Source organism: Cryptomeria japonica, chromosome 3 (genome assembly GCF_030272615.1).
Source record: "Cryptomeria japonica chromosome 3, Sugi_1.0, whole genome shotgun sequence".
Taxonomy (NCBI): domain Eukaryota; kingdom Viridiplantae; phylum Streptophyta; class Pinopsida; order Cupressales; family Cupressaceae; genus Cryptomeria; species Cryptomeria japonica.
In genome coordinates, this window is record NC_081407.1 from 167,226,399 (window position 1) to 167,298,487 (window position 72,089).

A 72,089-nucleotide genomic window follows, 5' to 3' on the forward strand; every position below is an offset into this window, starting at 1 on the left:
ATAACTAATATTAATCATGGTTTGTTTTTTCTTCTGCAGAATCCTTCAGAGTTGACTAGTGTGGTGAAGAGGATCGATTTTGATGATCCATCTATATCTTAGGATTTTATAGATATTTTTGGGATGCTTACATGTCTATTTGGCATGTATATTTTGTATATGGACATACATTCACGTATATAGAGATACATTTTGTTTGAGTTGGCGTTTATGCCATATTTGTGTATGGACATACACTTGTAATCATTTGACATTTTTATATATACAGAAGTTGATATTTGATCATATAAATTGTTGCCCATGTGTGCATGGTGTTGTCATTTTAAACTTTAATCTTCAATCCAGTAATCAACAATAGTTAATAATGGTTATTTAATGAACAATACAATTCATTTCATTTCATCGTAAGTGTTGTTTGTATAATCTTCAAATTATATATAATTCATTTCATCTAAATCATAAGTGTTAAATTTGGTTGCCTTTGGCAACTTCACCAAATTTAATGACCTTCTTGCTCATCAGGCCTCCACGAGGTCAAATTTGGAAGACAAGTGTTTTGATGGATTCTCAATGTAAATAAGGTGAAATATAATCATTTTTTATGTAATAAGGTCATCTAGACCAATATTTGTTATGTCTAGTCATAGGTTACTCATATTGGCAAAATTGCTCAAGATTGCTGAAAAGTTGTAAAAAGTTGTCAATGGGGGATTCATGTGTTGAAATGATTCATCTCGGCTTTCCAAGATTCCCTATAGTTTTATTAGGACAACATTTTTTCAGTTGGCGAAAAAATCATTAGTCTCACTCAATCAAATGTTGTTGTGTGGCCAATTTCTCGTTCTGATCATCGTGATAATGAACCATCGGTTCCAACATGTCTAGTTAGGCATTCTTACCCTCTACATGCTCCCATTCCCCCCCCCACTTGGTCGAACACTCGGGGTCATACCCTACCGATGTCGTCCGTTGAGTGCCCTAAGTGCTAAAAATTATCAAACTTTGACAAGCCCTAACTTGGAAAATATGGCACCTGCAAATGATTTGTTTGAACCTATGGAGCCATGAGAGGGATCCCTATAAAATTATATCTTGGTTTTTCAATATTCCCTATGGTTTTATTAGGGAAACATTTTTTAGTTGGTGAAAAAATCGTCAGTCTCATTCAATCAAATGTTGTTGCGTGGCCAATTTCTCATTTTGATCATCATGATCATGAACTATCAGTTCCGACATGTCCAGTTAGGAATTCTTACCCTATGTATGCTCATATTTATCCCCCCCCCCACTCGTTCGAACACTCGTGGTCATACCCTACTGGCATCGTCCCTTGAGCGCCCTAAGTGCTAGAAAATGTTAAACTTTGACAGGCCCTAACTCAAAAAATTTGGCACCTGTGAATGATCTATTTCAACCTACAGGGCCATGAGAGGGGTTTCTAAAAAACCCTATCTTGGTTTTTCAAGATTCCCTAGGGTTTTATTTGAGTGACATTTTTTCCATTGGTGAAAAAATCGTCAATCTCATTCAATCAAATGTTGTCCTGTGGCCAATTTCTTGTTATAATCATCATGGTCATGAACCATCGGTTTTGACATGTCTAGTTAGGAATTCTTACCCTATGCATTCTCCTATTTTGGCCCCCCACTCGATCGAACGCTCGGGGTCATACCCTACCGGCGTCATCCCTTGAGCGCCCTAAGTGCTAAAAATTATCAAACTTTGACGGGCCCTAACTCAAAATTTGTGCCACCTACAAATGATCCGTTTGAACCTACGAGGCCATGAGAGGGGTCCCTACAAAAACCTATCTTGGTTTTTCAAGATTCCCTAGGGTTTTATTAGGGCAGCATTTTTTCAGTTGGCAAAAAAATCATTAGTCTCATTCAATCAAATGTTTTGTGTGGACAATTTCTCGTTCTTCTTGTCATGATCATGAACCGTCAGTTTCAACATGTCCAATTAGGAATTTTTACCCTATGCATTCTCTTATTTTTTCCCCCAACTCAATCGAATGCTCGGGGTCATACCTTTCTAGCATCGTCCCTTGAGCGCCCTAAGTGCTAAAAATTGTCAAACTTTGATAGGCCCTAACTCAAAATATGTGGCACCTGTGAACAATTCATTTGAAGCTACAGGGCCATGAGAGGGGTCCCTACAAAATCCTATCTCAGTTTTTCAATATTCCCTACAGTTCTATTAGGGCAACATTTTTTTTTAGTTGGTGAAAAAATCGTTAGTCTCATTCAATCAAATGTTGTCACATGGACAATTCCTCATTTTTCTCATCATGATCACAAACTGTCAGTTCTGACATGTCCAATTATGCATTCTTACCCTATTCATGCTCCTATTTTGCCCGCCCCCCACTCGATCAAACGCTCATGGTGCAGGAGCACCCAAGACAAGATTGGCCACCATGAGGCCATAATGAAGATTTATGAGATATTAAGTCTATGAGGTTAAAATGACCAATTTATATTTTAAACATGGATAATAATTCCATTTGGAGTCATCAAACTCATGTAATGAGTCATTTTGTAATAAGTTGTCAAAATTGCCATGTTGGGAAAATAATGTCAAAATGAGTAATGTAATGGGGTTCAAGGGGTAGAATAGGTTTTTAATGAGAATTTTAAGTTTCATAAGGTCTTGTGTGACCATATTAATGTAATAAAGTTGATTAGAAAGTGTCAAGATGCAAAAAGGTTAAAAACTTGTCAATTGACAACTAAAAGTGTCAATTTGACAATAAATTAAAATTGTAAACACCCAAAAGTGGTTGTATGGGTGGTTAAGAGTTGGTTTTCATTTTCCATGAAGTGAAGAGGTTTAAATATGTTTGTAATGATCCAAAATGAAGAGGTATAGGGTCAGATTTTTTGGGCATTGTAAGAGTTTGGAGTTTGGCAATAAAAATACAAGGTCTTCCTTGCAATTTTGGTTTAAAATCTGTACTTTATTGGTCTGAAACTCTTCTTCTTTGCTTCATTCTTGATTGGAAATGGATTTGGAAATGTAGAGGAGTGTTTGTACTATCATTTTATACTTTTATTGAAGGTTTTACATTCAAATCCGATATACTTCTATTTGCTGTCCTAAAATCTGTTGTAGGTGATTGTTTTTGGGAAGTTTTGAGAATCACAATCCAAATGTGACCCATTCCACTTTATGTGGTTGTTGTTTCTTGTGGAATGGGTCAGTAATATTGTATTATATGTTTATATAACCTTACATGTGCACGGAATAACATGGAGATGAAGTGTTGATACCCTAGGCTAAGAGATTGAGTGAGAAAAATGCATGAAAATGGAGGCATGAGTATAGCAGAAGAAGATCTACCTTAAGGAGGTAGTTTTTTTATGTGAAATAGTGTTATGGAATTTTAAATTAATGGTGAATACCAATTTTCAAGATCTGGAAGTGAGTTTTGGGGTTTGAACAAGGAGGCCCTAGTTTTTTTGGCCTAAAGAGGGGGGTTTAGTATCTAACCTATCAAATGATTGTGTATTGTCTTGAAACCTATAAAATCTATGGTTTTGGAAAAAATTTCAAGACTTTTTTTTGGTTTGGTTTTGTGGTCGTACCGTTTGTTGGAACTTGCTTTGGAAAAAAGGGCTAATTGGGCCTAGTTGGTGTGTAGCAGGGTCCTGGTCTGAGTATTTTGTCCAAAAGATAAATAGTTGAATTTCACATATGATGTGTAACTTCCAAAAGGGTATCTAGATATATAATTTATTTTTCAAGTGTTTTGGGATTATTGTGAGTAAAGGTTATAATACCCATTGAACAAGGCTACTAGGGAATTGGCCTATTTAGGGACCCAGGTAAGGGTTTGTGAGAGAATCAGTTGATAGGGTGAGTGAATCCTATTGGTTAAAGTGTAATAGGGTATGTAGAGACCCTAGGATGTGTTGGAACAAGTTGGTGAGGTTGAGAGTTCTATTTGGGCATCTTGGTGAAGCCTAGTGAAGGAAGGTGAAACAAGAAGACTTGAGTTTTTGAAGAAGCAAGAATGATAAGCTGTAATGTTATTGTGGGAGGGTCCATGATGCTCTACATCATCTCGGGGTCATACCCTACTGGCAGCGTCCCTTGAGCGCCCTAAGTGCTAAAAATTATCAAACATTGACAGGCCCTAGAATCCGTGGCACTTGCGAACAATCCATTTGAACCTACGGGGCCACGAGAGAGGTCCCTACAAAATCCAATCTTGGTTTTTCAAAATTCTCTATGGTTTTATTAGGGCAGCATTTTTTCAGTTGGCAAAAAAATCATCAATCTCATTCAATCATATGTTATCGCGTGGCCAATTTCTCATTTTTTTCATTGTGATCACAAACCGTCGGTTCCAACATGTCCAGTTAGGCATTCTTACCCTATGCATGCTCCTATTTTCCCCCCCCTACTTGATCGAATGCTCGGGGTCATACCCTATCGGCGTCGTCCCTTAAGCGCCCTAAGTGCTAAAAATTGTCAAACTTTGACGGGCCCTAACTCAGAATCAGTGGCACCTACGAATGATTCTTTTGAACCTACAAGGCCATGAGAGGGGTCCCTACAAAATCCTATCTCGGTTTTTCAAAATTCCCTACAGTTTTATTAGGGCAGCATTTTTTTAGTTGGTGAAAAAATCATCAGTCTCATTCAATCAAATGTTGTCCCGTGGCCAATTTCTTGCTTTGTTCATCATGATCATGAACCGTCGATTCTGACATGTCTAGTTAGGCATTCTTACCCTATGCATGCTCCTATTCCCCCCCCCCCCCCCCCCCCCTCACTTGGTTGAATGCTCAGGGTCATACCCTACCGACGTCGCCCCTTGAGTGCCCTAAGTGCTAAAAATTGTCAAACTTTGACAGGCCCTAACTCAGAATCTATGGCACTTGTGAATGATTTGTTTTAACCTACGAGACCATGATAAGGGTGCTACAAAATCCTATCTTGGTTTTTCAAGATTCCCTAGGGTTTTATTAGAGCAGCATTTTTTCAGTTGGTGAAAAAATCATCAGTCTCATTCAATCAAATGTTGTTGTGTGGCCAATTTCTCATTCTTCTCATCATGGTCATGAACTGCTGGTTTTGACATCTCCAGTTAGGTATTCTTACCCTATGCATTCTCCTATTTTTCCCCCCACTCAGTCGAACGCTCGAGGTCATACCCTACCAATGTCATCCCTTGAGTGCCCTAAGTGCTAAAAATTGTCAAACTTTGACGGGCCCTAACTTGAAATTTATGCCACCTGTGAACCATCTGTTTGAACCTATAAGGCCATGAAAGGGGTCACTACAAAATCCTATCTTAGTTTTTCAAGATTCCCTATGGTTTTATTAGGGCAGCATTTTTTCAGTTGGCAAAAAAATTGTCACTCAATCAATCAAATGTTGTTGTGTGGCCAATTTCTCATTTTGCTCATCGTGATCATGAACCATCGGTTTCAACATGTCCAATTAGGCATTATTACCCTATGCATTCTCTTATGTTTTCCTCCAACTCAGTCGAATGCTCGGGGTCATACCCTACCAGCATCGTCCCTTGAGCGCCCTAAGTGCTAAAAATTGTCAAACTTTAACAGGCCCTAACTTGAAATCTATGGCACCTGTGAATGATTCATTTGAACCTATGGGGCCATGAGAGGGATCCCTACAAAATCCTATCTCAGTTTTTCAATATTCCCTACGGTTTTATTAGGGCAGCATTTTTTTCAGTTGGTAAAAAAATCGTTAGTCTCATTCAATCAAATGTTGTCGCATGGCCAATTTCTCATTTTTCTCATTGTGATCACAAACCGTCAGTTCTGACATGTCCAATTAGGCATTCTTACCCTATTCATGCTCCTATTTTTTCTGCCTCCCACTCAGTCGAACACTCAGGGTCATACCCTACTAGTGGCGTCCCTTGAGCGCCCTAAGTGCTAAAAATGGTCAAACTTTGATGGGCCCTAACTCAAAATCCATGGCACCTGTGAATAATCCATTTGAACATATGGGGGCCATGAGAGGGGTCTCTACAAAAGCCAATCTCGATTTTTTAAGATTCCCTACGGTTTTATTAGAGCAGCATTTTTTTAGTTGGAAAAAAAATCGTCAGTCTCATTCAATCAAATGTTGTCACGTGGCCAATTTCTTGTTTTGTTCATCATGATCATGAACCATCGATTCTGACATATCCAGTTAGGCATTCTTACCCTATGCATGCTATTATTCCCCCCCCCCCCCACTTGGTCGAACGCTTAGGGACATACCCTATCGGCATCGTCCCTTGAGCGCCCTAAGTGCTAAAAATTGTCAAACTTTGATGGGCCCTAACTCAGAATCTGTGGCACCTGCGAATGATCCTTTTGAACCTATGGGGCCATGAAAGGGGTCCCTACAAAAGCCTATCTCATTTTTTCAAGACTCCCTATGGTTTTATTAGGGTAGCATTTTTTTAGTTGGCAAAAAAATCATCAATCTCATATAATCAAATGTTGTCGCGTGGCCAATTTCTCATTTTTCTCATCGTGATCATGAACCATCAGTTTTGACATGTCGAATTAGGCATTCTTACCCTATACATGCTCCTATCCCCCCCCCCCATTCGGTCAAACGCTCAGTTTCATACCCTATCGGCGTCGTCTCTTGAGTGCCCTAGGTGCTAAAGTTTGTCAAAATTTGACGCACCCTAACTCGAAATCTATGGCACTTGTGAATGATCCACTTGAACTAACAGGGCCATGAGAGGGGTCCCTACAAAATCCTATCTTGAATTTTGAAGATTCCCTACAGTTTTATTAGGGCAACATTTTTTCAATTGGCAAAAAAATTGACAGTCTCATTCAATCAAATGTTGTCATGTGGCCAATTTCTCATTCTGCTCGTTGTGATCATGAACCATTAGTTCTGACATGTCCAGCTAGACATTCTTACCCTATGCATGCTCCTATTCCCCCCCCCCCACTTGGTCGAACACTCAAGGTCATACCCTACCGACATCATCCCTTGAGTGTCCTAAGTGCTAAAAATTGTCAAACTTTAATGGGCCCTAACTCAAAATCTGTGGCATCTGTGAATGATCGGTTTGAACCTACGGGGCCACAAGAGGGGCCCCTACAAAATCCTTTCTCAATTTTTCAAGATTTCCTACAGTTTTATTAGGGCAGCATTTTTCAGTAGATGAAAAAATCGTCAAACTCTTTCAATGAAAAAATATAGATAAACAAGCATTACACTATAGACACATAATGATCATCAATATTTCCATGTATTGTATACACATAGTTACCATTACACTTGCATGTGACATCCTTGAAGGAATATGCAAAACATGATTTTTCATCATTATCAATACAACTACACCAATGTACTCATGTATAGATACATTATATATCATCAATATAACTAAACTAGTTTGCTCATGGACATCATATATCATCATAACAAAGTTACATCTATTCATATCCATATACAAATACAACATCCCACTTCATTTGCATCAGACATCCTCATGTCCTAAGAGAAAAACTTACGTAGAGCAATGCTAGCATATAAATGAAGACCAAAATAAGCAACCTTTTTATGCGGAATGAATGTGCTACAAGAAATAAATTATTTTGTCAAATTATAAATAGATCATTTGAAACTTTTTTAAGATGTACAAGATTGTGTAATTATGAAACTTACTAGTTTCTCTACAAAGTCTACAAACATAACTTTGAAGAAAGATGCATGTTGATTGAAGCCCTTCTCACTGCATTCTCTGCATGGTTGAAGACAATGGTAGATATTGTCATTCTGAATGGCAATAAATTCACTTGACATAGTGTGTGAAAGTTTACAAAATTTAATCACATTGACAAAGCGAGGGACTTAGTGTTTACACACAAAAATTAATCTCATTAATGCACACCGAGCATACGGTGTTGTGTTTGGCTGTAAATATTTGCAGTTCTTGAAAAGAAAACTTAAAAAGTAGCTAAATATTGATAACCCCAAGGAATATGTACCATCACCAAGAGTAAACTAGTCAACGGTGAATGATCTAGCATGAACCTGTAATTTTAAGAATTGTTAGTCTACACATAAAATGCATGCATGAACATAAAGGCTTTATGATAATCACTTCAACTGAAATGCATGATAATAAGTGAAAAGGTGGGATTATATACCATAAAAATGCATCCCTTCATATTATACCGAGTGAACCCACTATGTTGACACAAAAATCATAATGCAATAGTGTTGTATATCTTGAACTATTGATCCAACTACTGAGACCTATGGGTGTGCCTTGCATACTTGTAGAAAAGATTTTCCTTAAAATCCAAAATCAAATCAGCAACACTCACTTCTCTTGAGGCTAATTCACATCTAGAACCTTCACCTCCACTCTTCAAAGTATATTTCACTGTCTCATATCTTTTTTTCTCAACATAATTCTTTCCAAACTCGTGCTCGCTGCCCTCATGAAAACATGAAACAAACTTTGACAACCCACCACATTGTGAGCACTTCTCATTCAAACAATCATTTCTATAGAAATAGCAACCATCATCTCTAAGGCATAAAAATAGATCTTGCAAGTCTCTTGATGATCTTAGAAATAGCATTGCACCACACTCCTGCAATATCTTATTAGTATGCATCGTAGAATGAATATGGCATAAAAGTTCATGGTACATTGAAAACTCCACATGGTACTTGCAACAACAAGTATTACAAATTTTAAGAGGTACACAATAAAATGGCTTCAAAGATTCAAAGGCCCTTTGTGATATTTGCAAATTTGGATGTACTTCACAAAAAAAATTGTACAACATTGTTTGGCTTGATTCCAAGAAAAATTTGGGATGCGGTGTGCGGTCTCGGTTGTCGATTCTTAATTTCAAAACAACCTTTACATTGGGTGATACTCTAGAATTAGAGTGCCAAAATTTTTGAATCTCCTCCTTCACATTGTCAGTCAACTTTCTATCAACACGTGGAAGCCTCCCACCAAAAGCCCATGTATCATGTTAAAGTGGATCATCAAGTCTTTGTCTTCGTGCAAGTGCTCTATCCAAAGTTTTATGGTTTATGTTCAAATCAACACAAGTTTGTCTCATTTTATGAGCCTTCCTCAATTGATGGCTTACTAAGGAGGTTGTAATCATTGTTTGAGCGACTCTCTTATCTCTTTCCATGGTATTCTTTCCAATAGAATTGAGAGAATTAGATAGATTTTTTACAATAATCGAATTTCTTTCCATCTTCTTGTTCATATGAATCTTCAATTTGTTTAGCAATGGTCTCATCTTTATCATCTTTAGCAATTGAACAAAAAACTGGCATTGTTCGGTCAATGTCTTATTGCTAAAATTTTGGTCGAAAAGTTGTGTAGCCCACAATCGAATGGTTCTTGTTGACCTCTTGCCTCCAAGATTCGCAATAATGATCTCATAAATTTCAAGTAACCATTTTGGGGTTCTTGAAGGTCTTGGATTTGGAATTTGTCTTTCATCCATGAGAGGATCTTCATTTGTGAAGTAATTAGGTGTTACATATTGTTCACTTGGTTGAGCAATTCCACCTTCAATGTCAAAGTTTTTCACATTTTCGCCTCCAATGTCAAAATTTCCACATGTTCACCTCCTATGTCAAATTTTTCTACATTTTCACCTCCAAAGTCAAAAAAACTCATATTTACACCAAAATTATGGACACCTTCATTGTCAACTCCCAAATTTTCACTTTCCATTCTCACATCATGTTGAGCATTTTCATTATCACTTTCAACATGTTCAACATGTTCAACATTTTCACTTTCAAAATCTACATTTTCATTTTCAAAAACTTGTTCAGCATTTTCAAATTCAATTTCCACTTCACTTGAAGTAACATTAGCAATATTTAACATACCATGTCTTCTCCTCCTATGAACTTTTGTATCTCTTTCTCTATACACTTCAATTTGGTCATTTGAAAGCTTTCTTTTGTGTTTAGACTTTCGACGACTACTACTCCCCATTTACATCCACAAAGATGCTCCTAAATGATTGACAATGTAAGATTTGATTTTAAGAATCTCTCAAAAGCACAAATTTGTCTCAACCTGACTGAAAACCCATTATTGTTGATAGAAACTAGAATGAGAAGAATGTGTGCTGTTGGAATCCACAAAATGGCCAACAAGGCTCATTTTTATTTATAGAAATCAAATATTCGATATAATTGGATATCTGATATAATTGATTTTAATGCATAAATTTGGGGTCCCAAAAATAATTCTCGTTGCCGCCTTTTTTTTATTGTTACCACCTTAATGGCAGTGGCAGAAATCGGATATCCAATTTGAGTACTCATATTTTAGAGAGAGAGATTAGGGGAGGGGGAGAGAGAGAGAGATTAGGGGAGAGAGGGAGGAGGAGGTAGGGGACAGAGAGAGAGAAAGAGATTAGGGGAGAGGGAGGGAGAGAGATTAGGGGGAAGAGAGAGAGAGAGGGATTTATGTGAACCATGTTATCCATCACTTTCAGGTGCCAAGTACCTTCTCGGTTTCTATGGGTTTATTTTCTTGAAAGGAAAAATGAAGTGTTTGATTTTTTTCAAAAGTTAAGGCATTAGTTGAAAATCAAAGTGGAAAAAGAATTAAATGCTTAAGGTCAAATAATGGGGGTGAATATTGTAATCATGCATTTGAATCATTTTGTGCAAAATATGGTATTAAGGTGCAAAGACCTACTCCTTATTCTCCTCAATAGTATGGGCTCACCGAAAAATGAATAGAACTCTTTTAGAAATGGCTCATTGTATGTTGCATTCCAAAAGTTTGCATAATAAATATTCGAGTGTGGTTGTTTCTTGCACTGCACATATTGTGAATAGAATCCCCACCAAATCCCTCATGAATTTCCTAAATCTCTTTCATATCAACTTCATTCTCTATTTATTCTATCTCACTCCTATCAATTCCACTCACCTACTAAATGTGGGACAAACATATGCACTAATCTATTATCCTACATTTGTCCTACAACCTGGATCCCTCCCTGAGGACATCTATTTAAACCTTTCCTCCTCTCTTTTTTCATCATCTAGCAAGTCAATGTACCATTTACATACTTGAATTTCTCACAACTTTCAATTTTGCATATCCGTTATTTGCATCCATCACTTGCATTTTTAATTCTTTCTCTAGAATTCTAGTTTACATATTTGATCTTTGTTTCTTTATCTTATTGCTTCTCACATCTATTTAATTTCATTTCATTTGATATCTTCCATATCCATCCTTCATAGCTTCTTGTGTATGTGCTTCTGAGAGAACTTGTTATTTGAACACCTGATCTTGATTGGTAGGAGAGCAATGGAGTGAGTTTGTGTTGCATGCATGTGTTTTCTAGTTTAGATATTTGCATTTGCATATATGTGTGTTTTGTAGGTACTTCATTGTATGATGTTGGAACCATTTTGAATCTTTGATTCAGAAAACCCCTTTCCTCTATCTACAGAAACTACATGAACATGAATTGCCTCTTGTTATAGAATCAATAACTCTTGTTACTTAACTTTTTTTTTTAATTTCTTTATAGATATATTTTTTAAGGCTCTGACTTGCATAGACCATGGGGTCTAACTTTTCGCCCACAAAAAATCTTTAGAAACTTATACAGTTAATATAAATGGCATTATTTTATCAGAACAAAAAAGTTACTAAATGCTTGTTTGGATCACAACAACACCCAGCTAATCTAGCAAGTCATAATCTAAGTGGCAAGGAAAAGCAATTGGCATTACAACAACATAGATTGAAGTCTTTTTGATCCTACTCCCTATATCAAGAAGAGTTCAGGTAGAATTATATCTAAATTTTCTAAACTAGTATCATAGAAACCCCTAGCACAGGTATCCAATTCTAGCTATCATCCTGGGTGAATTAGATAGTACTAACACCTAGGTGGGTTTGACTAAATATATTTTTGGGCAAGGGAGAAATTTATCAAACCAAAAAAAAATCTAATGGCCCCAATTTACTAGAGGCACAAACCTTGAAATTTCATGGCAACCTTGGAAATTTGGATTGGAACACAACAAATAAAAAAATTGTTCAACTTGGATTGTAATATATTACTAGCTGAAGCTCATTTCATGCAAAATCATGGAGTACAAGTATTCAGTCAAAGATGCAACTAGGTCTTAAAAGGTTGGCCTAGTTGGTATCTTGTAAATTAGGTACCTACAATAAAGAATTTATTTAAATTAGTCAAGCATGAGACAATTGTATCATATTAGACACCAACAAATTTCATCAAAATAAGAAACAATTTTAGCAGTAACCTCTTCTAAATACCATGACCCAATTGTTACCTGGTTAGCCATCAAGCCTGCTTCCCCATCAAATAATGTCTTGGTGTCATATGTGTTGGTAGTGAGAATGGAATCACCTAGGGTTTTTTGACACATTCATGAGCAAGAAATTGTACTGATCTAACAACTTGTTTAGGCTATTAAAATATAGAGGAAAAGAAGAAATAGTGAATGGGAGTGAAAGAGTATGAATTAGCAGGAGATTGGAAGATAAATTAAATAATCAAAATAGATAAGAATCAATACAGAAACTACAGAAAGAATGTGATTTTCTTGTGTGCCTTATACTACATTCTCCAAACAATTGACATAGCAACAAAGGCCTAACTACACTTAAACAAGATCTTTGTAATAATATTGTTATTTGTTATCTTTGTTCTAGGTTAGGGTTTGTATGCTTTGCATCTAAAAATGTGTCAAAGCTCTGTAAATGTTGAGGGAACATATAATTTTGCCATCAAGTTGTTCAGTGCCATAACTTTGCGATTTTGAAGGTCTTTTGTCTACATTCATGTAATGCAAATATTTCTTCGTCTATGAAGGAGAATGCAAAACACAAGATAGGACAACATCAACAAGAGGCTCCAAGAGAACACATAACTCCCTACTTCCTTAGCATTCACCACGTCTAGATGGGTACACAAAATGTGGAAGCACAATCAAGACATGTGGATTGTTGAACAAATGTCATCTTGTGCTTAGAATAATAACCCTAGAATGCACTGATAGAGACCTAGTTTTTGGTGCGTTCTCTTGTGTTGGTATCTGTGAATGGATCTATCAACCATCTCCATCGCCAATAAAAAACTTGCAAAATACTTTGGATCATTATTTTTAGTAAAAAAGCATACAAGTTGTACATAATACATATATGAAAATAAATTGTTATTAACAAATCTAACAATTTGATTGGTTGAAAGGAAATGGATTAATCATTGTTTAAACATTGATACCTTTGCTATAATTCCATGATAGGAACTAATAATTGAAAGTACCATTAAGATAAATCACAACCTATTAAATTTCCTTATTTATAATATCTTCTAACAAGATTACTTGTTTAAAATTATTAGATTTCCACAATCCATAATGATATCTATTGTTGTTTCTGGATTTGATTGTGTTACTTTTTTTGCATCAATGTTTCAGATCACACTTTGTGATTCATCATCAGGATTAAAGAGAATGTCAGGATATGAAAGAAGTGGTAAAATAATAGATAACAATGATAAAAATTTATATACTGCTAAAAATTGCATATCTATGTCAATTTTCATTTAACTTTTAAGTCTTTCATTTTTAAAACATTCATACCACAAAGTTCAAATTAGGTAACATTTGTATTGCAAAAAAAATACATATCTATGTCAATTTTCATTTAACTTTAGGTCTTTTAATTTGATAACAATCACATCCCAAAGTTCAAATGGGGTGACATTTTGGAACAAAACACAATAACACAATTACAAAAAGTCAATTACATAGTGAGAATGGGCACAATGGAGAGGAGGAATATCAAAGACATATCAGAAGATTGTAACACAAGATGTATGCTGGAAAAACTCTCTTGAGAGAAATACTCAACTTTGAAAAATATTTACACTAAATGTATTATTTAGCAGTGAAATATTACAATATTCTTATAGAGTCTCCATGAAATACTTCTTCAGCACCAAGCTCATCTAATACACCCTTCATGTATTCGAGCATAATGGATAACTATGAAACCAGACATCCCATGCTATAATTCAGATATGCACTCTTTAGGAGAGCTCATTACAAATGATAGACAAATTTAATTACTAAACATGTGCTTTATTTTAAAAAACCAAACTCACATAAATATAACTTTGGTTTTGCAAATTCACGTGTCTTAAAACTATGAGAGCACAAAACCTTTATTCCTTACATTTGCTTTCTTATACTAGGTTTTTTTCAATTTTATTTTTTTCATAGTGCAATCCTATATAAATATCTAACCAATGTCCCATACAACTTTACAAGTGAACCCAAATTAATATTTAATGTGGCTAAACACATCCCAAATATGTGCCACAAATAGATATTTATTTTACATAGTTAACATACTTAATTATTGTGCAAAGAGTACAACACATATTTTTTCAAATGCACATATGCTTTGATCAAATAGTCTTTTTTACCATAACCTCAAATTATGTCAAATGGGTATTTAGATAGATCGAGGTGGAAGGGTGAAAGGGGTTAATTAGTTAAATTAGAAAATTATAGGTTTGTGACCCCTAGATCACTATATGAGTATTGACTTGTCTTGAGATAGGATAATGGCTAAATGTAGATGGTAAATGACTAGATAGACATAGGTGCATGGACTTGTGTTATAATTTGATGTATTAAGAGAATGTATAATTGTGTGTATGTATGTTAACTATGGAGATGTTCCCTCTTTTTGTGCCAGATTCCTCATCATCAAGTATATGAATTTGGTAGAATATGTAGTCAAGCTAAAATGATTGTCGTTACATTACAAAAGGCGAGTGATCATATATCAAGATTCCAATGCCAAGTTTTCGAGTCAATATTTATTGCCCCATTGTTTTGTGTGTAATGGTACTGTATTATAGTTATCAAAATGCATTTTAGTGAACTACTTGGCATAAAATATAGGGTGATGACTACACAATTGAGTAGATAAATCATAATATAATGAATAGCTTTTCTTTATCACTTCCCTCTCTCATCCTCTATATTTTCAAAACCTCGATCTTTATTTTATTTTATTTTTCTTGGAATCAAATTGTCCTTCCAGATTTCAATTGGGGCCAAATTTATGTTATTCAATACATTTGCTAATTTGAGTTAAAAATTTTAAGGACTATGTATTTACCAAATTAGAAACATTTTTCACAATATTAATATTTTCATCTAAAAATTAAGTAAAACTTAGCCTTATTTGGAGAACCGATCCACACCACAATTCTTTGATTTTCTTATCGATGAATTCCTTGCACCTGTTCATGATGCAAGTGCTAGTATATAAATATATATTTTCCTATGTCAGACCTTTGCAAGGTTCCACGCCATTGTTTATTTTATTCTCACATGTTCTACAACCTCCATGTTTTGAGTTGGAGTCTAATTAACCCCTCCACATAGGAGCAAATACACAACAATAGGGTATCTCACCAAGGCACAAAGTCCCTCCTAGAAAAAAACCCTTATCACACCTAGATTATTGCAAAAAACTCCATGCCCTGCCATCTATTTCCCACAAACTGCTCCAGAATTCCAAGCTTGGCAAGTATTATTTTTTCTATTTCAACCAGTGAACATGTGGAATGTGAGATGAATGTTATAATTCTCTAAAAGTTGTTTTTCTCTAGTGTGAGACTACAAAGTTTTTTTTATGGAGTGAGACATTACATGCCCATTGGAGGTTTCTCCCAAATAATAGCCTATCGGCTAATAAAGTAATAATACCAAATGCACACACCCTAAAAAATAGTTATATATAACAACAAAATTATTAACACAAACAAACCAATAAATCTAGTCAAACCTAAGTGAACATTTGTACCCGAGAACCAACTTATTATCAAACTCCAAACCAAACATTGGTTTCATTCTCACAACAGAAAAAGCTAGCCCTCTCAAATAATAAAATAAAAACATGTTTTCTTACTCTTTAACAATGCTGAAAATGCACAGAAATGCACATAAGCCCATAATAGAATAGTGGGATCTAAAGCACTAAATATATAGATTATGTACTTCCATCTTAGAGGAAAATAATTACATAGTTTTCGTAAAGGATGGGGTTTTTGAGTGCCAACACTTCACATGGGCTAAATCCATGAAATAAAATCTACAAGACTCAAGGAAAGCATTTTACACCATCCCCAAAAAAAGAGAGAATAAAATACAAGGGTATAGTTTGCTTAATCTCATTTAAAGATGTCATACAAATTGCACCTTTATACACTTAACAAGACTACAAATCAAGAGACACATCAAAATTTGTAGTCTTTCTCTACGTCCATTGCCCATGCAAAAATGGCCAACAGAGATTTACTGAATATCTGGTAGCAAGAAAAAAGAAGAGGAATTAATACCAATCCACCTAGATGGAAACCAAACAAGCATTGTGCAATAGCTTCTAAAGCTAAAGAACAAAAATATGAATAAAACAACTACCTTTTCAATGCAAACGTCATGGCGCTTGCACCAGGCAACTATGATTCTTGGGTCCAAGTAATTTTTCTCAGATGTTTCCAATGCCAGAGTCTTAAAATCATTAGGTTTCTTTTCATTATTAGCTTCATTTTATCTATTTTAACCTTCGTTTGTTCAATTTTCTCCTAAATTTTGCAACATGAGAAGGATAAACATTCTCATGCCAAATATTCAATCACATGTAACAAATAGGAATTGATAAATAAAAGCATGATTCCACAAAAGGGGAGATCATACCTTTTAGGATTGAATTTCCTCTTTGGCTTCCCTTCTACATAATTTAGTGGTTGTCTCCCTTTTTTGCCCTGCTAAAATCTGTTTCAAGCTCCTTTACAAGATCCTATTTTTAATAAACCGGGATGTTAAAGATCTAAACAAAGAATGAACTAACTCTGACACTAAGATATAAGACTCACTATCTCAAGTCTTTCTATGAAAGTAGGCCTAACTAATCTCAATAAATCCATACATTTTATAAAAGAATTAAAAATTGCAAACTCAATGCAACATCATTATGGCAGTTATAAGCACAGCTACTTGTTTAAGAGGTACAATTCTAAAAATTGAAATATGCAATATGCATTTCTAAAACTTGAAAATACAATGTTTCAATAAATCCATACATTTTTAATACAAGAATAAAAAAGTGCAAACTCAATGCAACATCATTGTGGCAATTATAAGCACATATTTTTTTAAGAGATACTATTTTAAAACTTGAAAATATAATGTACATTCAAAAACTTGAAAAATACATTGTGCATGCCTTTAATATGATGCAATAAAAATAGAGACATGCCCCAAGTTATGTCATTTTTCTCAATAATCTATCCATTTGAGCATTGTCTGACTTTGACTCGAAGCATTGATGGTTACAAAGAATTCTAACCTAAACAAGAACTCAAACATTTCAGAACCATTAGATCTAAGGCTTCTCATAAATCAAAAACATATATACGTAGTCTAGTGTAAATGTTCAAAGAAACAGTCAACAACAAGAATCTAGAAATTATGAATTGTGAATGTGCACTTGTCTCTTTGTTTGCTTGTTGATAGCCAAAAATATTTTATAGTGTACCACTACCATTTGTGTCTTGAAGTTGAGGACGATAAAAGATAAAGCAGTAATAAGAATCATTACATTATGCTTAGAATTAAATCACTCCATAAGGTCTACTTTAAATTGAAGGATATTTCACAAATGAAGCCCATAAGAAAGGAATCAAAGCAATCATAATCCATATGATGAGTATAAATATAGCAAAGATGAACATTGAGAAAAAAAACCAATTGCTAGGTACCACAAATCAATGCACTTCAAAAGGGACTAGATTCAAGTTTTGTGATTTTGCAAGAATTTGGAAACAATTCTATAAAGGCTTGAAGTTGTGATCTCAAAAATTTAAATATCATGTAGTGCAAGAATGACTCCATTTAATGAAAATATATAGTCCATATCTATACAATATATGAAACAATGCACTTTGGTAGTGCACATTTAGTCGATGAATTGTGAAGTATTTGTAGACAAAAAAAAATACCTTTAACATGCAGCTAAAGTACTAGCATATGCTAAACCATTCATTAGACTATGGTTTGTGACCTATTAATTGAAACATGGGGCAGCAGTAATGCAAATTATTGGGGTTCAAACAATATAGGCCATAGGGGGCTCTTGTTTGACTCTAGGAGCTTTGGGAATCTTAATGTAATTAATTTCAATATTCATCTACATAATTACATCTAATCTATGTGTGCATTTGGGATAACCATCTTTAAGGAATGCAACACATACCAATTTGTCTAATGTGATGGAGGCATTATATATTATGAAGGATTTTCTATGAGGCTAGGCATTATTTTCTTGAGATGAGCATTCAGTATATTTGGATCCAACCCATCAAATAAAAAATCGCTATCCTATTTACCTTAAGCATACAAGTACAATTTATAAGAAATATAACAAAATTGGTTTAGCTCATATAAAAGGCATTGTACAATGCAATTTAACATTCAACTAAAGCATGGATACCTTTTCTAAAATGATTGATAGTGATGTAGACCCATTCATCAATCTCAACCATATTGAAGTATTGGATAGAATCTTTACCTAGGAAGTCAAGCTGAAAGAAAAGGCCTCATCCATCAGAAGCTTTAGAAGAGAAACAACTTGTCTATTTCATTTGTTGCTTGTGAGATTGCTAGTAAACACTCTTAAAGCATGAGACATAAAAATTAGAGTTATCATGTCACCTAAAGAAACTTTGGAGGAAATAATTTCACATTTTCCACTCTTAGTGTGTTGGAATCAATGAAAACTGAGAGGGGGCTGAATTAATGTTTTGTAATTTAAAAAATTATTAAGTTGATTCTTAAACCACTAGATGCATAAGAATGAAATTAAAGTTCTGAAAAATAAAGCAATCAACCACACAACCATAATTTACCAAGATTTTTATGTGGAAACCTGGAAAGGGAAAAACCATGGTGGGATTTGAACCCACAATATTATTATACTATGGTCAAGAGTATGATAATATTACATAAGTGGAATGCACTTGCATTCAGGTACACTCCCTATAGCTCACTACCCAAATACAAAAGGACTACAAACCGAAGGAAGGCTCACTGCACATTGTGAAAAATGAACTGTACACTTAAAGCTGCAAAACTTCAAAATTTAAAACTCTCCCAAAATTCTCCAAGACTCTACAAGCTCCCCCTGAGGATTTGCACTATTTTTCCCTCTGTTCTCTCCCCCTTTGACATCAATTCCAAATATAAGAGTTTGCCAAAATTTATATACAAGGATATATATACATTTGCTTACAAAAACTTGAAAATATCATCAAAAATTGTCCTTAAGGATAGCAAGTGGTTATCCCATTCCTTCTTCAAACTCTCTAAAATACTGATCATCCCACTGAAAATATAGGCATGCATCTCTACTCCTCTTCTATCTACTAGAACACTCTTGTTCAGAGAATCCTTTGCATCTTGCACATTATTCATCAGAGAATCTATCAAAGAAGTGATAAGACTCCTTACTTCTCCTACTCTACCCAAAATTTTGTCCTTTTCCTGAGTTAAACTCTTAATCTTATCCAATATACTCAAAACTTGTGGTTCAAAACTGCTAGTCAAGACTGATTGAGGTGCATATAACTGAGATATGCTAGCAAGTTGGCCTTCACATTCTTTTATTTTCTTGTCAATGTCCATAGTAAACTTTTGCAAAATTAGACATGACTTGTATATTTGACCACCTTTGTCTAAAGCATCTTGAATACCCTCCATAGCAGTTATTAAACTTACCTTATCACTCTCAATCATCTTCAAGAATGTTTTCAGTCTCATAGCATTAAACTGATTCAAAAAGTATTTGTTGCCTTCTCCAAAGACACAAAATCAGATTCTACAACATTCAACATAGTTCTAATCTTACCGGAGGGATTATCAATTGTGTCTAGTTTAAAAAATGGCAAAATTGTCTCTGATATATATCCCGCCAATGTTATTAACTCTTTATCTACGGTATGGGACTTGAGTAAGTCCTCACTGGCTTTTTCTTGTGAAAGAGTTTCTAGCTTCAATGCTTGAATTGGAGATAAAGAACTCATATCAATAGGCCCTTGAGCAAAATCATCTGAATCAATAACAACTTGTTTTCCTTTTTCATCTATAGTGTCTCTAGCCACTATCACCAAAGCTTGATTATCCTTCTTCTCTCCTTTCTCCTTTCCTTATACCTCTACACTCGCATCTTTACCATCATCTTCACCCTTTTCGACATCAACTATATTCTCAGCTGCCTTTTCTGAAACAACTTCTATCACTGGAGGATCTTGTTCAGCTTCATCAAAGTTATCAACCCTCTGATCAACATCAATTGTTGCATGCACATTACTCTGCTCTGTTGGAATGACCTTCTTAGATATTTGATCTTTCTGCACATCAGGAATGCTTATATGAACTTCTAGAACAAAGGTATCATGTGATTGCTCTCTCAATTGAGTGTCATCATGTGTCGGATTCACATTATATCTATGATCTATCAAAATTGTCTCAATATTTCTCTTTAGTCACTTCATCTATTTTACCAAGCATGATTTTATTGCCTCTCTTCTTTCTTTTGAATCTCTCCTTTGCAAGATTTAGTAGTCTAACAACCTCAACTTTAGAAATCACATAGCTGAAATTCACTAATACATATTCATTTATTCTTTCATCCTCTAAATTGTTGTATGCCTCCTTGCATCCAAAATTTCATATAGGCTCTTGGGTATCATGGATGATAATTCTATTAATTATTTACTATAAACATCCATGTACTGTACAACTACTTCCTTTATAGCTCTTGGATCTTTATCATCAAAATTTTCATAATATACAGGCACATTCTTCAAATTGTCATCCTTAAGTACTTCATTAATTATTTCATTCAAAGTCAATGGGGGCACAACATCATAAGTACCCTCAAATTTTTCCAACTTTAGAGCTTCATCCAATTCAAACTTCTACTTCTTGCTCTCTCTAGCTCTACCAAATGGCTCAGCTTTAGATCTTGGCTTCTTGGATGATTGGGCTCCACTGGATTGAGGGTTTCTCACTACCCTAGCATAGGTAGTTGTCTTCTTTACCTCTTTCACTGCTTCACCAGATTCAGTTTCTATATCCTCAACAGTGGCTACAACATATTCTCTTTGTGGCTTCTCCTTCTTCCTCTTCTCAACTCCACTAGTTGACTTGGCTTGTGGCTTGGGTGGAGGGATAGTCTTCTGAACACTGAAGGTAGGTGCAAAATGGGATTTCCTTTGCTTGGATTTCTTGGGAGGAGTGGAGACCAGTTTTGAATTCTTAGACTTTACCATGTCCTCCTCCTTTAGTATATTTTTCTCCCTATCTCTTTTCACAACTTCTTTGGTAATACCCATTTGTTCAGCAAGCTCTTCAACCTCTTTTCTAACTTTCCTCTTCCTTGCCAACTCAATGAATTTCTTGTGCAGGTCCAAGTCTTTCAACTTGTAATTACCAAACCTTTTTCTTTCTCGTCTACCGGTTTACTCAACAGGTGTTGAGCATATCAGTCAAGTGTATTTCCATCTACCTCATACCCCATGGGCATGATCCAAACTGTTCTAGGTTCAACTGCATCCAAGTGAAATTGATCTTTATCTACCATGAAGAAAATTGTATTCTCATATTTTTCAACAATATCTTTTGGAGTCCTCTCTCTACCTTCCATCATTTCTTGAAAGGATTTAAAGTATCCCCACAAAGTAGATTTCTAAGTTACTACATCGCCTAACCCCTCCAAACCTTCCTTGATTTGGACTACCACCGGTTTATCATAAGCCCATTGTACTTTTCCTATTTTGGGGGATTTTATTCAAGAAGTAAAGTGCTAAACAGACAATTAGAGAAATGAAATTAAAAACATGTTTCTTATCTTGTCTTATCTTCTTCAGGTTTCTCATTATCTCACTAAGAAGCACTCCACACAGGTCATATCTTTTGTCCTCCTTAAGCATTTGATAGGCTGCAAATATAGCAATACCAGATACTGGATTCTGTCTACTAGACCGGTACACCTTGTATCATGTCACCATTGAAGAAAATCTCACTTCATGTTCAATGATATCACTAATTGTCATTAATCAGTCTTCGCGCTAGGATTCAGTAACCATGTTCACTCTTGTGTTATGGACTTTCCTCAAACTGAGAATCTCATCGGCTGCATTCAAACAAGTTACAACTTGAATGGCTTGCTTCAAGATCTTGTGAGCTCTATCCAGTCATATAAACTCATCATGGATTCGGCTCAAGATGTACCTAACCCATTCGGGTTCATCGAACACCAGAAAGTGAACAAACTAGATAAAACCCTTGTCTTGCAATGATTTGAATTCGAGCTTCAAATTCCCCATTCCATCCATTATATGCTTGGTGTAGAGTGATAGCATGTCCACATTCCCAAGCTCTTCGATATTGCAGTGAATGTATGCCCTAATATCTTCATTATGCAGCATGCCATACATCACAGAGAAAAATGCTCCTTCTAGATCATCTTCAATCGATTTGAATGGATGTCTCTTAAACATTGGCCTTGCGCTTTCAGTAATCTCAACTACCAACAAATTTGCAACACCAGATGCAAATGCCATTTCGAATAGGGTATGAAAAACAACTCGAACATGAATAAATACTTTCTCAAATTCAACCGGATGCTAGGAATCACTGCCGAATCGCTTCAAGCTCATTTATCACTGCTCAATCTTGTTCGTCTTTCTCTTTTTCCCTTTCTCTTTGTTTTCAATGTGAAGAATGAATGATTGAAATGCCTTTTTATCCACTAAAAACCTACCTTCAAGTTGTAATAAATGCACAACCCTAAAGGCTTTCTAGATACCCTATTTCTCAAGAATTCATCACTAGATACTCAGATAGGCATGTAATCTTCCAGATATCAATCGCACAAATAATCTCAATCATTTGCAACCATCATCGACCGGTTATAGATCTCTGAAAGGGGGTTTTAAGAATCTACATGAAAAGCCCCCTAAGGCCAAAATGCCTTAGTTACCGGATGAGGTTCCAATACTGGAATCAAGTGTGGAGCCATTTTGAACATTTGAATATTCTGTCTTAACCCACATCTTCTTATGCTGCTCTCTAACTTCTTCAACCTTTTCTTTTCCTTTTTCATCTGATTTTTTTTGGTCTACCAGAGGACTCTTGCTCACATTCTTGCTTCTGCAATATTTTGCAATGTGACTGGATTTGTTGCATGCATAGAAAGCAATATTTTCTTGCATAGGTATGAAGTTAATTTGATTTGGTCACATCTTGAATTGACTATAAATATGTCCAAACATTCCACAAGCATACTATCTCTTTTTTTGAAAATTATTCATCATTGTTATGCACATGTCTGACTTATGACCAGAGTTGTTGCATATGAAACATTGATTGGTAAAGGTAGGACCATTATTATATGAAATAAGAAAAACATTTACCATTTAATTTATAAGCATTAGGTTGTCTTACCGGAGGTTTCTTGTTCTTCTAATGATTGCTTTATCCAAAATCAGAGGATTCTCCTTTCTCATATCCAAGTCCTCGCATGTCTTTCCCATGTCTCTGACAATCTAGCATCTCATCTAGCTTGGATAAGATAGCTTTGAATTTTTCTTTGTATTCATTAGTAGTAGAAAGCTCATCTCTCAGAATTATGATCTTCCTTTTAACTTCTTGTCCATCATTCTTGCATTGCACCAATTCAAGTTTCAACTGATCATTCTCATAGTTCAATCTGCAACATTCATCAGATCTATCCTTCAATGACTGGGTCATATTTTCCTCATTCTTCTTTCTATCTTCAATCTCCTTTGTCAGATTCATCACAATGGATTGTATCTCATTCTTCAGGACTGTATTCTCTCTAGCAAGCTTCTTGCATTCATCTGTCTTGTCTTGTAGGGCTTGATTGTCAATGTTTTGTCCTTCTTTCTCCTTGAGTTTATCCATTAGTTCCTTTCTCTTCTCTCTTGATGTGTTGACTTGTTCCTTCAAAGATTCAATGAAATTTTTAGCTACTTCCAGACTTCTCCTCAGGCTACTCTTCTCTTTCATAGCTGCATCAAGAACTTCAAGTGTCACGGTAAGTTGCTTCTGCAAACCGGAGTCCATTGATTCAATCTTCCAAATCTTCCTCAAGTTGTCAGGGTTCTTCCAAGGAACTAAGCTCTGATACCAATTGTGGGAATCAATGAACACTAAGAGGGGGGGAATCAGTGTTTTGTAATATACAAACTTTTTAAGTTGACTCTTAAACCACCAGATGCATAAGAATGAAAGTAAAGTGTAGAAACATAAAGAAATCAACCACACAACCATAACACAAAGATTTTTATGTGGAAACTGGAAAGGGAAAAATCATGGTGTGATTTTAACCAATATTATTATACTATGGCCATCAGTATGATAATATTAGATAAGGGGAATTCACTTGCATTCAAGCACACTGCCTAGAGCTCACTACTCAAATACAAAAGGGCTACAACCTGGAGGAAGGCTCGCTGCCTTACAGGTGATTAAAATTGATTACAATAATGAATGAACTGAAGTATAGAATCTACAAATGCCAAAAAGTAGTTCCAGTTAGGCTTGAATTGACTTCTACAACCGATATGCTTATCTTCTCTACTTTCTTGCTTTGTCATATACTGGAGCACCAAAATCTTCAATCACATTCACTAATCTTCTCACATTCACTCATACAGACTTCTCACACACAAAAAATGTCCAACCAAGTCAATCTTATATATCCGCATCAAAAAAATGAATCATTTCTCATGTCAGCTTCCACAAACCACATAACACGCAACATGAGACATGTATCACCAAGTCGGATCAATCCATCCACAAATCCATATACGAACCCAAACAAAATGATAACAAGCTTCACACAAATCGGCCCAATCTCCTCGATCATGAAACCAATCACCGAAATCAACCCAAAGATTTTGCATCACATGTTACACCAAAATAGCTCTGTTCTAACTGAATTACCAGATATCGGACCTTCAATCTCGCTCATGAATCAACACCAGGTATCGGGATTACGAAACAATCTACTTCGAACCTTGAATCATTTGCCTCTATCACCACAACCAAAATCAAGATATGCAAACTGTACTCGTATTCTACCAGTTATTGTGTTCCACCTTCTAGACTTATGCCTCATGAACAATATTACTTTTGGTAAATCAAATCTATGTACACCAAATATGATTTCTAAACTGATTTGCCATCAATAACAACTCCTAAGCATCAATCTTGTATCAATCTTCACCGGAACAGTGTCTCTTGCTAACACAATGTACAAGAACCAACTATATCAGCCTCATCATCATCCTATAATTCAAGAAAATAATAGAAATGTTATTCCAAAATAGTTAATCAATAAGAGAGAACATCTACCTTTCACTTCTTACACAAAGTTGCATAATACTAGATTAATAATTAATTTGTATGTCTATTTTTTTTTCATTCACTAAATGTGACAATAGATTGCATACAGACATACAAGTTCACTTTCTCAATTTGTTGGACTAATGACATTTTATAGTATCTACATGCCAAATAATTTCCATAAGAAAGGAAGAAAAATGCTGAAAATAAATCAATGAAGAGTTGATAGTCTTATCTGGGAATGCTTGCATGCAAAAATTTCTTCAATTGGCTAATTTTTACTATGCTTACTAATTGAAAATTTGTCCAACAATTATCCAACTCTATAAATAAAATACAAAATTTGGATCAAATCAATCAAAATAACAAGTGAAAGAAAGAACAAGGAATAGTCTGAAGTTGTGTCACATGGGGCAGTGAAATAAAAGACAGTGTAGTCATAGAAAGAGAGAGAGATAACCCCAATAATTATTTATCTATACATTATAAGTCAAATGAAAAAATGACCTATTTTCTATAGATTAGCACACATTAACAATTGCTAAAAATTAACAACACTCTAAAAAGACACACAATACTTGTTTGGAATAGAATTCAGTTCATGTTTGGACCAATTTACAAATAGAGAAAAAATTGTAGCTAACTACAAGTTATTAAAGTCTAATGATGCAGCAAAAACATTTCTTAAATGTTAATGAAAGCACATACAACAGTATCAATTCAAAAAAATTCATGTATATACAAATCTATTGTGCAAACTAAGTATCCTCTATTAGATCACCTTTTGTTTGCCAACCCTTAGAGCAATCCTATCAATAAGATAAGTGGCAACAACAATTTGTCTCTCAGTTATATTTTATGATTTGGTGTTTTGTGTATGAATCTCAAATATTATCTATGTAATCTTGCGCAAACACAAAAAAAATTCTTTGCATCACAACATTTATTGGATACAAACCAACAAATGTCAGTTTAATTATTCCAAAAATAGTGACCAAAATTCAACATGCACGAGAGACGAAAATTACCTTGAGCATTCTTGCCTTCTCATACTTCTCCATGTCACTCTGGCCTTTTAGAGAACTACTGGCACCCCAAAATACATACTTGAATTCCTTGAGATTGACTAAGTTATACCAAAAAGCCAACCATGTGACAATTTTATCATTCTTGACCTCCTTCCACCTATAAGGAGGAAATAGCCCAAAAAACATACTTAGAACCAAGAAAAAGAGTTCACATGTTTAGTAGTGAACACTAAAACTAGATATCACTAATAATGGCAATTAGCAATAGACAACACATATTTTATGACCCGTGGCCTGGAATTGGACATTCTAGAATGGAGGCATCCTTCCCAATGTTAATAGTAATATCATTTGGGTTAATATACTTCTTCAATTTACCCATCTATGAATAGGTACAATTTTTTATTATTATTGTAGTACTAACAAAAGATTCAGAAAGAAATGATAATGACCAGTAAAACAAATCTAGCCCTAAAAAGCCAAAAGCTTTTCAACCTTTAACATATCAATTTCTTGAATTAGATAAAAATCAAACCTTTGGATGCTCTCCCCAACCATGGAACAACTCAAGGGGTTCAACTTTGAAATTGCCAGCTTGCAACAATGCAAATGAAAAGGAAGTTAAAAACAAGATTATGTAATATTCTACTTATCACCAATAAGAATGAATTGTAGACTTTCTGTTTCACTCCATCCACAATAGCCCACATGTATTTTTCCTCTTCTTTTATCTTTTCTTCTTTCAATTGCTTTGCTTCCTGCATTAACACCACAATTTTATAAATATATGTTGAATATTCAAAACATAACAACATAACAACAAAATGTGCAAGTTTTTGATGGATAAGGTGTGGCTAAGTTGCATATAAATTCTTCTACATGATACATAGTGCTAATAGAAATTACATTTAAATCCATAAATAATCGTCTTGTAACACTAACAATAAGTAGAGAATAGATTACAACTAAACACTATATTTACACAAACTTGCAATCCAAACCAATGGATTGGACAAAAAAAAATGTAAAATATAAAGAGTAATGATAAAGGATGATTGAAGACAATATTTTATGAACCAGATGTTCAAACAAATAAAAAATATTGTATAAAATGGAAAGAGGTTTTATAATTTAGCAATTATAGCCCTTGTCTATTTGCATAAATTTGTAAAATACAATGTTGCAAGAAAATTCTACATTCATTTGAAAAAATTCTATTTTTAACATAAATAATTACAACAAAATTAATAAAAGTTATATTTAAATTGTATAGATTTCTTAGTGATTTTGCATTGTTTATATCATTAGCTGTGAAATTGCTAAAAATACACTAAGTTGTACTAAAGTAACAAATTACATCTAGATAAGAGATTGGAAAAAAGGGAAGGGGGTGTGACTTTCTAGCCGATATAGGCACAAGCAATAAAATAAATGAAAACATCCTAGAAAACACAACAATATCATTAAAAAAAATTCATAACATAGACTTGAGGAAAAACTATTTATATATTGACTTATCTAATTCTTGCAAAATGATTAACTACCTTAACAGTATTCATGTTGCATATTAACTCATCTTTGTGGTCATTTGTTTCTTCTTTTCTTCTTCATTGAGATGTCATTCATAAATTGGGGTAAAGTGACTAAGTTAAAACTTTTGGATGACATGTTTCTTCCCCAAAACTTGCTTCCAGTCACTCTAAAAGTTCTCTATGAATTTTGGCTTTGAAGCATAATCTATACTTTTCATGGCAACAAAAAAAGTGGTAACCTACAAAATCAAAATAGAAAAGAATCTACATATTCTTAAAGTATTGAACAATATTATGGATAACAACATAAATAAATATACCAAAAACCAAAAATCTTAATAAACCAGTGAGTCACACTTACAAAAATTCTAAAAAAAAAGTAGTAACACAATAGCATGTTACAATAGAAAAACACAAAAAAGACAAAAATCAAAACCAACAATATCTCACCTCCTCTTCATTAAGAGAAAGATCAATTGGCTTCCCATCATAAAGCATTTTAACTCCATGTGTCTTATAAGGTGGAGGGAAAATTACTCCACCGTGCTCTAGATTTGTCCACTTCTGATTGTCCACTTTTGACCTTCACCAAGTCTAGAAGGTAAATTTTATGGACAAAAAGAAATAAGTTTTATTTATTTTTATGTCAACAAGGGATGTAAATGTTGGCTTAAAACATTGTCAAGGTCAAGTGTTGTCGATAATCTATTGCACACATCAGAGAATTTTGCATTATATGTTGGCCCACCCTAGCAGCTTATCAACATGACTAAGAAAATGGAGCACATGAAAGTTCACTTGCCCATAAAAATAAGAAAAAGAAAAGACTTTTTACTAAAGGTGTGCAGAACTCTTGCTTAAAGTTCCACTTCCAAAATTGGTTATTATAATGAATCCCAAAGAAGCAAAAATCATTTGGGGAAAAATTTGGCAAACCAAAAGTATTTAAACAAATGAAGTAGATGCATACAAATGAAGTAAACAATTTCCCATGCAATCACCAAAAAGCACATAGAAGGTGATTCTCACAAAGCACATAGAAGGTGATTCTCACAGTAACAATTTAGGAATACAACTACAATCAAAACATTATGGACACATTGTGAACTTAAAAGGTGAGAAAACAAAAAGATAATTTTTAATGAATTTGATGATCAATGAAAACTCTTTCTTTTAGCTAAAAGCTGCATGTTTCAATGTTATAAAACTGATTGGAAATAGAAATAATTCTTAAAAAAGGCACTGCTTAAACCTAAAAAATTACAAAGAAAATCAAATGGTGTCAGTGCCCAAAAATATCAAGTGAAGCAACATACTCTCGGTTTGTAACATCTTAGTAGTGAGTTCTCATCTCTCTGGAATCATTAAAAAAACTTTGGAATTCTTTGGGATTCATGTATCTAAAGATAAATTCCTAATTTATCTCTACAGAGTGAGGAGTCTATAATACTTATCACATAGGATCCAATACATGCCCTCCAAGCAACTCTTTCTCAAAGGTTGCAAAACACCAAAAGAAATAAACTACAAGTTAACTCTTTACGGTTTTATAGATATATTAAGTTCAAAATAAACAAAGACATTGAAATAAAATCTTGATGACAAACAATAACTTGAACATACAAATAAAAGTATAACGAAAAGAAAATTCAATTTTCTCCTCTTACTTTATAAAAATAGCGGCAGACAATTTCTCCTATCAAATAAAACTCTAAAAATCCAAGTTCAAATGAAATAAATGTCAGTTAATCTATGGTTCTAAGAAAACTGAACAAGTTTTTGCAACTACAAGCTATACAAGCCCATCTTACAAGGGCTTCAAGACAAAGTTGAAACTACTTCACAGAATAGCATTCAAAAAAAGAATTTGTCGTACTTTTCCATAAAATATGGTAGCACTGTTAAGATTCAGAACTAGTTAGAAGAGTATACAAGTTCAACGCCAACCAGAAGCATTATTTAAAAGGTTTTGGTGTAGGTTAAGTAAAACATGGCCCTTACACAATTTCAATTTAGTTTTATGCTATTTTCAGCAATAATATGCCACCTGTTGCTTTTAAAGACTGCTATTGCAGGACTTCCAACATATTTTGACAAAATGGGGAGCATAATGTGTTATTGCAGACACCTAGGGTTTTTGATTCATTGTCCTTAAAAGAAACAATGGAAATCTATATTAGTGTACTTAAAAGACATTCTCACTTCAAGATAAATGAAGGCATATTTCATAATCATTATCTATAGACAAATCCAAACCATCTAATCCTATTAATGGAAATTGTGTCATACAGACACTTTAGGGCAGACAAAAAATTCGAATTACAATTGTTTTTAAGCATTCAAAATCTTTGACAAAAAAAATTTTCAAGTCCTTAAAGATGCATTTTGACATTCAAAGTAGGAATGTTGGTAAATCTTGAGATGAGAATTCATTAATTTCAATGAAAAAATTATTTAGGATGGATAATCATATTGTTTCTTCATAGTTATTTATTGATTCTAAAATAACTAAGATAGAATGGGTTGTTCATTAGTTTAGACAAACTTGTTGCATTGGGAACATACAAGAACATGATCTTTTGCACACCTCAAATATAAATAAAGTTATCATCAAGGTATATATATCATCTTTACATTGATAATATTGACCAAAATGATTAGGAGTAATGAGCATGCATGTTAACTTAATGAGAAGTACTGATAAATTTAGGATTTAGTTTTCTTTTGATTCAATGCTAAATTTTCTGTGTGATTTTTTGTGGGATCACTATGCCTTAAGTTTTAGTGTATCTAATGTTTTCATTTAATTCATATACATGATTTTTAATTGTCATGTATTTTCTTTTAGGAAGTTTGTTGGGTGTATTATATCATTTATCAATGCTTATGGTCAATGTTTTTACATGCTAATATTTAGACTTTATCTACTATATCCCGGTCATAACTAATATCATCTAATTTTCCATAACTTGTGACAAGGTTCTAGTTTTGGTTATTTGATTGTTTTGGCAAGCCTGATTATTGGTAGTGGAGGTGCATTGGGAAGTGGTTTATCTTTTCTTGAAGATGATATTGTATTAGAAACCAGGTCTCATTTTTTACCCAAGGGTGTGCAAGGGAGTGTAAGTTTTGTCTAGTTTTATGAAGTGTTCCCTAAATGCATTTTTTGTCAGCATAGTTCTACAGTGCTCTCATACATCAAGAATTCTTATGATTTATACTTTAAGATTTCAAAATTTAGATGTTTGTTGCATCTAAACAATACCATTCTTTCACCATAACATGGTAATCCCTTGTTGTAATATGTATAGTTATTCATTAAATGATGTCATATTACTAATTAACTCGAATATGTATTCTTTCTTATAAGAATTTTTCTTGAATTTTGCGATTGCCACAAATCAATGGGCAAGTGTATAGGAACACTTATTCTATATTGTTCACTTTTCAAAAGTAAATGCATTTGCAAAAGAAAATAAATAATTGCAAATAGAAAAATGTGTGCAATATTACAAGTTTTCTTAGGGTGAGAGTAATATCTATCTGAAATATGTATAAACATATTTCTTAGCATGAAACATTTCACTACATAATAAACCAAAATTTGTTGTGTAATATAACCTTAGAAATAACTTTGTTACATGAACTTAGAGCTTAGGAACACTTGTTATCTATGGGTCATAAATAAGTGCATAATTTCATATCTAACTTAGACAGCCAAGGAGAAGGAAAACTACAAAAAAATATCAACATGCTAGGCATTGAATGTGTCAATGTGCCTAGTAGATGAGATGCTTGAATATAATGAATTCATTACTAGACCATGGTTAAGTTCATATTGTCTAAATTGCATCTTTGGGGTCTTACAGATCAAAGGTAAACATAAATGATAAAGCTACAAGATCTAATATGAGGTGATGAAAAATGTATAACTCTAGGGTTAGGTTCAAGGTTGGGGTTGAGTTAGGGTTAGGGTAAAATTAGGGGTGTAAGAAAATCTAAGTTATAGTTAGGGTTGGGGTTACATTATTGTTAAGGTTTAAATAGGGCTGGATCTAGGTTTTAATTAACATTAGGGTTAACATTATAGTAGGGTTACAATGGGGTTAGAGTTAGGGTTCAGCTAGGATTAAGGTTAACATTAGAGTAGGGTTTAATTAGAGTTATTTTTGGGGTTTAATTAATGATATAGCTAAAATTAGGGTTTCTATTAGAATTGGGGTTAGACTAAGGGATAGGGTTCAAATAGGATTGGGGTAAAATAAGAATTATGAGAAATGTCTTCAATTTAGGGTTAGGGTAAAATAAGAATTCTAAGAAAAGTCTTCAATTTTAGGGTTAGGGTTAATAATGGTTAGCATTGAAATAGGGTTAGGGTTTAGTTATAGTTACCTGGTAAAAGTTAGATCAGGATTTAAACAAGGTTATGACTTAATTAGGGTTATGATTAGGGTTTAAACAAGGTTAAGACTTAATTAGGGTTATGATTAGGGTTAGGTCTCAACAAAGGTCAGGATTCAATTAAATTTAATATTAATAGTTAATTAGAGAAGGGTTTAATTAACATTAAGGTTCAATTAGAGTTAGGGAAATAGTTAGGGCTACGATTCAGTTAAGTTTACATTTCAATCAGGGTTTGAGAGAAATATTTGAGTTATGGTTATGGTAAATGTTAAAGTATGATTCCTATTCAACTAGGCTTAGAGTTATGATCCACTTAGGGCTATTGTTAGAAATATAATAAAATTAGGTTTAAGTTTCAATTATGGTTAGGGTTAGCATTTGGGTTCAATCAGGGCTCAATTATATAATAAAATATTATTATATTTAATAAAATAATATTATATAGGTATATATTAATTTATTTAATGTCTTTCATGTTGCACCACAACTATTACTAGTATAATTATATTTAATAATAGATATAAGATATGTTGAGATATATACAATAACAAGATGCAGATCATGCCCATACAATCAAGTATCCCTCTATAGAAAGGAAAGAGAGGGGGAGAGACTACATAGCCCCCCATAATGTATAATGTCTTGCAGAAATGATGAGTGGTTGAAGATAAAAGATAGTCCAATGTCTACGAACAACATTTCTCCCCTTGGGAAGAAGATAAACCAAGTACATATGTGGGAATGCTTCCCATTCTAGATAAGAATTGGTAGGAAGTAGAATCAAAATATAGGATGATGTCTCAAAAAACTACTCATGTGTCACTAAGTCCTTGGATGATGAAGATGCAACAAACCAATCAATTACATGCCCACTCATAATAGAAGGTGACAAACAAGGAACCAATGGAAATTGATCTTGAACAAGATCCAAAGACAAATAAGATGTGACAATAGGTGCATCACAACTATCATCAAATAGGAGAGATAAACCCTAAAATGTGTCTCCCAAATCTGAAATGTGAGACCCCACAAATAATGAACCAATTTCTATCAAATAGGAATCCCAATCAAGAAGACAAATAGATGAATTTTCCTACTTAACAAGAATAAGAGTCTCAATGAATGAAGGTACAACAATTGTCTTTGTAGGTGGAGAAGGAGCGACTTGAGATTTTAATGCACACTCAAGCAAGAGTTGAAAAGCATTATATGAGAAATTAGGAGTAGGACACATTTCATGCCCATGTTGATTCTCCCACAATATTTACACCTACAACCCTTATACATGATTCACTCCTCAAAATAATCTCCAAAAAAGATACAAAAATAGAAACCCTCAATACAAATAGAGACTTGATTTGCAAATAGCCCAAAAGGACAAAATTGAGATATTTGAATACTTGATAATTATGTTATAAAAATGGCCTAAAATTTGAATAGGGAACTTCTAGAGCTTTCTAACGATGTCTAATTTTCAAAAAGCAAAGTCTAGATGTGCAAGATATGGCCCCAACAGAACAAAACTAAAGGTTGACTTTAGAAGCCTGGTACAAAAAATTAGTGTAGAATCTAATCAACCACCTACAAAATCATATTGGAGCAAGAATTAGGTTTTTGAAGATATCTTGATTGCCCAATTTCGACTCTGTATGACAAAGTTATGGGCAAAAAGACAACTGCATGTCAATTAAGGCTTGAAGGGTTCCCAAAAATAAAAAATTTCTAAAAATAGCAACTTTTTTAAAATAATTTTTTTTCAAAATAGCCAGTTTCCAAAATAGAAAGTCTATGAAAATATAAATTTTTTGAAAATTTTGCAAATAATTTCTCAATCTCCAATTTTGACAAATTGACAAGCAATTTTAAGGTTCTTGGGCGTCTTTTTTGCTCCAAATTAACCATATTTTCTAGCTACCCTATAGTTTGCCTTGATTTTTGTGCCCTTAGCCAATTTGACCCAATTTTTTAACTACTCTAGAGTTTTGATGAAATGATAATAGATCTTAGGGTTTTTCAATGCTACAGATGTAGTGGCAACCTCCATTTGAGCCTAATGTGCACATAAAAATTATCCCATGTTTGATCCCTCAAGCATTTGGACAGAAACCTAACATATCTAAAGCTTTGATACCATGTAGGAGTTGATGATCAATGACAAGAGCCAAGAATTATTTGCAAGAAAAACACCTATCACACAAAAAAGATCAAGAAAACATTGTATGCTCTATAACAACCAAAGAATTCTATATTATTGCACAAAACAATACTACATATACAATAATGTAGATATAATTACAATGAATGAATGAATGCATACTTATAAAGGATGAATGAAACCCTAGGTGCAAACCCTATTGCTAAAATTAGGAGAACTAAAGCAATGCAAAGTAGGAGCTAAATTAAGCTCAATTACAACAAGAACTAATTCTAGAAAAGAAAACTCTAGATAATAAAAAGCACCTAAGTTTAGCTAAAACTAAAAATTACTTAAAGGGCCTAATTAATAAATAACCAGATAATTATCCTAAAATTACTCCAATAGCCTTTACTTCTTCAATGATCCTCTTCCTCAACCTCTTTATATATTTGCTAGAACAGAGAAATTATTCCACCAAATCAATTCCTCGTCATCTTTAGACTTCATTCTGGTATCACCAACAAGGGTCGTCATCTCCATAAATAGAGCCTTTTCACCATTCTTCCTAAAAGTGTCTTTATCTTCTTCTTCATTAGATGAACAATTGTCTTCATTTACAAATAATTTCTTTTGGCTCTTGTTAAAATTATTCTTCTTATTGAAAGACTTGTTTCCATTCTTTTGACTATCATTACATTGGAGTCTTTATATGGACACTTAGCCATAAAAATTCCTATCTCACCATAATTAAAACATTTAAAAGGCAATTTCCCCTTGTACTTACCAAAAAAATTGTTTAGTCTTCTTAAAAAATCTAATTCATCATCATATTTTGAATCATTGTAAGGTCCTACATTGTATTAAATCAATGTAAATTAACATAATTCAAAAACATACACATGATCAAGCATAAACTAATTCCATGTGTTAAAATATGCAAGATCAGAGACATGAAATTACATTCAAACATAAATATTTAGTACATAAGTCAATAACAAGCTAGAACATAAGGAAATATGTTCCTTTACAATAGGCCACAAGGTCGAATACAATAAATACATAAGAACAAATCAGGAAGAAAATCATGATAGGAGCTTTCGACATCTGTCTCCCTCAAGAACACCATGGACAAGAACATTTTTAGAAAGCTTATCCACCCTACCATGAAGTATTTACAATTCCTCAAAATCTTTCATGACACAAAAGATGTACCCAACCCAACATGAGGAAGACTAGCAATGCAAATCTAGTAGGAGTAATGGAATTTGTGCAATACAGTAAATCTAACACTAATGCAATGATATCATTTCATAAAATTGAGCTTCATTTCAATCAACAAGTATTCCAAGAGGCAATATAACATGAATTCACCTCATAAGACATATGTTATACACAAGATGCATATTAAAGCATACATAGCTTACATGATCATATTGTTGCAAGGTGTGCACCCTTGGTCTCCTTGTGTTGTGCAGTGTGGCACTTGGGTTCACGAAATGGCTTAACCACCTCCCATGGATTCATTGTCTCACAGTTGTATTGGGCATTAACAGGTCAATATTTTGCTGCAACGACAGTCATGTTTCTAACAAGTGGTATCAGAGCTTGGGTAATAGGTTCGAACCCCTCACTTGCACTGGAGGGGATTGTTGCAAGGTGTGTGCCCTTGGTCTCCTTGTGTTGTTTAGTGTGACGCTTGGGTTCACAACATGGCTTAATTGCCTCCTGTGGATTCATTAAGTCTTACAATTGTATCAAGCATTAACAGGTTGATTTTTTGGTACAACAACAACTGTGTTTCTAACAAATATATCTGCATAAGATTATCAATCCATGCACTTGATAAATTATCAAGAAATGTTTTTTCAATCAAATCTTCAGTAGTTATTGTGAGATTTTGCCAAGATCAAGAGGCAATGGAAAGCACAAATAAGAGAGACAAAATATATGATAGGAATAAACTATATTTTATCAAGATGAAAATATTGATCAACTGGATCATCAATCGATGTTATTTATACAATGAATATGAGCCTGCTTATATAGGCAAGGCTATATGGATATGTGAGCACACAAACATGACATGTGGCTCAATAAGAAACAAGGGTAGGTAGGAGAAATAATATAATATTTCACATGAGGTGGATCGCCCACTGAAGGTGGAATTATCACTCCACAATAAGTGGATATGATAAAGTAGTAAAAAGATCAACACCATAAAAGGTGGAAATTCTCCTACACACACTATCCCAATGTGGCACAAACACCCAAGTGTCTCATACCCAAACTACTATGAAATGCATTTCCTAAGTAAGCTTAAGTAAGGTGTAATAATATCCATGATGAATAATTATTTACACCAACACCCCCCCTTAAGTACAACTTAGGGGAATGCACTTAAGTCTACAATACAACTAAGCAATGCAAGATGGGTCCCGACTACGAGGCCATGTTAGGTACCCATGTACAAATGCAAATGCATGCAAACTAATGCAATGAAATCTCCAACAAAGCGGGGAAAGAGAGAAAAACCCAATGGGAAAAAACCCTCCCCCAAAAGAGAGATGAAAACTAGATACAAAGAACTCTCATAGAAGTATGTGAAGGATAAAACCCCATGTGAGGAAAAAGTCCCCCCCATATGAGAGAAGAAGAAGAGAGATTAGGAAGCCCCCCCTCAATCTGGAATCTACACCAATGATAGAAGCTCGAAGATGAATGAAGAAACTACTCCATGAACATTGAACAACATTCCTCCCCTTAGGAAGAAACAAAACCAAAGGTGTATCCATGAAGTCTCCCCAACCATGAAGGGAAGATGAAGCAAAAATACTCATGATGAAAGGAATCTCTGAAAACTGCTCAAGTGTTCCCATGTCGATGCTGAAAGGTACCCCCTCCAAAGGTGGTAAACTGTGCCACACTGCTGAAAAAGGCACTCCAAGATCTAGTGGAGATGAATGTAGAACAATATCCAAAGACTCATATGTCTCCTCAAAAGATAAAGAGACCTCCTCCAAGTGTTGTACAAAAGTATCCACAATCATGTCAACCTCTAAAGATTGATTATGTAGAGAATGCACAAGAGGGTCAGAGTTATCCCTTGCAACAATCAAAGAAGGATCATCTTCATCAAAGAGAAGATGAATGTCATGAATGGTGTCTCCCAAATCTGCAATGTAGGAGTCCACAAACAAACCTGCAATGTCTATCAAGTGTTGGCATTATAATAGACAATAAGAGATTGTTGGCATTTCAATAAGTATATTGAGAAGGTTGTTGATGATTATGGATATAACTGATTAAGGATATTTACTGTCTTAATATTATTATTTTGTCATTGATATCAAGAAATTGATTTTCTAATTCAGTATGATGTTGCCATATCTTAAGAAGTATGATTTGATGAGTATAAAGATGTCGGTAAAAGACACAAAAAGAATGTGATGAATAAGGGGAGAAATAAGTTATTCAATGGGAAACTATTACCGATTTAGACAATGATGAGATCATGATGTTTAGATTGTTTTGATATCCTACATATGTTGTTGATTGTAAGGTTAATACTATACTATGTTATCAAGCAAAGAACCTAGTCAGTAAACCCTAAGGTTATCGCTATCGATTAATGAAGGTGAAAGTTCTACTGAGTGAAGTTTAGTATTTACTGAGTTGTAATCGAGTTGTAACAGAATGCATTAAATGATTAAAAGCATTATTTAATGAAGGAAGCTAATGAGATGGAATTGATTAAATGATTGGTATGTCGTGCATGAAGTTTGTTAAAGAATCTATGGTAATGGAAGATCGGCAAAAAGATCTACAACTCAGATTGAACTGCAATACCTTAGCACAAGTTCCAAGAAATGTATGCAAGTTCCAAGATGAGGTAAAATGTTTTCAAATTGAAGGATACATTGAACCTGGTCAATTTTGAAGATCTGATGGCTAAGATTGATCATGGGATATGTGATCAAGGAGATTCAATGGTTAGCAAATTGTTTATAAATAAGGAACTACTGATAAACAATGCATGCAGGCAAGTGTAAGCACAGGGATGCTACATAGCGATTACCGAGCATAGAAGCTTGAAGACCTATTTGATTAACAGAGTATAGAGCCCAGTAGAGGGACAAGACAAGTCCTATGACTAGATTGTATTATGCAAATAAGAAACTGCTTTAGCATTTTAGATGCAAAGTTGCAAATATATTTTTATTACTGTTATTTTGTGAAGTGACAGAAAATCTCTTAACCGAGTGGACTTAACAGTCTTATTTGTAAAACCCTCTAGCAAGGTGACATTCTGATTGAGTGTTTGAAACCCTTTAACAAGGTCACCTCCAACAAGGTGAAGATCCTAATAGATCTGAGGGAAATCCCTTAACCGGGTCACATCTAGCAATGTGTTTGTAATCTTTAACAGGGTTTGTTTTTAACCGAGCATACTCTAGAAGAGTATATTTCTTAGTGGGTCCAAAATCCCACAGTGGTTTTTCCCGATTTGGGTTTCCACGTTAAATCTGGTGTTATGAGTGTTATGATGTTTATATGCTTATGAGTTTGCATGTTTAGCAGTTTTGGTTATATTGCTGAAGTATATGTTACCAAGGTTGAATCTGTTGTTTTTATGGAAGATTAAGTTTGTATGATTCACCCCCACCCCCTCTCATCTTGTTAGCTTGGTATTTGTACTTAACAATTAGTATCAAAACTATCATCAAGTAGGCATCCCAATTAACTGAATTTGGAAGACATGAAATATCCTGCTGCACTGAATCATAAGAAGGCAAAATTGTTGCACTAGTTGCATCATTGGGTGCAATAGGTGGTGTGATATCAATAGAAGGAGATGAAATGCAAGGCTCAAGAACGGGGTCACATGTGAGAATCCCCAAGTTCAAATGGCCAAAGTTCTCCTCAAAATCTGAATCATCAACATAGGAAGAACCAACCTTATCAATAGGACCAAAATCTGAAAAAGAGTACAACCGAGATGCATGATCAACCACCCCAGTCGCAATGATAGCTCCACTCGCCAAGTCTCTAATGATAACAAAATAGGTGTGAACTCCACAATTTTCCTAGTTGTCCCTTGTGTGATTTGATAGATGGAAAGAAGATTATTTGTCAAGTGGGGTACACACAACACATCATTGAAGGAGTTATCCCCAATCGCAATAGATCCTTTCTCAATCACATCCATGTATGTATGATTGCCCATCAAAATCTACGGCATGTGGCAAGGCTCAAATGTAGAAAACATAGACTGTGAAGATGTCATATGATGAGAAGCCCTTGAATCTAGAAGCCATCTCCCTAAATCATGACTTGTAGTAGCACAAAGAGCTTGTCCCTTTCCTTTATCTATCCCAAAAGAGTGATCCTTTCCTTTATCCTTAGAAGAAGAAGTCGATGTAGACATTCTAGAAGGTAGGTTGATTTTATTCTTCTCAAGAAGATTCTTCAACTCATCAATATCCTTCTTATAACAATGATGTTCATCATGTCTTGACTTCTTGCAATATCCACAAAAAATATTATCCTTATATGATTTCCTCTTAGGTGAGAATGGTGTATCACCTTGTTGTGGAGAGGAAGATTATGCTCCATCTTGTTGTGGTTTTGACTTAGGTTGCCTTTGATTCTTGCCTTTTCCTTGATTACTTTGATTCCCTTTGTTAGCCACCAAAGCTTGTGACTTTAAAGATTTGAGAATCCCCATTATGGTCTACTTAGATTTCTCAAGTATCAACATCTCCATGAATGAATCAAATGAGGGAGAAGTGTATGAGGAACCTTGAGCTAACCTATGGGTGTGAAAGCTAGATACAAAGGCTGCATACTCTGAAGGAAGCTTGTCCAACAAGTTATAAACCAATTGAGCATCCTTTTTGTCAATTCCACAATCCTTTAGTTTTTCTCTTAACTGAGTTGCTTTTGTGACATAATCTTGGATTGTATCAAAATCCTTGGGATCCAAAGTTGTGAGTTCACTATCAAGCTTGTAGCCCTTAATCTCATCAACTTGACCATACAATTTCTCAAAAATATCCCGAGCCTTTTTCATTGTTGTACACTTATCAATGTGAAAAATGAGGTCATCTGATACATACTTTCTAAGAGTTCCAAGTGCCATAGCATTCTTAGTAAGCCATTCAATTTAAGCATTAGGATCAGTCTTAGGATCAGGTGGTGTTGTAATAGTTTCATTTACATAATGAATGAGTCCTTTTTTCCATTAGTTTACTCCATGCCTTAATTTTCCATGATGCATAATTATGAGGAGTTAAAAGTGGAAATTTAGGAGAACCCATAGCACCAAAATGAAAAAACACAAGATAGAGAGAGGTACAATCACACAAGACACCCCCCCAAAATACTCAATCAAGAAATCCCCTCAAAATGGTGATTTTGGCACTTTATACTTAGTGTGTATACAATGGGCCACTTGCAAAACAAGGCAAAGTGGACTTCTAAATTCAATTTACAACTTCTCAAAATGAGATCTAAGAGACTTCAACAAATAGTGCTAGTGATCTAAACTGAGATCCAAGCAAAATGCAAGTACCAAATATGCCAAAAATGGTCAAATACTGAAAGTACAATTTCTACTTAAAATCATTGCAAACAGATGGCAAATTACGAAAGTAGATGAAAAAATATGCACTTTCAAAAAAACGGCACCTAAAAAGGAGTCCATATGAGCCCAAACAAAGCCTCCAAAGTTGTAAAAATTGGGATTTCGCAATTTCTGAAAAACTTGTATCCGAAAATTAGAAAAATTTTGCACCACTGTACAAATCACAAAATTCTACCCCAAAACAAAAAAAATTGCTTGTAAAAATGAGTCCGGATGAGTGAGATATCACTATTTGAAAATTGCCTGCAAAATTATAATTTCTAGAAAATTTTCGTCGTAGCGTCAAACTTCAAATGCCTCTAGATTTGGCCTCCGAAGTCCAATTTAGATGAAACAAAAGACAAAAATGACTTTCTTGGACCTCCTCAATCCAATGGTAACCTCAAATTTGACCCATCAAGCTTCAACAATAACCTGCAATAGAAAACTCCAAAATACACAATACCAAATAGCATCAATTTCTCTCAATTAGCAAACCAATGACACTCTAATGGCTCTGATACCATGTAAGATTTTGCCAAGATCAAGAGGCAATGGAAATCACAAATAAGAGAGTGTAGACACCTAAAATTGTCATGTCTAATTAAATAAATATTTTATTTATTTAATTACTTTAGCCTAATTCTTTTATTAATTAAATAAATCTTTATTTATTTAATTAATTCATTTATCCTCTTCTAGCCTTATTTCTCATTTAAATAAATACATTTATTTATTTAAATTATCATTTTTCCTAAATTAAATAAATATTTATTTATTTAATTGATCCCACTTCTTCTATTAATTAAATGAATATTTATTTATTTAATTAATTCATTAACCTTTTCTACCCATGACACATGTCATTCATCTCTTAATTCCTACACTACCTACCTCTTTCATTATTTTATTATTTCTTCTACCTACCCTCTAATCATAGCCGACCTCCTTTTTACACCTCTCAATCTTATCCCTCCATTTCATATTGTGTCTTCTATTTAAGGAGATGCTTTCTTCATTATCAAACCCTAATGCCCTAATCGCTGATCTTAAGGACTTGGCTACACTACGATCCTACTTGCAACCACATTTCGTTCTTTGTTGAGCTCTTGTGCACATAAAATCTAAGAGCAAATATATCAAGCAAGATCAATGGAGATAGGAAGAATGGAGATCAAAACCCTATTGGACATGTGATGGTATAATCTTTGTGATTTCATTTGATTTGCATTGTCTTAGGTAATCTTCATATGTTATGGTGGATCTTTGTTGTTGTTAGGCTAGGGTTTGGTGGTTGAATTCATTTAGCCTTTCAATTTTGTTATTATTGCTATCCATTTTCACCATATACATTTTGGCACGTCCGGTGGGACTCTAGTCCCTTTGCATTTATTCTCCTTGTTGCAGATTTGTGTTTTTGAAGTTGCAGATCGGACGTTTTCGACAACACTTTTGGTATTTCCGTGTTTGTATACTTTCGGATCGTGTTTTAGATTTTCTGGCGCGTCTGCGACAACTTAAATCGCGTCTGTGTTATCGGCGACATTTTATTTTGTAGGTTTCGAAACTTGCGTTTATGTCCTGGAATCGCATCTGTGATTTCTGGAGCCGCGTCTGTGTTTTATAGCCGCGTCTGTGACTTATAGTCACGTTTGTGTCTCACAGAACCGCGTTTGTGTCTCAGAACCACATCTGCGTCAAGGGTAACCGCATCTGTGTTCTACAGTTTCAAATTTTGGGATTTTTATTTGATTCAATTTTCGGATTTTCCGTTTAGGGTTTCAGATCTTATTTTGAGCTAACATTTTCAGATCTAGCTAACAAAATTCGTGCAGCTTGTCTTGAAAGCAAAACGTTTTGTTGAAGGCCCCTATTTTCACAAAGTCTTTTGGGTTTTAAAATTTACCTAACTTGTGTGCTTGCAGGAAGGGGTGATTATTTTAAACAAACCCAAACTACTAACAAATCTTTGTTGCAGGTCCTTGGCAAGGGTTTTTTGGATTTTCTTATTGTGTGTCTTGTTTTCATAGACTAGCAAACACTTCCATTGGTGCACTAAAATTGAATCATTGTCTTTTGTGTTTTGAGCAATAGGCTCTTTTTTGTTTAATCTTTAGAGGGTCTATCTTCACGTGTGGTCATTAGGACTACTAGTGAGAAGAGAACGACCCAAGTGGTAGCGAGGAAAACCCACCTCTTCTGAACCACTATAATCAAATGTATTCATGGTGAAAACTATGAATAACGTGTGCTGATTAGTTCGTACTGACACTATGTCTCCCCATAAACCCGTTTGATCAAATTTATTTGATCATTTGTAGGGCGTAACCCCTACTGGCTGGGAGCCTTCTGTATTTACAGAGCTGAAAGTGCCGCATGTATGGCCACACGAGTGGATGCCCTTACTAGCACCTTTTTGTTTTAGAAGCTCAAATCCTTCTAGTTGTTGGGGCAGGAGGTCAGACCTCTGGTAGCGGCCCACACACATACGATTCTTAGTAGAGATACAAAGTTCGCCATAGGGAGTTTTCATGGGGACTGATGCTTGGCTGACCCGAGAAGTGAGTGCCAAGGGTGGAGCCAGTGAGGTCAAGCATCTAAGTATCTGCTCTAAATAGCATAGCCTCGGGGGTAAAACCCCATGTGGGATCAATAGCTATTGTCTTGGCCAGCCATAAGAATTGTGCTTGACTTATTTTAAACATTCAAACATTCAAGACCAAACAGCAAAACATTGTGTCTTTTGTGTCTTCAAGTGTATGCAAAATAATTTTACATCAAACAACACACTTTTCTTGGAGTCATTTTGAGTCTAAACACTTACAAACATTGAGTCCTCATCAACATTGTGTCCTCTTGTCACGAAAAATAGTCAAACAGTCAGATTTGGTCACAACAAAACGACTTCACAGATTGGAAAAAAATTGCACAAATTTTACAGAAATGTGTCTGTGTCTGTTTTAATCGAGTCTGCGTCATCTAAGCGCGTTTGTGAAGGGCAGAATCGCGTCTATGTGTATAACAGTGTCTATGTTGATCAGAGTCGCGTCCGTGTCGGGAAACCGCGTCTGTGCAATATACAAGCACGTTTGTGTTCAGAATTGCAAAAAATTTTACAATCCAGCAAATAAACAAAATCAGTTTCAGAATTCTTGAGCTTCCTAGGTTGTCTCTCCAGGTTTCATCTAGCATTCAACATGTCTTTGGGTCTCACATAGTTCATCATTGCTTCACATCTTGCATCACATTCACACTTGTCTAAACTTGAGTCAAAAGGTCACTTGCTTGTCCTCATCATACTTTGTCAACACACTACATACAACAATACTTTGCTAAGTGGTCCCTCATCAAGGTCTATCACCTTTGGGTCTCATTTGGTCTTACTTAGAGTCAAGGTCAACTTACCTCATCAAGAGAAACTATCCTCTCTTTGGAAGCCACACCTACTCTACTACATACATACCTGGTCTTACACTTTGGACATTGCAAGTACACCTCAGATTCATTTACACTCCATCCAACTCTTGGTCTTCCATACTTTTTCCATTTTCATCTAGTCTCACACATCTTGGTCAATACCTAGTTCATGGTTGAAACCCGTCTTCAAAAATCTAGGAGAGAAACTAAAGAGGCTCAAGAGTCCACAAACATGAGTTCTTATGAGTATGACAACGATATATTTTTCAATACTGATCACACTACATTGCCTGACATGGATGTCTATAGAAACATTCCAAATGTTGAGAACACGGACACTACAAACAACAATGCTACACACAATGACAATATGGACAACTTTTCAATACATTCAGCAGATATGGAAGAATCCATTATGAATCCCCATTTCAATCGGTTGGTTGAGGAAATAATGAGGAGGGATAGACAATACTTCTTACAAATGATGGCACAAAGTGGAGCCAAGATACCTCATGATTTTGACATGTCTCAAATAATGGAAAATCAACCTTTGCAACAAACTCACTCCAACATGGATCAAAGGAGACCTAATAGTGGAGGACATAGAGGACCACATATGGTGCCTGAATCACCATCATCTTTGCTTCAAAAACCAGAAGTCCCACATACACATGGTCCAGTATATGATACTCACCTTTGCAGACCATTATGGAAGTCTTATGCAGACAGATATGCTCAATCACATACTCAAGCTACGGATCAACCAAAGCAATTGGATATTCAAAGGCATGCTCAAAATTTGGACACAAGGAAACCCCGTGTCAAATTTGGGGGCAACACAATAGAACATGACATACCTGTAGAATATGGTATACATGCACAAAATAGATATGGTGTTCCTCAACATGAATCTATACCAAGTGGTCCATCTATGCAGCATCACTATAGACCTCCTCCATATGAACATGTGTATGATCAATATCATCCATATATGCAACAAGCTCCTCCTCCAATTGGCACCTCAAGCATGGGGTATGGTCCAAGAAGTCGATCTCCACCTAAGAGCAATTTGGAGCAACAAATCAAGGACTTACAAAAGAAAATGGAGGACATAAATACACCAAAGCCAACATACACAATGAGAGACATATGTCCTTATCCATTTGACAAGAGCATTCCAATGCCTCCATTTCCTACACACTTTGTGATGCCTAAATTTGATAAGTATAGAGGAAAAGGGGATCCTAAGGCACACATAAGACAATTTTTCACAGCTTGCATTGAAGTAGCAGCAGAAGAGACATATTTGATGAGATTATTCCCACAAAGCTTAGGCGATCAAGCCATGGAATGGTTCTCCCAACTCCCACCTAGTATTAAGTCATGGGGTGACTTAGCAGAGGCATTTATTCAACATTTCTCCTACAATATAGAGACAAACATATCAGTCACTACTTTATGTAACACCAAGCAAAAAGAGGGAGAGTCTTTTGCATCATTTTTACAAAGATGGAGAAATCTAGCCAGCAGATGCTCTTGTGAAATTTCACATAAACAAATGGTAGAAATGTTCACTCAAAACGTTAACAAAGACATTGGCTATGATCTAAGGAAAGCTTGTTTGTCCACCTTCAAGGATGTCATTGAAAAAGGCTTAGCAATAAAGAAGGTCCTAATTGAGCAAGGAGTCATTAAGATATTTAAGGAGAACAAAGATGACTTTAAAGGAAAAGACAAGCCAAGATTTTGGAATAAAAACAAGAACACATTCAATGATGGTGTTGTTGATGCCAATACAGTGCGACCCAAATTCATCTTTTCGAGATCAAGTTCTACAAACAATCAAGTGAATACTCAAACAACTTCTAGATCATGAAGGAAATACACTCCATTGGGAGAACCACTTGAGTCAGTTTTCAAAAAGTTAGTGGCAAACAAGGTGATCACAGTTCCAGATTTTCCTCCATATGAACCAAAGGTTAAACCAAATTGGTGGAATGATGATGAGTATTGTGAATTTCATAAGAGAAAGGGTCATAAGATAGGAAATTGTCATCGACTGAAGAACATCGTGCAAGATCTCATTGATAGAGGTGACATTGAGATTGAGGGACACTCATCCAATCAAGAACATGAAATGTTTAAGGAACCATTCCCAAAGCATGACAAGGGAAAAGCTAAAGTCACAGATGATCAAGCCAACTATACTAGAGCACCTTACAACTATGATTCAACTATCAATCATATCTTGATGGACAATCATGTTTCTACTATTATCATCAAGGACAAAACTCCTGAGAGTTCTACCTAGTGACCCAAGATTGTCCTAAGAGGTGTTGGATCTTCTTCCGAACCTACTTCTGAATGTCATGTTACAACTCGTCGAGGAAAGATTACTTTGCCAGGTGCCTCCACTAAAAATACCGCTTCTTCATCAACCAAACCTGAATATGACCTTGTAGAACAATTAGGGAAGACACCCGCGCTCATCTCCATTCTTGAGCTCCTATGTATATCCCTCGCTCATAAAGCTATTCTTGACAAAATCTTGAGAGACATCGTCGTTCCTACTGATCTGAACATGGACCAGTTTCAAGCCATGGTGGGATACCTTTCTATTCCACATTCCCTTACATTCACAGAAGTCGATGACGCCTCCGTAAGTCAGCCACATAATGCACCTTTACACATTGAAGCCTTCATACACAAACATAGAATCAAACAAGTCCTGATAGATGGAGGAGCTGGTCTAAACATTTGTACATTGAGCACCATTAAACAATTTGGATATTCTGATAAAGTTGTGAATGCAACAAATCAAATCACCATCAAGGCATATGATGATGAAGAGTGCTCATCCAAAGGCACGGTCACCTTACCTCTAAGAATTGGGTTAGTTACAAAGGATGTGGTTTGTCAAGTCCTAGATCTAGACCTCACTTATAATATATTGCTAGGATGTCCTTGGATTCATGAAATGAGGGCAGTCCCATCGACATATCACCAATGCATTAAGTTTCCTCACAATGGAGTCGAGGTAACAGTTAACGGTGATCCTAATCCGTTCATATATTGCAATAACCTGAGATCACATACTGAGATCATCATTCCCAGTAATCGTGAAGTTGTTCCTTCTTCGGCATACATTGATCCTGAGTCATTGAAACCTTCGACATCAAAGCAAGGTGAGCTTAAAGGCAAATTTCAAGACAAAGGTATGGGAGAATACACTTTAAATTAGACCATGTACTTACGACAAGTCATGAGTTATCCAAAAGAATATGGAAGACCACATCCTAACAAGCAAATATCCATCATGGTACTCGAATGGGACCCTACTACCTTTCAAAGATGGGGCGAACTGGAAGAAGAAAACTTATACAAAATTCTTTACAAAGACATTGAAGATGACACACAAGATCACATCAATATACCCTATGAGAAATATGGCAAAGGCTTCAAGATTCTACAAAAATTTGGGTATGATGGAAAAAGCCCTCTTGGGTTACGAAAGGAAGGCATCATGGAACCTTTACAACCTGAATTGACTATAAAAAGGGAACGCTCGAAGGGACTTGGTTTTCTGACTTCCAAGATCCACACTAAAAGGATAGAAGAAGCATTACAAATCAAAGCTGCCAAAATTCAACAACAGGATCACTATTCCACCGACTCCAACGAATGGGAATGGGGTTCAGACAAATCCTCCAGTGACTATGAGCTCACCGAGACATTCAGAGAGCCAGATGAACCCACAGAAGAAGAGGAATTTTATAAAAAGTTCAGAGTTGGTCAAGAAACAACCTATGAGGATGCCACACAGTCTTTGTCTCAAGGTTCTAGGTTGAAATCACATAGGATGAGAACACCTATCCCAGAATGCACTACTAGTGATGACAATTTGGATTCGTGTGCGATTGAAACTGATGAGGAGAGTGCCATCGATGACCTCGACGATTACCTTGATATACCCGAATATAACCACATCTTCACTCTTAGCCCCACAAACTCCGAAGACATTAAAGGCCTTCCCCTTGTTCACCATCAACTCAAAGACTGGGATCATGAAGGACCAGCACAGTTTGACACATTCCAAAATGATGAAGCTATTATTGACTATCTGGGCATACGAGATGATCTTCCCCCTAGAGACCATAAAGCAGGATACACTGTAGAACTCAACAACATGGCATATTTTGGTGAGGGTGTTGGACCTTCCAGTCGCAAAAATGTGAAAATAAGAACAAATCAAGGGTCTTATGGCGAAAACCACACTGTGGCACTGTCTGATCCCAAAAAAGTAAAAAGAAAGGACGTATATGAGGGCGAAAACCTCTCTGAGGCACCTGAAGATGGAAGGCTCGACATTCTCCTAGCATCATATGAGGAAAAGTCATCCATGTTGGTAGAAGAGACTATCAAGACAAACATTGGTACAGAGGAGGTTCCACACAACATATTCCTGGCTCAATCTTTGACTGAGTCCAAAAGGTCAAAATTCATAAGTTTCTTCAAAGAACGACAAATCAACTTTGCATGGTCATACGCTGATATGCCTGGACTAGATCCGGATTTGGTAATGCATCATTTGACAGTCGAACCGGGGGCAAAACCAGTGAAACAGAAATTAAGAAAAATGCATCCACAAGTGGCATTACTAGTCAAAACAGAACTTGAGAAATTATTGGATGTCAGATTCATACGCCCAATTGATTATCCCAAATGGATCTCCAATCTAGTGCCTATCAGTAAACCGGATCGCAGCATCAGAATATGTACAGATTTCAGAGACATCAACAAAGCTTGTCCAAAGGATGACTTTCCATTACCAAATATTGACTTGATTGTTGATCTCACAGCAAGTCATGAAATGTTATCATTGATGGATGGATTTTCTGGTTATAATCAAATAAGGATCGCACCTGAGGATCAACACAAAACATCGTTCACTTGTCCTTGGGGAACTTTCTATTGGAATGTCATGCCCTTTGGGCTAAAAAATGCAGGTGCTACATATCAAAGAGCCATGACTACTATCTTTCATGATCTCATGCACGTAACCATGGAAGATTATGTTGACGATCTCTTGGGTAAATCAGTAGACAGAGATACACATTTGGACATACTTTCAGTCGTCTTTGATCAGTTGGAAAAATACAAAGTAAGATTAAATCCCAAGAAATGTGTCTTTGGCGTAACCTCCAGGAAGCTCCTAGGATTCATTGTGTCCAAAAGAGGAATCGAAGCTGATCCAGCAAAAGTCAAGGCCATCTTGGAAATGCCACCACCCAGAAATATCAATCAACTTCGATCCTTAGAGGGAAGACTTCACTCTATAAGGAGATTCATAGCACAACTTGCAGATAAGTGTAATCCTTTTCAACACCTGCTACATAAAAACATCAAATTCAAATGGGATGATAACTGTCAACAGGCTTTTCAGACGCTCAAAGAGTATCTTTTGAATCCACCAGTTTTGATGGCACTAGTTCCAGATCAGCCTTTGTTACTATACATCTCAACTACTCCAACGGCACTGGGGGCACTCTTAGCACAACAAATTGCTGAGAGCAAGGAAAAGGCAATATATTATATCAGTCGCACATTGGTGGGATATGAGATAAACTACACACCAATCGAACATGCATGTCTCACCGTGGTCTTTGCCTCACAGAAATTACGACATTATATGCTCACTCATAAGACTAAGTTGATTGCAAGGATAGATCCGTTGAAATACCTTCTCAACAAAGCAACACTTACTAGGCGACTAGCCAAGTGGGTAATGATCCTGAGTGAATTTGATATCGAGTATGTAGATAGAAAAGCAATAAAAGGACAAGCAATCGCCGATCAATTAGCAGATGCCCCCATGATTGATGATGTTCCTCTAAATTCAGAATTTCCAGATGAATCCATTTTAACAATATCACATGCAAAACCATGGCAACTATACTTTGACGGCTCATACACACAGCATGGGGAAGAAGCTGGCATCCTCTTTATAACTCCTCAAGGGGATTCTATACCAAAATCATATCGCTTATCATTTCCTTGCACTAACAATATAGCGGAATATGAGGCATTAACAACTGGATTACGCATTGCAGTTCAGTGGAAGATCCAGGAACTTCGTGTTTTTGGGGATTCTCAACTTGTCATTCGTCAAGCAACTGATGATTACCAAACAAAAGATGAAAAATTAATGCCTTACAAACAAATGGTGGATGATCTAAAACAACACTTCATAAAGATAGATTTTGAGCAGATACCAAGAGAGCAGAATCATGTCGCAGATGCCATGGCTACAATTGCTTCATTGATCGATCTACCTCCAAATAAGACATGCTATGAATTCTTGGTGGATAACCTTTTGGTTCCTACATATGAGATCACTCCTACTAGAATGATATGTGTTGTCGGTCCCAAGTCCCAGTTATATGGTTCCATCTTCACATACCTTCGTGACAATACCCTACCGCCTGATCTATCAAATAACCAACGCCGCCCCTTCATTCGCCAATCCTCTCGATATGTCATTTTAGCTGATATCCTATACCGGCGAGGTCTAGATGGCACTCTTCTTAGATGTTTAGAAAGCGATGAAGCTCAAATTGTGTTACATGAAGTACATGAAGGGATATGTGGTCCACATGCTAGTGGTCCTGCCTTGGCCAAGAAACTCATTAGGACTGAATATTACTGGCCCAATATGGAAAAAGACTCATATCAGTTTGTCAAGAAATGTAAGCAATGTCAAATTCATGGAGACCTCATACATGCGCCAGCACAAGAACTACAACCACTTGCGTCTCCTTGGCCCTTTTGTCAATGGGGACTCAATCTCATAGGCAAGATTCACCCTCCTTCTTCTAATGGTCATAAATTCATTATCACTGCCACAAAGTATTTCACGAAATGGTTTGAATTCATGCCTCTCACACAAGTCACTGGAAAACAGATTGCTACATTCATCCTTAACTATATCATTTGCCGATATGGTATTCCTGTTTCCATTATCACTGATAACGGGTGTCCCCTCAAAAATCAGGATATTCATGAACTCTGTGACCACTTCCATATTTCCCATCATTTCTCCACACCATATTACCCCCAAGGTAATGGCCAAGCTGAGGCATCTAATAAAACAATCCTTAAAATCCTCAAGAAGACAGTTGACGACACTGGCCGTAATTGGCATATCCAACTTAATCCTACACTTTGGGCCTATCGCACAAGTGTTCGCACACCTACAAGAGCTACACCCTATTCACTTGTCTACGGCACTGAAGCCATCTTGCCTATTGAGGTCGAGTTACCCTCTTTATGGGTCTCTTTGCAAAACATCATCGGTGATAAAGATTATAGAGTCTCTCGCCTACAAGAACTTGAACTACTGGATGAACGGAGACAAGCTGCTTTTAATCACCTCAAGGCTTACCAACAACGAATGAGTCGCAGCTACAATGACAAGGTCAAACCTCGTACATTTGAGGTAGGTGACTTGGTTCTCAAGAAAACCCCAAGAATCAGCAAGATAGAGAGAAGAAGGGCAAGTTCGAACCAAATTGGCTTGGTCCTTACATCATTACAGTAGTATATGGATCCGGGACATATCAGCTCTCAACTACAGAAGGTGAACCTTTGGAGGACCCTATCAATAGCATGCACCTTCGCAGGTTCTACACATAGCTCTTTGGAATATCCTAATTCAAAAATACAAAAAAAAATCAAAAATACAAAAAAAAATTATAAAACAAAAAAATTGTTACTTGGTGAAAACCTGGGAAACAGGCGCCTTGTGACACAAAAAACATTGAAAATTTGAAAAAAGTAAAGAGAAATAATTTCATCCAACGGTGAAAACCACTTTGGTGGCGCCCTGGGCAAGTACCATGGTGAAAACTGGGTCACCAGCGCTATGCGTAGAGACATTGCTCCTCCCTCCTTCAGGATTCACTTTCATCCTTTCACTTTGCACACACTCACAACCTATTCATCCATAATAAACTTACCCATTCCCATCATGGCTTGTTATTGATCTACCCAAGATTGGTTAACCATTCATAATAAACCTCCCTTTTAACCTCCCTTTCCATCCATAATAAATCAGATCCTATCTGTGGCTAAGGCAAATCCTACGTCTAGTGATGGGTGTGGAACTGAGAACATCACATGTTTCGAGGAGTACAGCTTCTTCTAGCTTCCTTCAGTCTATCCGCGCATAATCCACAATAAAAACAACATCTGCATCGCCAGTCCGCAATAAAGTTTCATCTTCTCCGCAATAAAGTATCAGTTTCATGGATTCAGTCAGTTCCAGATGAGACAGCAGAAACAATGGGCTTCAACAAATCAAATCTCTCAACAGACTCAGACAACATATGGTTTAGTGCTATCTATCCTTTTTGTGAAAGTAAACATTGTGACCACAATCAAATAAGACTTATACAAGTGACAAGAGACACTAAACTTGAGGACTATAGTGGATGTTGGTGTCGAGTCTTGGTTTTCTTTTGATTTTATCTTTTGGTGACATGTCTTTTAGCTTTTCCAGCATGTCTCTGACTAGAGATTATATTTCCAGGATGTCTTTGACTAGAAAGGCAAGGATGGGGTATCATCACCTATTTGTATTTGCTGTATGTGGATTGTCTTTTAGTAATGCTATGACTTGTCCAAAGATATGAGGACACTGTGAGTCTAGTATGAACTAGGGCATTCCTTGTTTGTGACTATCTTATCTCCATGCAAACAGGTACAATGACTTTCTGGGTTGAACATATGCCTTGATTGTCATAACCTACTTGCCATAATAAAGCTTAATGATGATAATGCACAAGAAGGTCTTTCACGTTCATATCTTCTATCTTTCATCCCCCTTTCTTGATTGACTTCCATCGTCCTTCTCGAGTCCGCGTAGCCTACTATCACATGACTGAGTATAATGACACACCAAAAACATTTGCATTTCATGTAGTTTTCACCTGCACTACCACATATAAGCATTTCATACATACATATAGATATTACAACTGCATCACATCCTGCACAGAACACCTATTAGCACAATTTACATTTACATTATCATATTCATTTGCATTACATACATTCATATTTGCATCATCACACAAAACATACATCATAAGAACATCTCATCACATAGGTACACATGCATATAGCTGCCGCAAAAATGAATCATCTCATATATATAATCAAAAAGTGTCATGATACAATGATGTCAAAATCATATGGCTACAAAAGCACCCGTAGGTGTCTACATCTTCATACAAAAAAATGGTACAAAACTGATACAAAGGGAGCCCTCTATGGCTATGATGAACTCCCTCCCTCGGAGCCGCCTGGCCTCGGTGGAATCTGAGCCCCTGAAGGACCCGCCCTAGGAACATCCTGCCTGTCCCCTCTATCTAGTGGTGGTGGAGGGCCCATAACCCCACCACTCGATGCCTGTCTCCTCCGACTCCCTCCCGTAGCTATCATTGTACGTGATGGTCTATGGAAGCTCCTCGCCCGCTAATCTGTTGGCATTGCACCATAGTAGAGGTCCCTCCAGTAGGCTATCTCCTCTCCTGCCCACAGGACATAAGCGTATCCTGCCCCTGCACCCTCAGCCGCCTGTCTCCCTGCCCTTAGTGCTGTCTCAACCTCTGTATAGCGCTAGATAGCCTGATCCCGCTCCCGCTAAGTATCTCTAAGCCTCGTCCTGAGTTGATCCCTCTCCCTCTCCAGCTCCTAGATCTCATCTGCCTGGCCCTGGCAGATCTCCCTTAGATCTAGTAGCTCATCCTCCACTGGGTCAGCCCCCTCTGCCTGTGCCTGTACCTGTACCTATACTGGTTCCTGTACGGGTACCTATCTCCGTCCCTGCCCCTGTGCCTATACTAGCACCTTTCCCTGTGCCTGTCCCTGTCTCTGTACCTGTTGAGGACCCTGTGCTGTTGGCACCTGTACTGGCAATCCACCGCGACCCCTCACCACCTAAGCTGGTCTCTCCTCTCCTCCCTCCCTCCGAGGTGCAACCCTCCTCTCTCCAACTACTCCCCTCCTCCTCCGTCAACCCCTGCCCCCATCACCTCCACCATCACCATCACCTCCACCATCATCATCATCCCCACCCCCGTCTCCGTCAAATAGCTCTCCAGGATCTGTCAAGCGTGGGAAGGGATGCTCTACCCAGTATGCTATATACTCAGCATCCATGCCGACATCGTCGACCTCTGGCCACATGTCCCAAGGTAGGGGCACCATCTCTGCTACCTGTGTAAGTGCCTGATCATATGACAGTAACGGCCCAAACTGTGCCTGATCTCTCACTGTCTGTGCGTACATGTCTGAGCCCCGTGGCATCCTCTGAATTCGGCCAAACTACCTACACACCCTGTCCACAAGCTGTCTCTCTGACACATAGGGCGTCTGCCTAATCAGGTACCTACTCGGGAAGGTGTAGGGTAGCTCCACTGCATCATCCTCCCACTCCTCGTAGCCCAGATATGGTCTCCATATGACCACATCGATATCGTCCAACACTCGCCGCCAATGCTCTAACCTGCCAATCCGTGGCTGTGATGTGATCATATCATACAAATGTACAAATCTGTGTCCATGACCTCTACCCCTGAAGTGTATCGGTCGGGTAACCGGCAGATGCTCGTAGGCCCATACCTGCAGCAGTGTCACTCCACAGCCCAATCCCACTAATCCATGATAAACAAACTGATGAAGCTCATAATACAAATGGGCCAGCACACACAGTCCCCAGGCATATCTAGTGTGTTGCATCACCAGTGTCTCCAGTGCTCCTCCCCAGCCCACAGCCAAACCCCGTGTCACCCTATCCGGACACAGGAACCCACTAATAGCTCCTCCTATCACTGCCGGCAGTGCTAGTCCTGTGGTTGTCATGGTGTCCCATGCCACGTGTCCTGCCCTCATCTCCAATCCAGGGTCCTGAAACACCCATCTCAAGGCCTCCCTGTCTCCATCTCGGTCGTATGGGATCAGATCTCCATCGATCGATATCCTCAATATCCTATAGACATCCTCAAGGGTGACTGTCATCTCACCCATCGGCAAATGGAATGTGCACGTCTCCGAGTGCCATCTCTCAGCCAGCGCAGTCAACAAACCCATGTTTGCCCAAAACTCAAGCACATATAGTACATGTCTCAAACCCATCTTCTCGATAGCAGCTCGGTCCCCAAGTGTCAACTCAAGTCGCAATCTCTGAGTCGACAGGAATCTCTCCCGTGACTCCAGCATAGGCAAATACTCCTGCAGTCAAGCAAATCAAGCATGTCAGTCATAGTGGCATTCACTGTTCATCACAAAATGCTACTTTTTATCTAAATGCATATGGCTATCTATCCCAGTGACACTCATTGTTCATCACAAAGTGTTGCTTCTATCCTAGTGGTACTCCCTGTTCATCACACAGTACTACGTGTTTTGCACTCCCTGTTCATCACAAAGTGCTCCTCACATTTGCACTCCCTGTTCATCACAAAGTGTTGCTCACACATTTTGGGTACTCCTTGTTCATCACAAAGTACTCTATCTTGGTACTCACTGTTCATCACAAAGTGCCTTGATCTATCCTAGTCTTCCCTAGAGGACCTGCTTGAGTGTATCCTCTCAGCAGCTTATCCAATCAACAACGTATGTTCATCATAGAACTATCAATTTGACTTAGAAGACAAAACTCTGCATTTTTAGACAAAACTTGAATTTTTCTGGCACAAACGCGCTTATAGACTGCACAGACGCGTCTGAATGACACGGACGCACCTGTATGACACAAACGTGCCTATGCTGTGCATATACGCGCCTGGGCGACACATACGCCCTTACATGCCACAGGTGCGCCCGCATTTGACACAGACGCGTTTCCAAACACAGATGCACCTGGCACCTACACAGACGTGCTTAAGCGTTTTTTGAAATTTTTGAACCCTACTTCTATGCACATTTATTGCCCTACTTAGCATGCATTAATGATAAAATTAAATGCATCAAAGTATGAGGAGGTTTGGTGGTACTAACCGGCTCTCCTGCCTCTGCTGGCCTCTGGAATCGGCGAACGCGGTCGAATCTATGAACAAAGGCCATCGCTGCTGACTGCTCCTGCTTTTTTCTCGCTCTGCACTTTGATCTCGTGAATGTGTAGATGACAATGAGGATGTCTTTTTCCCGTGGTCTATCTTATAGCCTACCCTAGCCCTCGCCCTCATTTCTCGAGTCAGTCTTCTTTATCCCGTGACTTTGTCACTTTATCCGATTAGTCCATTCTATCCCGTCTTTCTTATCAAGAGATTGTCTGCGATCTTTTCAGATATTTTCATCCAATCTCTCGAGGAGGCATATCATTCCCATGCTGGGGCAACCTTGTATCAGTTCATCTTATCTTATTTGAAACAACGTGACAAGCCGCATTGTCTCAAAGAGGGGCAAAATGTAGACACCTAAAATTGTCATGTCTAATTAAATAAATATTTTATTTATTTAATTACTTTAGCCTAATTCTTCTATTAATTAAATAAATCTTTATTTATTTAATTAATTCATTTATCCTCTTCTAGCCTTATTTCTCATTTAAATAAATACATTTATTTATTTAAATTATCCTTTTTCCTAAATTAAATAAATATTTATTTATTTAATTGATCCCACTTCTTCTATTAATTAAATGAATATTTATTTATTTAATTAATTCATTAACCTTTTCTACCCATGACACATGTCATTCATCTCTTAATTCCTACACTACCTACCTCTTTCATTATTTTATTATTTCTTCTACCTACCCTCTAATCATAGCCGACCTCCTTTTTACACCTCTCAATCTTATCCCTCCATTTCATATCGTGTCTTCTATTTAAGGAGATGCTTTCTTCATTATCAAACCCTAATGCCCTAATCGCTGATCTTAAGGACTTGGCTACACTACGATCCTACTTGCAACCACATTCCATTCTTTGTTGAGCTCTTGTGCACATAAAATCTGAGAGCAAATATATCAAGCAAGATCAATGGAGATAGGAAGAATGGAGATCAAAACCCTATTGGACATGTGATGGTATAATCTTTGTGATTTCATTTGATTTGCATTGTCTTAGATAATCTTCATATGTTATGGTGGATCTTTGTTGTTGTTAGGCTAGGGTTTGGTGGTTGAATTAATTTAGCCTTTCAATTTTTTATTATTGCTATCCATTTTCACCATATACAGAGAGATAAAATATATGATAGGAATAAACTGTATTATATCAAGATGAAAATACTGATCAAAAGGATCATCAATTGATGTTATTTATACAATGAATATGAGCCTGCTTATATAGGCAAGGCTATATGGATATGTGAGCACACAAACATGACATGTGGCTCAATAAGAAACAAGGGTAGGTAGGAAATAGGTGTGGGTAGGTAGGAGAAATAATATAATATTCCACATGAGGTGGATCACCCACTGAAGGTGGAATTATCACTCCACAATAAGTGGATATGATAAAGTAGTAAAAAGATCAACACCATAAAAGGTGGAAATTCTCCTACACACACTATCCCAATGTGGCACAAACACCCAAGTGTCTCATACCCAAACTACTATGAAATGCATTTCCTAAGTAAGCTTAAGTAAGGTGTAATAATATCCATGATGAATAATTATTTACACCAATAGTTATGAAAGTCAAACATAACCATAATTCGATTCACTCAACTTTCAAGAAATATACACGACTACAATCATTAGTCAAAATGTCATCAAGAGGTAAGAGAAATCAACATCTTATCAATATCGAAGAGGATTTACACTAAATTAGGCATCTTCATGTTGCCATATTCTAATCACAACATATTCCTATTAAGTACATTAATTTTCCTAATTTAATGTGCAACTAACTATGTTCACATTTTTCAAATGGTTAGAGAATAATGTTCAAAAGGAAAACCAATTTGAATTTCAAGAGCGTGATTCTTCATAATACAAGTTATTCTTTATTGGATACAAATTTGATAATAAGAAATATATTTCTTGATCCTTGAGTTTTAATATTAACATCAACCACATCTAAAACTTTGACAATAAGCATACACATGTGCATATATTTTGCATATCTATTCGAAGACAAGAATAAGTCATATTCATATATTTCTATTAGGAAGGTCGATGACATTAGTCAAAATTCTTTCACAAGGTATAGGTTAAATAACATATCTTGCTTCATAACATTAAATTTGTATCCTAAAGTTTTAGTTAATAAACAATCAATGACTTTTTTTTATAGTTCCCAAGCAATCTATAAAATTAGGCATGACTTTGATAATTCGGCTTCTTCTAGGAAACTATGGAACTTTTCATATTCCTTACTATTCTTTTTTGGTTATGTTGTATGGTATTCAAGGAGTTGAAAGGGAATAATATATGTTACCCTAAGATCATTAACACTTCAAAACTTAGGTCAACTTCTTTCAATCTAGAATACATTTCCCGCTAGTTCACAAAAGACAAACTTCTTATATGTGTTCACCTTGATAAAATGATATAACTGTATCATAACTATAATAATAAACTGATTAAACTGTCAAGATATCTCATATTTCTTAAAAAAATATTTTTTATCATATCTCTTTTCCTTTTAAGAAACAAGCTAACTTTACCTTTCCTAAGTACATATTTATCTAATCAAATAACCTTGAATATAGTTCCATTCATTTAATGTAATTCAAGAGAAGACTTCTCAATACAATATTTATTAAATTAAGGAAATCTACTAATATATATTATTATTACCACTACTTGGTGACACCCATGAGAATAGTATTTATATTCCATAATTAAGAACAATCTTTTTATCTATAAATATACATTCTAACCTATTCTCATATCTTAAATGAAAGGTCTAATTTCTAAAAGAAAAGTAATTGTACGATTGAGAGATAAATAGTTTTGATGTATGCATGAACTTTGACGCAGATTTTCATAAGTATATGCTAAGAGATGAAAGTTCAATAGTCTCTATAGAATGGAATTAGATAATAGAGAAGCTTCAATAGTCTCTATAGAATGAAATTAGATAATAGAAAAGCTTCAGGCATATAAGGTGTATGACCTGAACAACTGAATGCTTAAATATATATGGTCTTGTGGACTTCTATGATAGATAAATAAGAATAGAAAGAACAAACCACTATTGCATGCTATGCACAACGTTTATAGGAACATACAAATCATGGCCTCTGTTGTATCTGCAGGATCAAGCTTTAATTTAATTTGTTACATGCAAAAATAAGAAACTATCAAACTGGTTTGAAAAGATTAAGCCAGGCGTGAGGACTATTAGGAACTGAGCATGCATGAAGGATCATAATAAGAATGAAAGTTAAATATGGTATCTGAATTGGACTGGAGACAACTCAGAAGATTTAATATGATCAAGGTGAGAGTTATCTATTTGTACACACACTGAGCTTAAGGCTGGCCCTATTTGTATACCATGACAATCATCTTACTTTTTAGACACCTTGAAAGCAGCCTCCTTCCTTGAGGATTTGTCGCTATCAAATCTCATCTCATAGGTAGTCAAGGACCCATCTAATTCATCCATATTCAACTTATTTACATCTTTAGCTTCTTCAATTCACCATTATTATAATTTCAAAACATCTTATTTACATCTTTAGCCACCTTGGGGTCAAATCTTAGAGGTAGGTATCTGAGTATCTTCTTCACAATTATTATTTCCTTTTGTTCTTCACCAAGTCCTCTATTAGAATTGACTATCTCATCAACCTAGAGCAGAAATATATCAATGTTCTCATCGCCCATCATCTTTACACTATCAAATTCAAATTGAGCTCTGCAAGTCTCAAGCTTTGATTCCTTGACTTTGCCATCTCCTTCATAAATAATGTGCAATTTGATCCACACATCCTTCTTTTTCATAAATAATGTGCAAATGAAAATTCAAAAGTCACTAACTTAGTAGGATTCTCTAATTCTTAAGCCATTATGTATACTAATTATTTAGTTAATGTTGATGCTCTTAAGCTTGTTGATTCTTAAAGGATATTAGGCTTCTTGTGGTATCAATGTTTTCAAATGACTCCTCTTGATTCTAAGTTGATCAAAGGAATATTTCTAAGCAATCCTTGTGTCACCACTAAGATTAAGGGATATCTTCCTACATTCTATTAATGAATGGTTCAAGTTTTATTTTGAAAATTATACCAATCCTACTACTGAAGATGAAAATTTTCTAATTTATGAAAACAAATAATATATTTAAACAAATCTAAACTCGGAGATCTTAAATTTTAACATGTCATCCCTAGCAATAATGCCAAAAATGACTAACTCCTTCTAAGTGTAATAGATTTATACAGAATAGACATGCATTTGACTCAATGGACATACAAATCCCTTATCAAGTAACCTATGAACTCAAATGGGCTAAATTTAATTATCAACTAGGAAAGCATATATTCTTGGATGATGTTGTAGTACCCTTACTCGTTTGAACTGATATTTTGTTCTTGTTATTCTCAGTGGATACATTATCATTTGTTATTTAGAATTATATAACATTGTTCCATGTTTTATCTGATTATGAGACATATGATTTATTTGCAGTATTTATGTACTTACGTTTTATGGCATTATATGGTTCATTGCTATGTACTGACGCTTTACTTCATCTATGCACTGTGTGTTGTGTATCTGCGAGTGTATGGGATGCATGGGGACGATTTTCCTTCACTCATCTCGATGAGACAGGGAACATCGCGAATCTCCTTCATTGGTGTGTATGTTGAAATTTCTATATATGTATATATGCATGTGTGGTCGGTGATGCAGGATGTTGCAGGTACAAGTACCGGGTAGGTACGGGGTATCGTCTCCACCTGGCTACACAAGTCTGAGCGTGCCTTATATTTTCCGATGGAAGTGAAGGAGATAGTAGTTGACCCTATTTTTAGTCAGTCACACTCGGGTGAGTGCCTTCAGTTAGTCGTCTGTCAATTGGTTTGGTCTTCATATTTTATTGCTTGATCTTTATAAAAGTCGCATGATGCTTGCTCAGTTTGCGTGTCCAGTGTTCCCAATTTTTGTATGTCATTGGTAATTGTTATGTTTATTACGTCTATAAGAGTAAAGAGTAGTTTTGATAATTGGAGGAAAAAGAATCAAGTGATCTAGTGACTTAGTATTGTTTCTAAAGGACGAGTTAATATCTTGGTATGAGTTGATATGAATTCTATCAACTTGTTAGCTCGATAGTTGCAATTCGATCGTTTGAATATATGTAAAGACATAATATACTCAGAAGGCAATAGTCAATTATAAGTAGTTATTGGAGTTAAGATAAGGTGATCGTATTATCCGTAGTTGATATCGCCCATCGGGTTATTATGTTTTTGGTTTATGCATGTATAAGTTAGAATTATAGATATGTTATATTTAATGAGCTTTTCGAACGAGTTATATATATATATATATATATATATATATATATATATATATATATATATATATATATATATATATATATATATATATATATATATATATATATATATATATATATATATATATATATATAATTCAATTGTTCGAATATAAATTTACAAGCATTTGAAAACAAAGTATATATTTATACATTTAAACGTAAAATTTCTAGGAAGATTAATGTTTAAAATATTAAATGAAAGTTATAAATTAATTATTAAAGTATAATAATGAAATTATACTAAAGCAAATAAAATAGAATTCGACCTTATAAAAGGTGGCGGGGGTTAAAGTTGCAGTTTGGTCAACGGTGGTCGATGGTAATATCGACCACCCCCCTTAATATAGGGAGGGGTCGGTATTACCACCGACTACCCTCCTCTTTCACATACCATGTCTCCCTCTTCCGCCATAAACACTACAGCCAACGAGTGAGGTGAGGTTTCCTGCGTTACACTTCAGTCAGCGAGTAATGAATGACACCTCTCACTGTTCAGAGCGGTAAACAATCACTTCTCCACGTCCAAACTCTTCCACGAGCTGCAATCCATTTCCTTCAACTGCAGATTGGCCGGTTTAGGAGGAGAATGGACTGGCACGTAAGGTGAAGACTGGATCATAAACCTTAATTGACTCCAGACCTGGCAGATTAAATGCACAAGTCGCTGTTTGCAAACACATTAGTGATTGAAGTAATAAACCGATCTCTCCACCCAGCTGATAATCATTGTAACCACAAACAAGGAGCGCTAAAGACTCTAGCTAACTGGAGATGGACTCCTTGCGTGGAGGAACAAGAAGAGTGGGAGGTAAAAGAGTTTTAGTTGATAACTATCACTAAGCCCCAGATTTAGGAGAAGCGATGGATGATTTTTTAGTATAAATAGGGGTGTGAGTAGAGAGGAAAGGGAGAGAAGTCTTTTGTGACATCCAAGGAAGGACGAAGGATCATAGAGAGAAGAATAGAGTTAGAAAGGATAGTGTTTTTTTTTAAGTATCAAGAGAGAGTTGTTTAGAAAGGATAGTGTTTTTATAGCATCAAGTGAGAGATGTTTAGAAAGGATAGTGGTTGATAGTATCAAGAGAGTTGTTTGCCTGTTTCTTTGATAGAGCTTGAAGTATTGGTGAAAAGGATCGCAAGCAAGGCGTATTTATCGGCGAGAGGGCATTAAGGTCTTGCATATTGATCAACACTTCAAATAGGTCAGGAATTTCTTAGTTTACGATCATCAATATTTACAATCTCTGTTATATGTCATGTTTATTGTCTTGCTTATGAAATAGTTATGGTTATGTTTTATTTTTCGTTAGGGATTGTTAAATAAAATCATATCATAGAAGTTGTGAATACGTTATGACTATAGAAGTGGAATAGTGTTTAAAGTTCAAATTTCACACTTGTTATTATATGGAAGAAATGTATGATTGCGTTCAAAGCCTAGGTATTAAGATTTATTAAACGTAGCTCTAGGAGAGTCTGGGAAGTAATAAGTTTACTATTGATACGTTACAAAGATGGTACGAGCCAAATAGACAACTCGCAAATCCATAGCGGGTTATGCTCACTACCTGAAAGTCAAGAAAGATTCTTTGACTCCTGTTAAGCCCGATGTGGATGACAACCCTGCTGAAGAGAACCCAGCTCCTGAAGAGAGCAAAGGGATAGAAAAAGTTTCTACTCAGAGTCCAACCAAAGAAGCTACCACTGTAAAAGGAAAAGAACCCAAGCTAGAGTGCTCGCCTGAAAAGCCAATAGTTATAAGTTCTGACTCGTCAGAGGGGTATACCCCCTTAAGTGATAATGAGTCTATGGGGTACTTTCCCCTGAGTGAGAGCAAATATGAAGGATATACTCCTTTAGATCATGTAGAGTCTGATGAGTGCACTTCTCCGTATTTTCCGAAAGAATGATGTAACACTCTAGTGTAAAATAAAAATAAAAATAAAGGCATTATTCTATGAAGAAATGTAATATGTCTTATTATAAGACTTCCTTGATGAAATAAATATATCTATTTTAACCTTCATCTATTGTACAAATGGAAATTATTAAGGTGGCATACCTATAGTAGTTAACAAGAGTAATTGAACTCTTAAACTCGTCAATAAGTGTAAAATTTTGTGTTATACCGACCATATTGTTCTTCATGTCTTGACAACGTATATTCGTATTGCAAGTTAATTTTGTGATAGGTGTTGGTAAGATTACCTTGTCTTATATGGTGGTCACAACTAAGTACATTAAGTCATGTTGTCAGTATGTCTTGTGTGTTGTGTCTTGGCCAGATATTTAGATGTATAACCTTAAGGGAATGAGCCACTGTGAGTTGTTCGTAATGGTCAACCTTAGGTTAGTAATTTTGTATCTTTCATTCAAGGTAGGTCAAATTGGGTATGGCTGTCTGTGTCACCATAGAGTTCTATAGATAGAAATAACCTATAGTGTCCTAAGAGAGAGAGTGGCTTTCGAGCGGGGGCTGTGCCCGAAGTGGTGACAGGATAACCCGTTGGAAGTTGGTTAAGAAAGTGAAAATCTAATAAATGATTAGGGAAGGGTAGAATAAAAATTAAATAAAATAATGTGCCTCACACATAGGTGAGTGCTAGTATAGGGCTCATAATGTAGCGAGAAGGCCTGGAATGGCAAACTTACCACCTTGTCTTCATGAGAGGATTGGTAAGGTCCGCATGAGTCTTGGTTGGAATCGGAGGTTCGGGAGAGGTTACTAGGATAACCCAGGATGGGGGCTGGGACCTATGGAGGCTGTACCATAGTATCCACCGTAAGACATGCGATGACACTTTCTCCTTAGAGTCACTAGTGTTTTGTGAGTTGGGTCACATGAATGTAAGTGGAGTCTTGTAGTCCTTTCGTTCTTGTTTCATTTTGCTTGCTTGAGGGTTATCTACTATCTCCAGCACGGTGGGGTGGTTCCTTTTCGGAATCACATGGTCAGGTGGTAGTGTCACTTCCCATCGGATGTACTAGAATGTATCTTTAGGTGAGGAAGGACTTCGCTAATGTTCTTGGTTCGTGATTCATGTACCAACTCATGTTCCTAACCATTATCCAGTTGAAAACTAGAGGTTTTGAAAAGAAACTTTATGTAACTTTCATTTTGTAACATCTTAGCTCATGATGTAATTTTCTTTTTGAAAACATGTATTTTCGAATATTGGAAGCAAGAAATATTGTAAAGTATGCTACTTCAATGACTTAATTCTGTTGTATATAATATATGATTGCTTGAAGTATTTTAGATTCTTTCATTGTGGAAATTTTATCTTAAATATTTAATTTACGAAGTAATTTTCATTGGTAACCCTTAGGAATTTCGAGTGTTAGACTTCCGCTATGTTATTAGGTGTGCTAAGGTTTAAATTCATGCACTTAACTTTAAAAAAAAAAATTATATCACCCTTAGTTGCATAGATTATGATGTTTTTTCCTTTAGGGTTCCTGACGGGGCATTACAGATGTTGGTATTGTATGTATAGTTGAGGAAACTCTACGCTATTCTATCAACCATGTATATGTAATCAAATCGAAGCAAAAAAAAATATTGGAAACATAACTATGATGTTCAGGTAAAATTATCTAATAGTATAGTAGTTGTTGCATGTAACTATTTAATAGTACAATTTAGTTACTGTGCATAACTATTCCTACTAAGATTAACTATGTTGCAACTTGTTTACACACAACTTATCCTGGACACCTCATTACTTAATATTTATGCTCATTAATATAAATCAAATAAGTTGACTTAACAATCTATTCCACTAAATAATCAAGAATCTAAGATAAAACAACAATCTAAACTACTAAGAGAATTGCAATACCTCAAGCGACCCTTACTGGAGTGACTGTAATGTTAATTTTTAATATTTGATCAACAATTCAAATCTTCATTGTCAAAATTCATACTTTATTATAATTCAAATGGAGTATATAAATTGATAACAAGCTTTCTAATTGATAAAGATATTGATAACAAAACCTAGCAACTAAGTAATAACTAAGTCTCAACACTGATAGGATCCAAAAATATATACATGAAATCCTAGGAGTTGGATTATTTGTAACCCTAAACAATTTACTAAAAGATGCCAATCCTCCAATGATAATAGGGAGAAGACTTATTCAACCTTAAATAGCAATAAGAATCTAATTAAGAAAAGATGAGTGTTACAATTCTCTTTGAACTCTTGCATCATTAAGGAATAGTTATGGCTAAAAACATGCAAGAACATGGCATGATGATTTATGAACCATGTTCTGTCATTTCAAATCCCTCATTATTCCTATTATTGCATTTACTCCTAGTAAAAAACATTAGAAAATGGTGGCAATATTCATAAATAAATCATCCCATATTCTATGAATGTTCCTTCCATGACTACTACCTCAATGAGTTGCAAGGTTGGACATTTTGTAGTGGCAATCTTTCAGTTGTGGGTTGATGTTCAGATTTGTTGCAAATTGTATTGTTTAAGAGTATCTCATCGACTTTAATCATCATTATTATCATCAAACTCCATAATATTCCATAAACATTGACCAAATCACATTCATTTATCAACATGATATATATACCATCCATTATGCTTAAATACTTAAAATAGCTAGGAAAGTTCTAGATAATATCGTAAAAAATTATTGTTAGTGTAGATTTTTTTATTTTCCTTATGTTAGAGGGTATTTACTTTTTCTACACATATTATTTAAGTTTTCATAGGTTATTAGGAGTGGTTAATATGAGGACACATGGCAAAATACTTCACCTACACGTGTAACTCTCCACCTCACATGGGTAGTTGAGTTATACACCCTCTTTTGGCTTGTTGTGCCACCTCTCATAACCACCATTTTGTCATTTTCTAAGTGGGTTATGGGTTAGTTGGGTTTCTCACCCTCTTTTGGCCTTATATGCCAACTTTCTCAACTCCTTTCTTATCTTCCTATTAGGAGGTTATGCCACATATTTGGCATTTACCAAGAAGGTAAAACCTACCACCTCTTATGGGGAATAGGAGTTAATGCACCCCTTGGATGTATATGCTATTATTTTTCTATATAATAAGCATTATACTCTCGCCTTCACTAGTTCAATGATAGCTCAATGAGAGTCTTCTCCGAATTCTCTTCTATCTCTATGTTTTCTCTCATATAAAATTTATCTTCATTTAGCTATTTTGATCTTCGATCTTTTGTTGCTTGGAGTTGCATGTGCTCTACGACCAACATCAAATCATATCTCGAATCTCGCTTCTCGCAGAATCTAACAATTATAAGAAATTTCATAGAAAGTATAAGCTAAAAATAAGGAAATGAGGATAATTATGAGGCTCGTTAACACATATGATATATCCCTATACCCTGATTCCCAATGTAGTTAGGTTCATTTGATGGCCATCAATCCTCTAGTCTAATATTTACAAAATCTTATGGAAGTTTATAGAATTTCTCACTAAACCCCAAGCCTAACAATTCTACTTGTTCTTAATATCATTTAAACCTCTATGTTGAACATTCCTCTTACGGAATAACCATACTTTTAGAAGATGATAAGAAAAATCACTGAACCCCAATCCCAAAGGTGAAAAATAATCGACCAAGTATAGGGACTCATTTGTTATTATATTAAATTTGTATGAATTAGAGGTAAATCCCAAAGCCCTGTCTGATAGTTGAATGATTATTTAGGCTTGATAATCATTCCAAATTTGATTCCTAATGGGTTTTAGTTGTATATGTATTGTACAATGGAAGAGAAGCAAGGCAAAATGAAGTATCAATACAAGGGATATGATCCCTCTTACAAGATGTTTTTCCATACAATAAGATTGGAGAGATAGATTTAGGACATGTAAACCTAGATGAGTGCCTATAAAGATTACACAATGAAGAAAGTAGGAAAATAATGGCTTCATCACTACAAAATTTAGGATTAATAGAAGCAACTACTTTTTTAGTGCCAGTGAAATCTCTTGAATTGGTCCTAACTTGTGCACAACACTATAATCAAAGGCACAAGTAGATTATTAGACCCTTTAAAGAGATGGTTTTAGAAATCAATCTAAAGATGATTGAGAAAGTCTTTGTCATCCTTGTACACTCCAAATATGCATACATCAACTTGAAAGAAGGCATGAATTTATATGAGGGAAAGAATAAGATTGCCCTCACTTTCATCAATAATAACCTCCTCCTCAATCCAAGAAAAGTGGTTATGAAATTCACTAAAGTACAACATAGAAGTGAATTCAAGGTGGATGTCATAGGTCAAATAATCTTACTCAATAAAGTATATGGGTATTGACATTATAGGAATTTCCATCCTTGGATGTTTTACTATATTTTTACTATCTTTAAAAATAATCCAAATATTGATTGGGGCACCATCACCTATGACAACTTGCATGATCAATAATTGATGTGCCAAAAAGCTTCAAATCTTACATGACTTCCTACTTGGTCTACCTACTAGCATATCAAGCTATGTTGTTTGGACTTAAGAGAGTTGGTTCTCTGCAATCTAATTTTTTTAGGATTTATTATCATTACCCTCAATTGAGTGTATGTGAGATGAAAAAAACTAAATGGTAAATGATGCTTTCACTTATGTCATAATCAAGTAGCTAGAGAATCACTATGCCAAGAGATCATCTATGAAGGCTACAATAAAATTAAAGAAATAGGAGAATCAGTATAACCAATTCAGAATTTTCTCCTATATCAAAGTGGCAAGATACCATAAGGCACCTTACAAGATGCCCAAATATTTTTTGATGACATGTTCATCTTATTAGAACTATGCAAACAAGTTGAAAAATTATGCATAAAATAGTAGTGCAAAAGTACAAAGAAAGTTTCCCCATTTCCCATTATGATTGGTGTCTACTCTTGTGCCAATATGAAAAATGAAAAAACAATAGAGATGGAGATGGAACCCCTATCTATGGACTTGTATGGGGATATCAAAAAAAAAATCGATCCCACTGGTAAAATTAACCCAATCATAGGGGCTTACTACAAACATGAGCCATCTTTAGAAGACCATAGGGACAATGGTATCAATTGATGAATATGAGATTAGGCTCATGGATTATTGTAGATTAACAACAAACCTCATGAGAACCTACAATATTGGAAAATTCCTTGAAGAGTAGGGGAAAAGGTTGCATCCAACCTAAAAATCTCAAGGAATTTTCAATATTCTTATTTACAATATTAATTACTTAGCCCTCAAAGACTTGAACATGGATGTCAAATCGGCTCAAGTGGTGGCATACTCCAAAAAATAGTTGTCGTCCCCTTTCAAAATTTTACACCTACCACATACTAAAGCTCAAGAGCCACCAAAGAGAAAATCAAGAGAGTCTTTAAGTGTAACTATTTCCAAGGCTGAGCGGAAGACAACGCCTAAAGAATTTGATATCCAAAAGGGGGAGATGGTTAGCAAGATAATTATAGAAATTTTAAATGAAGAAGAGGAAGAAGTATTTACTCTCTAAAGGAGGAAAAAACCTCTCTCTTAGGATCCTCCTCCTCTATCCTCTCCTCATTATATCTCTCCATCTTCATCTCCTCCACATGAATCACCTTTTCCATCTCCATTACCATTCCCATAAAGAAATTTTCCACCTTCTCCACCTCATGCTACACATCCTCTTTCAACTCTTTCACCTTCTCCACCACTTTATTCTCCATCAAGAGACTCCAATGTCCCTCCCCCTTCTCATCAAGAGTAGGAAGAGGTGTCTAATGATGAAGAATACGCTCTTGAGAAAAACATATAAGGTGAGTAGAAATAAAAGGAGAAGGTAGTGAGGTGTTATAACAACAAAAGGATGTACATCATGAAGGTTTTCAAGACACCATAGGAACAAAGAAGATTCTCTCTCTACTCCAATCTCTTTTACAACAACAACAACAAAGAGGTTCACTCTAGAGAAATTAGACCATCTCCCCTATTGGCAAATGTTGTCATTGATGTCAACTAGGTCAACTAGGTCAATTAGTTGCAAGTTCCAGAAGGATCGCATAACATGAAGGTTATCGATGTGAAAAAGGTGTGCAAAGAAGGTGTGCATAACATAAAGGTTATGTGTTATGTGGCCCCTGCAATCCCACGGTGTGGACAAGCAAGGAACAAATCTGCTTGCGGGTGCATGGGATAAGAGATTTGAGGGCCCTCGCCATTCTGCAACTAGAACTCATGAGGAAAGGGTGACCTCGAGGGCACGCAGGGAAAGCTATGTGAATGCTCGCTATTTCATGACAGGTTTAGCTGAAGCAAGTGGAATTCAGCGGGCCAAAAGTAAAGACATCTTGCCCATTGTCCCACGACAGCAATTGGGGACCAAAATGCATCCCACGGGAAAGAGGAAAAGACCTTTTGGCATCCCGCCTTTCCGCAACATGCACAGATGGAGGAAGAAATAGCTAGCAAGAGTGCGGGGTAAGACAAAACAAAGTGGAAAAAGACTCCCCACCATCCCACAACAATGTATTTTGGAGAGAAATGGTCATGCGGCGTAAGTAAGAGAAAGCAGAAGGAGACTCTCGCTATCCTACAGCAAGTAAGAAGGATTTCCAAAGTGCCTGCGGGGAAACAAAAGAAAAGTTATTCAGGATCCCGCTATCCTACATCATTGAAAGAGACAAAATGATGATCTTGTGAGGTAAGTAAACGGTAGAAAGATGGTGCATCCCACTAGCCTGCACGAGTAAAATGGGTTTGAGAATGATGATGCAGTCTAACGAGGAGAAAGAAGTAAGTGACTCTTGTCATCTCACAGACATATTTGTGATGCGCATAGCACAAAAGTTAGTTAGAGTATGGAGTTCGATGTATGTCGATGGTCACAAAGTTTTACATGGAAGCTAACCAACTTTGATTGACTAATCTGGACAATGAAAATGGAGACATGTGGCTCCCTGGCTTATCAATGAGAATATCTGATATGCAGAAGTCGGTGATGATGGATTTAAGTATGATAGTTGTCGATCTTTTTAGGGTAGGTTGATAGAGGATGGAGAAGGCATTAATGGTGAATCAGTTGCAGATGGTTGAAGGGATCGAGGTGATTGACAGAGGCAAAATAAAATCTGTTAGACAGATTAAGTTTGCTAAATATAGAAACCCAGTATAGAGAACTTTTAGAAAATCAGAGAAGGGCCATTTAATGTAGATGGTCAACCCAAGAAAGAAAATCCAATTTGCTACAAACCGAATCCTAGAGAGACAAATGAATTAATTTTAAAATTGCAGATTTAGAGGGAAAAATATTCTTCTATGCAGAGCTAATTGTGGAGGGCAGTAAATGTGATTTGACAGAAGTAGGGTCATCGAGACAGAGATAGAGGTGGAAATAAAGATATCTTAACTAGTCGACTATAAGGGTGCAGTGCAAAAAGTGTGTTGTTGTTGTCAAGAAAAAATAGAGCAAAACTACAGAAGTAGAGAGAGAAATAATGAAGTATTCTACAAGGTGAAGTTGTAGCAGAGAGAAGAAGACAACCAAACAGAGGAAGAAGAAGAAACAGAGGAAGAACTTCAGCAGGTAGAGAAATTCATTCTCAAGATATGAGAAATTTGTAAGTATTACAAAACTCATTTGTAACAAGGTTTTATCACTGCATTGTAAACTTTGATAATTATTGTAAATCTCTAAGTGGGTGCTCAGAGCAGGGGTAGGTTCTCCTTTGAGTAGGTGCTCATAAAATCAAGGGTCGGTGCTCCTTGGGTTGGTGCCCTAAACATTGTAATCTATTATTCAGTATGAGGCTAGATTGGAGCAGTAGACTCCAGCAGCTATTCTCACCAAGGTTTTTCCCGCATTGGGTTTTCCTCATAAATCTAGTGTTGTGGTTTGATTTTTATGTGTGTGTTTTCTTAATTAATTT

At 35.8% G+C, this 72,089-nt stretch overlaps 1 pseudogene; it reads right to left on the bottom strand.

Annotated features, from left to right (window-relative positions):
- Nucleotides 1-16,313: 16,313 nt before the first annotated feature.
- Nucleotides 16,314-54,870, bottom strand: LOC131048316 (DNA topoisomerase 1 alpha-like; annotated as a pseudogene).
- Between the last annotated feature and the right edge of the window lie 17,219 nt (nucleotides 54,871-72,089).